Source organism: Phaenicophaeus curvirostris, chromosome 9, assembly GCF_032191515.1.
Source record: "Phaenicophaeus curvirostris isolate KB17595 chromosome 9, BPBGC_Pcur_1.0, whole genome shotgun sequence".
In the NCBI taxonomy this organism is placed as follows: domain Eukaryota; kingdom Metazoa; phylum Chordata; class Aves; order Cuculiformes; family Cuculidae; genus Phaenicophaeus; species Phaenicophaeus curvirostris.
Genome location: NC_091400.1, coordinates 16,295,247 through 16,367,335, shown reverse-complemented (window position 1 = coordinate 16,367,335; position 72,089 = coordinate 16,295,247). Strand labels below are relative to the sequence as shown.

Here is a 72,089-nt window from a genome sequence, read left to right as displayed (position 1 = left end):
GGTTGTGGCTGCCCCATCCCTGGAGGTGTTCAAGACCAGGCTGGATGGGTTCTTGAGCAGCCAGATCTAGTGGTATATGTCCCTGCACATGGCAGAAGGGGTGGAACTGAATGATCTTTAATGTCCCTTCCAACTCAAACCATTTCATTGTTCTATAATATCAAATGATGCTATCTCGCAATAAAGAACAGGCCCCTGATGGGTGCTTATTGTCACTGGAAAAAATAGGGCTTTACATCTTTAAAAGTCTGGACCAAAAGGCTTTGGGTAATTGTTAAAACTGAACTAAATATCTTATAATCCTGAACAAGAGTAAGATAGTATTATTTCCTCTCTTTAAGCTCTAATGGGTTGCTATTTTGAGCATTTATTTTCAAACGCCTTTAATGAGATTTCAGCAACTATCAAAAATAGCAAATGCTAATAAATATTAAGTCTAGAAGCAAACAATATTTCCAGCAGTAGAATATTCGTCTTAGCAGTAGGTATTAATTCTTGACAAATATAAGAGTTTAAAGTCTGCATAAAACTCACATTGACAGACAATCTGCTAGGAAATGTTTTAGCGCTTAATTAGAACTGAGGGGTAATATTCTGTTTGGGGCCTGATTATCTTATATTTCTGCTTATCTGTTTATTTTGGTGTTACCTTCTTCTAATTTTATTAGTAGGTGTGAATAAGCAATCCATTTGGTCAGAACAGAATCCAAACAGTCTGAGGCCTGGGGTCAGTTCTACAAATAAGATGTAACTCTTGATTCTCTGCTATATGTGCTTTAAATGTTCTCTATAAAATTATTTTATACAAGACACTTCTGGGAACCTCTGAAGTTTGGACTCTGGAATAGAAAAAGGATAATCATGATGATTTAATAAATGAAATTTTAAATCTATTTTATAATTAACTAATCCTGAAAACTCTATAAATTTCTGGAGGAGAATAGCCGTGATCATATTTTTTAGTAGAAGGCCAGCAGTGTTCTTAATAATGTTGTCTTGTTTTAACAGAGAGTTAAAAATATTTACATATCATAGTGAATTTATGTTGGTACCTGTTATATCTACCACCAGTAGCCTAGTTTTTCGGAGTAGCAAGCAGATGTCCCACAGGCTCACCTAAAATACAAGAAATAGTCATATAATCATAGAGTTAAACTTCTGCCTGAGCAACTGTTAGTGATTTGTCCTCAGAAACCACAGCATCCAGGATCAAATGTTTATGCAGAAATATTTTTAAGTATGTTTGAACAATTGTGTGAGTCTTAAAAATGCCTTTAAATGTCGGCTGAGGTGACGTAGCAACAAGGTTTGGGTTGGTTTTGTTGTTTTTTGTTTTTGTTTTTTTTTTTTACAGGCAGCATATAGTATTTTAATTACATGTAGCTGATGTAGAATTGAAAATGACACCTGGCCACAGAAACTCTGCCTTGATTCCTTATCCTGCTGCTGTCAGACCTGCGGTGTTCATAAAACTGATTTTGAGGCAGTATTCTTATTATAGCTTGTATAGTAGAGCAATCTGAGATTGATATTCACTGAACCACTACCTACAGCAGTAATATTCACCACTAAGGGAGTGGAGCTACACAGTTATAGCTATTTGTTTATTTGGCTTAAATAAAATTGTGTTTCTAAACTCCTGTGAATAGATTGACATGAATAATGAATTTTACATGTTTTAAATATCCATGCAGGTTTTGCATGCAAATCATAAAATAGATTCAGAAGACATATCAACGCTGGCCAGTTCACCTGCTTGCGCCAGGGCAGGATCAGCCATGTCTAAACCACTTCTGTCAGATACCTGTCCAAGCTGGTCTTAACAAAGCTCCTAGGTAACCTCTTACTGTATTTAACTAGAGCTAAAGTTCCATTTATATCTAACAAGCTTCTCTTGCTGGCACATACAGTTGTTTCTTCTGCATTTACAGCAAAAGTTATCTATGCTGACTTTGCAGAATGTTGAATTTCTGTTTTCTCTGTGGCAATAATTTGGGGAGGATAAAACTTACCCCAGTATCTCATCTTGTATTTCCCTGTTTTAATAGGTATTATTTGTACAACTGTTTCACCTGGATCATGGGGTTAGCACCTCTGATTGCCTACTGTTTTGCCATCCTTGGCCAAATCTTTCCTAGAAATTAGTGCTTGAAATTTAACTAGATGCTGTTATTGACGTCTTGCCAAGGACGGATAGGAAGAAGATTATCTTTACAGATTTGCATGGGGGTAATCTGTTCCTCTACCCAACTTCTCCATTTGCTTTCTTCATATTCAGTTTGCGTTCTGCAGCACTGTACGGCATATTTCAAATTCTGAATTGCTCAGCAACTAATCACTGTTTATTGCCTGAAGTGTTTGCTATTCTTAATTTGCCAGCCATAATGTGGTTACCTACATCATACTGTGGGGATTTTTTCCCTTTTTTTTTTTTCATACCTTGTACAAATAAATGGCTAACAATTTACAAGCATGAGCTCATGTGTTTACAGTGCAAACGATCTCTCAAACATTCATGTATGGTGGAACAATGTCATGATTTCCATTATGACATTTTGGGTGGTTGTCACCTTCCCTGGAGGTGTTTAAGGCACGGGTGGACGAGGTGCTGAGGGATATGGTTTAGTGTTTGATGGGAACGGTTGGACTCGATGATCCGGTGGGTCTCTTCCAACCTGGTTATTCTGTGATTCTGTGATTTTTAAGTCATAAGCATCTTACTGGTGTTCCCATGTCCCCTTCTGCACAGTCATTGCAGTAGACCATTTAGAAGCAAGTTCATGCAATGAGGTTTTCTGCGTACTAAAATCTTTGGGCTGCCCAATATTAAGTTTATTATATCAGTTGATTTTACTTTTCCTTATATCTTTATAACAACTCAAAACATATTGCTAGGTGCTAATACCTACTTCAAGTGTTTTGTTGATCTGATTTGATTACTGACATGCTGCAATGGGAATTTGTGGTGCCTTGTGTCTCAGCAAAATAGTTTAGTTCTGGAGATCGAAGCTAAAAGTAGATTCATCCTACAATAGCACAGGGTCTAGTGGGTTGGGGCTTCATTTATTTATTTATTCTTACTAAATTCTGAAGGGAGTATGTGTTTCCTTTTTTCGAAAAAAGTTTCAAAATATTCTAAGCATTTCAGTTATCCATCTGTTGAGAACTTTTGCAGGTTCTGGGAATCTGTTTTGAGGCAATACTGTTCTCTGCACAGCTCAGAAATTTGAAGAAAATACTTACAATAGTCTTTCTGAATCTCTGAATGATAGTTCTGTTTCTAATCATACTTTTGCCACTAGAAACACTTTACTTTGTTATGTGTATTTATAAGGCTTGTTTAAAAAAGAAATAATAAATCATGGATAAAGCTCCTTTTAGAATAACAGGATGAATGGATTAGATCTCCCACAGATGTTCGGTATATTAATATCTCTACAGAGAAACTGATGTCGAAAAATGGAAATGTCCACTAGCTGTATTCTTTTCAAATAAATCATGTATCTGGGTCATCCTGTGCGGAGGATTAAGGGACAACACACGACCAATATGATCAAGTGAAGCTGTTTTAATCAGAGTTCACAACACATTTATACCTCTCTTAGCTGAAGCAAGCCATTGTGTTACAAGCTGATTCGTCAATTCTCCTTTAGCAACAAACAATCATTGTTTACATACATTATTATTCTTTCCCATGAGAAACGGCTATGTGAACACTCTGGTCTACAAAGTAACAAGTCAAGGACTACCGAGGAAAGCTTCCCATGAGAAACAAGAGGAGTACAAGACAGAGCAACTTTCTAATGATAAAGAGAGAAACCTTAAAGGCTGCATGTCCTCTACAGTAACTGCTTCTTTTGCAAAGTTAGCTTTATTCAGGTGCAAAAGCTAGGTTGTGCACGTCCAAATATCTGTGCCCATTTTGATCAAAAAACTCCTCAACAATCCTGTATGTTATCCAGCTTGTACATTCACACACTGTTAGTAATGTCATAAAAGCTGAAGAACACAGAGACATAAGAACAAATTGTATTACTACTCTGCCTGCCTTTAGGGGAGGAGAAGAAAGCTCAGGATGAAGTGAATTTGATTATCTTCTCTCCCTCGTTGGTTTTGTGGCTTTGGAGAGCTTTTGTTCATTTTGCTTTGGTTTGATGTTTCTTTGGGGTTTTTTTGACTTTTTGGGAGGACAGACCAGTATGCCTGTGTTTTACAAAGTAGCTGAAAAACACTAAAAACTCTCTTTCCTGAGCTCTTGTAACAAGAGACTGCATGTGCAGAGTGCCAATGCAATGTGTGTTACGTTCTCTGTGCCTATCAACCCATACTAGTCTCATTTCGTAGAGGACAGCAAAAACGTTATCCCTGTTTAAGGTCTTTACAGAGGGGAATATATTCAGATCTAGTGAAGTGATATACTGATGCAGAGGGTTCTATGCTCATCTGAGCTTTGTTGCCAAGAGCTCTTTTGGTTCATGTGCAAGTTTCATGCTTTTTAATAGACGCAGGCAGACCATAAGGAAATTTACAATGATATAATCCTATTAATGATAAAATGAGTATTGGACTACAAGGGAGCACCTCAATCAATATTGATTATTTTTTGTTTTGTACCTTCATTTTAGCAAGTAGATATGAATGCATGAATAGTACTTTCAAAAAGCTGTCTAATGCTCCATGCAAGGAAGAATGACAGAATTGCACCTTGAAAGTGGAGATGGTTAGGTATATATTAACAAATTTATTAAACTCAATAGGGTAGGATAACTAGGCTGCACTTGGACTTGCAGATATGTGTAGCCTTAATAATTTGGTAAGGAATGTTTGGGTATTGCTTCTTTGCTTTAGTCACAGCCATGAAACTAATATACAGAACTCATCCATTAACATGAATATCTCTTTTCCTCTCTGTACAAATAAGAGATGTCCTAGCAAAGCTAACGAGGAAAATTACCTCTGCTGTTCCAGTGACATTTCTACTGATTGCATTGGCTTAATGCAAAGTTAATATCTACTTAAATGCTTCTAAGGCTTAGTAAATGGAAGTACAAATTGAATATTCTCCACTAGCAGTTTAATTTAGATAAATATTTGAAGTTGTTGTATAGCAGAATAAGGAAAATACTTGCTGATACTTACCCCACTTTGACAGTTGCTTTTTAATAGCTCTCTTTTAGATTGTGTTTGATATTTTCTGATATTTTCCCAGTGGCCTTCTTCATGGGTGTCATACACTATACGAAGCCTACCACTTCGTACAAGTTCTTCTGTAATAATAGTTTTCGGTGTATTGATCTAGATCTTCCTTTTTTGATGCCAGTAGCAAGGATCCCATTAATTTAACTGGGAAAAGAATATGTCTGTTTTCTAAACAGCCATGTGCTGGCTTTTGAAAGACTCGATGCATTAATTTATTTAAAATAAAAATTACTTCCATACCAAGGAACACATTAACACAAATCACACTTTTTTCTGTGTGTATTAAGAATTGAATGGCCGGAACAGCTGGGCCAATTATTGTCATTTAAGCTAATCTCCCACTCTCTCTTTATCCCAGGGCATAAGTTGGCATTGTTAGTGTGGATGTTGGGATACTCTTTATGAAATAATTACCTGTTATATTTAAGTTGGTCCTGGGTTATATATTTTCATCTGGGCACATCAATGAGTCTGTTTACTTTTAAAGGATGATGGAAGTTGCTAGCAGCATTGCCTAGCCATGTTTACAAGCTATAAAGAGATTGTATTATAGATGGTTAAAATATTTTGTAGTAGTTCTTTCCTCCTCCTTCTATAGTGCATAATAGTTTTTCCAGTTTTATAGTATTAAGAACAAAGCACCTATTCACCTAGCATGGAAGGCACCCACAATAACAGCAGTTCACCATTTGTTGCTTCATATCCTTCCAGATGGAAAGATGAAACAGTAATGAAGTGTCACCTGGGGAACACTAGGAAATTAACTATACAATAACTACTAATATATTCAGCTTCTTATTCTCTTCTTAATAGATACTTTGTTACCAGGACTGGGTTCAGCCATGCTGTAAATGGGGAGGTAGAGCAGAGCCTTGTTTACTTTTGGTGCAGTGTTTTATTGAATAGACATCCTGCTCTGCATTTAGAAATTGAAGTCATGGCAGTGGGCTCTGCATGTCTGCTGAAATGTGAGGTTTGCAACAGCCCTGCTTTCCTGGAGGGGAGGTTTTATAGTGTCAAGATAGCCTTGAAATTTTCACCCCACTACAGAGGGAACATGCCCATCTTTATTTTGTCAAACATGACAGTCTTGGAAGAGGTTGAGTCGTAGTCACAATATTTACCTTGGAGCTTTATCACACACATCTGATGTCACATTTGGTACCTGAAACAGTGGTGTAAAACCTGTAAGTAAAACTAAACTTGCAAAATAATTGTGATTTAAACTTTTTAAAGTAAAAATTTACTTATATGTGAGCTATAAATAAGTCTAAATAATCAGCTTCATTTTTTCCCCTACTTTTTCTCCACAAATGTGATATAAACTTTGCTGTTTCATTTGATTTCCCCTTAGTTTTGCTAAAGTGTGCTGATTAAAGCTGGTAAAGTCTGTTTAATGCCTCTGTCCTTTCCAGTACAGTGAATGTTGAAGTAAAGATCAGATTTTTCTTTGATTTTGAGATGTGCTATTAAATGCACAGCAAATTGTCTTGCGGTCTGATGTTCTCAAACACGTATTTGACATCAGCATTGATGTCAGTGATTTTGATACAGTGGTTTAATCTGAGGTTATTAAATGAAGCTTTCAGAGTTTTTACTTTCCATATGATACATGATATGCCCAGATTCTAGATAAAAAAAATTAAACGCAAATTGAAGTGGAATTATTAATTTTTAACCAAGTCTAGGTGACCACCTAGATCTGTGGAATATTTAAAAACATATAATAAACTTAATAACAGTAGATGACCTGATTATTAGTCTTATTTTGCTAGAAATTATTGATTTAACAAAAATTACTTGAGCTGAACTGTTCTACTGGAAACATGCCCTAGAGGCTGAACGCTGATCATCTAACAGCAAATATCTCCAAGTGGCTACTTGCCAGCTCAGGATGAGTGAACTACAGCATACTTTTTATCTTCATACCAAAGCTGGATGCACGAGTAGCTAAACCTTTGAAACTCTAGTGAATAGTAATGTTGAGCAAGGTAATCTGTTAGCTGCTGTAATAAGTGTGTTCAGCACATGAATTTTTTTTTTTTTGGTCAGGAGATTTGCCAAGAAGTTCTGTTTTGCATTACGCCTGTTGACATCTCCTAGTGAACAGATAAATATTTACCTTTTCTCTTTTAAAAATTTTAATTGCTTTTTGAGAAAATAACTTTTCATCTGCTGATGGTACTTGTTGATATTGTCAGGTTTCAGATACAGCCTTCTAGAATTAGGACAGATTTTATAAAACCTTTAAAGGGAATCTTAATTGAAATTGCTTAGAATATGAATCAAAATGGCAAAGTCCATGCCCTCTGATTTGGTGAAATTTATATGTAAAAATAAAAATAATATTCTATTTAAGATGCACACACAAACATATATGCTACATAAAATATACACACTCTTGCATAATCTGTATTCCTGTGTGTCTATGTTGATGTACATATAAATACACACTCAACTTTTGCCTGTTTCCGTCTCCCATCAATTTGCCAGTATAATTTTATGTGTATCAATTAACATAGTCATGATCATAAGCCTTTATGCAAATTAGTTCTGGCTCTTTAAAATGTATTGGAGCTATTCCACTGATTCAAGTCACACTAGGCAAAAACCATTTGTGGTCTTTAAAAAGAAACAGTGCTTTTATCTCACCATCACGCAGGCATCACTGGACTTTTGATTGATATGAAAACTTGTAATGAAGTCCTTATCAGAAGAAGTCTTACTGAACTCGTGGTATACTTGTTTGTGGGATCAAATCGTAGTTTTGTAATTATAATCATTATGTAGCTAAAACTAATTTTAAATTTTTCTGTTTAAACACCCAGTTATGAGTTTGATTTAAAATCAATGTATATGTCACTGCTATGCAATGGCAAATACTTTTTTTAAGAGCACTGGTAGCACAGTAGGCACAAATATCAAATTACACTGCATCGTCTTAATGTTACTCCATAAACAGGATTACATGTAACATAATGGTTGCTGTGAATGTCTCCCAGTGGATTCGATCTCTTCCCCTCATTTACTTATCCCATGTGACCTTGATGCAGGCTGTAAAACTGTCCATGAACAGTTTGCAGATTTTTCTGGAAGTTATGAGCTTGATATATGCAGTGAGCAGTTGAAGGCTCCCAGCACCTCCCTGCCAGGTCTTGCAGAGAACAGCAGGTTCCTTGCCTGTGATGTGCTCCTGCTGCTACAGCGAGAGGTGGGAGATGAACTCCCTTGAGCCTTTAAAAGAGAAACTGCCTCAACTTCAACTGCAGTCTGTCCACTACAAAATAATAACAAAAATCGTGGTTCTCTATGTTCTGCAACACAAGAGTTCAAGAAGTAGAAACACCTCCCTTTTTAGTAGGGATGATAACTCAGAATCTTCCAAAAGGGAGACTTAAGTATGAGAGAAAATTGTCCCCTGGATATGCTCTGCAGAAGGCTGAGCTCTGCAATGAGGCAGAACAATGGGGCTCTTTTTAAGCATTTCCCAACTAATTTGACCCTCCCCTGGCCAACCCCAACAGACATCAGGCACTGCCTGAAGCTGGGGCTGCATTCAGGTAAAGCTTGCAGGCTGAAAATGCAGAAGATTAAGCCTAAGGTGAGAATGCGTGTAGCAATGTTTATTGTGGAGCACCGATCTTCTGAAATTTGATCTTTGTTAACAAAGTTATGCTCCTCTGCAACTGCTGTCATATTCAAATAAATGTTAGTGTAGCAGACAAAGTGGTGACTCCTGGTGTTTAGCGATGATAAGACACTATCTGTATCAAGTGTATATTCTACATTAGTTTCTCCTGGCTATCTACTTTAAATGCTTTTCTGAGTTGAAGGCTACTCAATAACACTGCCTTTTGCTTTAGCAGAGGGATTTTGGAGAGCTAGATTATTTATAACGCTTTGCCTGGATGAGTTTGAGTTGTATCATTGTCCCCAGAAGAATGTGCTGAGATGTGTGAAGCACAAGGGAGACATCATTCTACTGTATTTGTTTAATGAACTTACCTCTGCCACCACTTGATTTAGTCACATTATTAGCTATTTGGTTTACAACACTTTACCTTCTTTATGCAGAGGAATATTTAAGGGTATGAACTGCTTCGGGGGTGGGGGGGGGGCTGAAAGATTCAAAGACCTGTGTATCTCAGTGTAAATATTTTTTGTTTTATAGTCCAAAGTGCCCTTCAATTTCCATGTCAGTTTCACCCTGAGGGAGGGAAACTTCCGGTTTTTCTTTGCAGTATCTCATTGCTGGTCAATTTATAGCCAGTTGTCATTGGTCATATTCTGTTTCAAGACTTTCCCTCTAGCAAATATTAGTAATATTTTATTTCAATCATCAGTTATTTAACTGGAACAATTGATTAAGGATGTTTTGCTTAATATTTTGACTGCTGGAGCAAAACCAAACTTCAGTGTACTCAGTTGATATGTTCCTATGAGAAAGGGGGTTAATTAAGCCTGGAATGTATAGAAACACAATTTCTTGTGATCTGCACCATCCCCATCTCAGTGTCTCACCTGAGCAGTGCCCTAATAGTGGTTTGTCATTCCTGTGAGCTACTGGCTTGTGGGTGGGAAAAGGATGTGTTTACATTGACCGAGTTTAGAAATAAAAATTGTAATTCATTTTCTGCGTTTGAGTCAGCAGTGTGCCTGGGTAGCCAAAAAGGTCAATAGCATCTTAGCCTGTAACAGAAACAGCATGGCCAGCAGGACCAGGAAAGTGATTCTGCCCATGTACTCAGCATTGATGAGGCTGCACCTTGAACACCATGTTCAGTTTTTGGCCTTCTACTACAAGAAAGTCATTGAGGTCCTGGAGGGTGTCCAGAGAAGACGAGCGAAGCTGGCGAAGGGGCTGGAGAACAAGTCTTATGAGAAGAGCAGAGGGAACTGGGGTTGTTTAGACTAGAGAAGAGGAGGCTGAGGGGAGACCTTATCACTGTCTACAACTACCTGAAAGGAAGCTGTAAAGAGGTGGGTGTTGGTCTCTTCTCCCAAGTGACAGTTGATAGGATGAGAGGGAATGGCTCCAAGCAGCACCAGGGGAGGTTCAGATCAGACATAGGGAAAAATTTATTCAAAAAAGGGTTATCAAGCACTAGAACAGGCTGACCACAGAGGTGGTTGTCATCGTCCTTGGAGGTGTGTAAAAGATGGGTAGATTAACTGTGTAGGAATGTGACTTAGTAGTGGACAGGTACAGGTGGGCTTGATGATCGCAAAGGTCTTTTCCAACGTAACGATTCTATCATCTGGATCTAAATAATAGAATACAGTAACTTTGACAGGTGTAAAATGTTCACTTAAAGAGAAAATTTATTTTCAAAGCTCACAGAATTAGGTTACTTGAATTATATAACCAGACTTCCAGAAAAATGACATATGAATATGTCATATATATGGTTCTTGTTTCTTCTTGAGGATGGGCATGTCTTGTTATATTTGATGCCTCAATATTTGTTTCACTAGCACAGCAACATGCGGAGCATTAGTCATGAGGACCAGTGATTGCTTCTTTACATTTATTACCTCATAAACAGGAAAAGAAATTAGATTAAGCCCTTGCATATTAAACTTGTATAATACTAAGGTCTCCACTGACTCTCTACTGCATGATTGAAAAAAGAGGTCCTAAAGAGATCCTAAAGTTTTTAAGAAGCTTCAGATCAATGTTTGAAGAGTCTTCTGGAGTCTCAACTGTCATATTAAGGTCATTTTGCTGTATTCTGAACAGTTGTTTTTTTCTTAATTCCTCTTATGTATTTCTAGATTTTGTTCTTTTTATTTTCTACACACACACAGCAACCATTTAGCATGCACCAGAACTCAAACGCTTCTTTGCTTGGCTTTGTGACTGTGTTCAACATCGCTAATGAGCCACTCTAATTCCATCTGTTTGTATCGCTTCTGGTTTTTTTTAGATTTCTTCCTTTGCCAATGCACTACAGTTATTTCCTGAGCCTAAAACTCTTTAATCCACTTATTTTATTCAGAGCAGGCTTAAAACTCTGCTCAGGGCAAGGCTAGTCAGAAGCTGATTTTTGCTGGTGTACACCAAGCCATATTTAAGCAAAATTTGCAAGGTATATTCTTTCATGTGGATGACTGCCAAGGTTTTGTTCCATGTGTCACACCTGTTGCTGAGGTTATTTCAGCACTGTGATTCTTCCTGTGTTTGGAGGCAAGATGGTGAGAAAGGTTAAGTGATTTGGGTGATGCCTTTACTGGTGTCTGCATCCTGCTTACTAGTTTCAAAGTACAGCCTGAATGTTCTCTTTTATTTCTTTCCACTAAGAAGGTTCTTACTAGAAGTTGTTTCCTGAGCTGTAGTAGATGTAATCTGTTGCTCAGTTTTTCCTTATGTGTTTTTTTACAGAAGAGAAGAGAAAAACAACCTGTACTGGCAACAGTCCCAAGTTGCTTCCCAGACATGAATGACTCTCCTCTTAGCAGTATTTTGTGTGTAATTGTGGTCCTGGTCCATGAGGGTCATCAGCTGCCACCTCTTCATCCTGCTGCCATGAATAGGTGCTGAGTAGTACTAACAGCAGTAATTCTTTAGCCCTTTCTATGTACTAATTTGTGTCTTGGTAATGTACGTTACTAATAACATAGCTTATTTCTGTTTGATAACGGAAATAAGTCAAAAAAGCCTGTTAAATAGATGCTCTAAGTCTGAAGTTTTAGAAGTGATTTTTGCATTTGTGGTTTTCCATCCACCACAAAGAGTAACTTTTTCATACTTCAGCATAAGAGAGAATATTTTTCAGTAGGAAAATAACTGAACAGCTAAGACTGCTAACTTATTCTGCTTGCAGCAGTAGACAGTCAGTGAATTACCACCTCAGTTTAAAACTACACTAATATTCCTTGAAGAACTGAGGCTGTAGAATGTAAGACCCTTTTTCTTTTTTCTTTTCATAAATCTGTTTCTGCCTTATTTCAAGCTAGATGAAAACAGCTGCATATCTAATAAATTATGCATTCAAAGAGTGCTCTGACACTATACTCTTCAAAACACAGTTAATTTTAATCTTTCTCCTGCAATTTTTGTGACAAAAACAATTGATGGTGCTTTGTTTCCTCCTGTAATTTTCATTGTAGTTTTGACAGTGAAATATCAGAGTATGTTAAGTAGTCTATTCAACAGCTGATTTTGAGGTAATTCTTACACAGACTATGACAGAAGATGTAGCCCATCTATTCTATATTCAGTATTTAATCCAAAAGATAGTGTGATGGGTATACTGAGAAGAACAGAAAATAATGTGGATATACTGCCATGCTGTGTTTCTTTCTTTCAGTGGGAGGTCTTCAGGTATCTTTCTGGTTTGTGATGTAGTTAGTAAGGCAGACAGCTTAATTTAAACATTTCTTTAGTGATATTTGTAAAGCCCTTCTTATTGGAACTATGCTGATTGACTCTAAAGCAGGGGTAATGCTCTTAACACCAGCGTTTAGAGGCTGAGGTATGTGGTAGAAAGCATGTGTCCAAGAGCAATCACAGCAGCAGATGTGCAGCATTCAAGTGACGTTCTCAAAAATAATATTAATATATCAATTGGAAAAATGCTTGGATAGCAGCTGAAGTTGAGAGTAGCATCAGCAAAATTTCTCTTCTCTAACTTTTAACCTTAGAGATCTGCAAATCCTTGTTCTCCTAGTACCTGCTCTGTCATTACTGCAAAACCTGGCCTGATTCTGACTCCTGGCATCTGCTAATACAAATGAAGTGTCATGATCAGTCACAATCTGTGAAACTTTTCTGGACTTTAAGAACGTTCAAACCTGCAAAATAGATGAGTTGTGAAGGGTATTTTCAAAACTGAAACTTCATGCTAATATGGAATTTTTTTTTCATCCTGTTTGTTTCCTTTCAAAAAAGAAAGTCTCCTTTATTCCTTAAGGTGGTAAGCAGCATAAGATTCTTTAATTCAGAACCAAACAGCAGTTAACTGTCACAGTAGGGATTGAGAGAACCTTTTTTAGTTGTTTCATACTGGCAGTGGCAGTGGAGCCCCAAGGTTACTCGCAGCTGGGTGACTCGCAGATGACTGTTGTCTATAACTACCTGCTGGGAAAATCAACTAGAAAGTGTGCTTTAAAAACCTGTATCACAATTACAGAGAACTGTAAAAATGAGATATGAGATATTTTTCATTCTTTGGAAAGATGCACAAGGGACATCTCCAGCTCTCAAAATCCTGCAAATGTTCCTTAGGCTTGAGAGCTGCAAAACATTAGAGGCGCTCTTCATACAGTAGACATCTTTAAAATCAGATGTATGCTTCAAAAAAATAGTTTTATTTCCACTGTTAATAAAAGCAATAAAATTCTAATGATAAACAAAAACTCAGCTCAAATCTAAGGATGATTTCGCAAAATAAATCCTTGTGGTTCCTTATTCTTTCTCCTGTGAGATTTGTACAATTGTTTCTCACTATAAATCTTGCAACTTGTGCAAAATTACACTTAATAACTGGAGTTTTCTTTTTTTTCCTCTGGATTGATAATTTTGGATTACTCTGTTTAAATGAGATGCTTGTATTAAGGTCAAATTTAAACTCTTAAATTGGGCAGAGTAAAAAGGATCAATGAGATGGTTATAACCTACAGAAGTTTAGCTGGTTTTCATGGTATTCAGTATTTCTGAGCTGGATGTTATTCTTAATTAAAAGAAGACATAGATATATAAAATGTATCTTTCCTACACGTCACTTGATTTATGGGAAATATTCTCACGGAAAATTAAAATATAAGTTTTCTCCTCTCTATAAACAGGCAATAAGAAATATGTTTTAATTATTCTGTATTCTTGAATTATTCTCTTCATTATGTGAAACGTGGTAAAGAGAAGAGACAAAAGATGCTGATACTGACTGTGAAAGCTGGTTGGTTGAAGTCTACATAATATCATCCCTTTATTGTATTTCAGAAAGAAAATTTTATTCCCTTTCATGACTGGAATCTAAGTGTATAATCATTCTATAATATTGAATTGGGAGAAACAGCTTGGAAAAATATTTTCTGTAGTTTAGGAATCTTTGCTGGAGATGCATCAAAGTTAATGAAATGCCTGTTCTTCAGGCCTGAGAATGTCTATGATTTAGCTTAATCACACATTACACTTTTGTAATACATCTAAGCAAATAATGCCTTTAGCTGTGTAGACTTCTGTCTTCTTTCTTTCAACATTTGTCTGTTGCGTCATTTCCTATGAAGTGTAATTTAGGTAAGTAATATTCTATTTAAAATGGAACTTCAAAGCTTTTCAATAATTATAAGCATTTAAAAGTGCTTTTAAATAACCAAACTACTTTTATTATAGTACTTTGCAGAGTTTCCAAGTCCACCTGTCCTGTGTGCAGTAATTGTTTGATGTGTTTTGTTTATTTAATATCCATGTACCACCTTTTTATCACCTGTGAGCATTACACAATAATAAGCTTACACAATAAGTGTTTTTAAAGGTACCCACTGCAGTTCTATCTTGGTGGCTTAACAGTTTCCTAAGAGCTGAGGTTGTTATGAACATTGGCAATACGTTACTCCATGCTGTGGCCTTCGAGCGCTGCATCCTAGGCTGAAAATAGCCACCTGAAATCTTGCAGTGCACTGACATGTGTCTGGGTAGCATGGTGGAAGCAGCTTCTCAGATATAGTAGTGTCGTACCAGCCGCTGTGCCGGAGCAACCTAAACTGTGCTAATTGCCAGCCAGTAGAAATTCTGTATTTTTAGAAAGTTTGACACTTGGGTTGTTGTGAATACCACCAGCTAGTTTGGGTCTAAACACCATTCTTCTCCAGTAGACCTGTCTACAAGACCCGTGGTCTTTCTTGAATGCTTGAGCTAACAGGTACCTGCACCCTTTCTCCAAATGGCTTTAGGAAGAGTTTGAAGACATATTTCTCAGTTATCCCAATATGAGCTCTTTCTATTTAATCTTTTACACAGTACTGAGGCATGATTATTATGTCCTGAAAAATGCCATTATTGTGTCCTGAAAACATCTGTTCAGGTGGAAAGGCAGCAGAAATGAAGAGTGTTTCCTTGATGCAACATATTAAAATGTTTTTTCAGGCTGAATAATATTAATTTCAAAATATATGCTGTTTCCCTATGTAGTTTTACTTCAATAAGCTTACTCTGTTTTCAGTGCAAACATTTCCTCATCGGATACTAAGTACTACCTGTGTTTACAAGAGACGAGTGACTCTGCATAAGGGAGAAGCCAGACCTCTATTTTATAAAGAAAAACATGGTCCTATAGGACCATTAAAGGAAAAGCATCTTCTCTTGCAGAATTTCTTTATCATATGTAAGGCAAAGGTAAACTAACATATGTTTGTTTTGCTTTCTGACAAGGCCGTGAATGCAGTCAGAAGCACTATTGTGACTTTTTCTGAGCAATAACCAAAACTAGAGCAAGAAGGGTTTAACAGCAAGCCGAACTTCCTTGCAAGTAGAGGCAAGACTCTGGTTACTGTACAGCATACCACTCTCACAGTAATCCCACTTTTCGCTATTAGAAGGGTGAGTGTTTTGTGATGAAAACCCATTCCTTTTGCAGCTAGCTCTTTCTCCAAAGCATTTTTTTTTGTTGTTAAAAACTCTGATAAAATGCTATTATTGGAGTAATTAGAAGACTGGTTTTTTTACATTTCAGAAAATCTCTGCTGGCATATGTTAGCAAAGAATAAGAACTCCCTTGTAGAAAACAAGTACTAGTAAACACTAGTAGAACTCCATCATTACTCTCTCCATTAACCATCTCTGTAACATTTCCTGTCCACAAGGAGATGCTTTACATCCAGGATTATTGACATCAATTTTAGATAAAAAAGAACCTGAAACATTTGTGATCCTGAAGGCATAGCATTTTCCTTTATTTGTAAGTCTGGCACATTTTAACCTCTCTGAGTTAGGAATTAAGGTAGCCTGCACATAGAGCAGGAGTGAGAAAACAGAGCAAGTGGCACACCCTTCACTTACCATTCCATTTTTCTTCATTTCTGCTGATGCTGCTTTCTCTGCTGGTTTCATCCGAGTGTGCCTGTTTTCATCCTTTCCTTTTAAATATAACTTGGTGAGAACTTTTTAAAATACTCTCAGGATATCATCTAGAAAAAGTAGATGTATCCCTTAAGATATAATATCTTGAGGAAGTAGAGAAGTTTGCAGATTTGTTCATTCTGCTTTCACTTGATGCCAGAGGATGCCCAAATAAGCTATTTAGAGGTAAGAACCAACTTGCTAGATGTGCAGCTAATCTTTGTCTTAATGATGTGCTTACAACAACAGCAGTGCTATTTATCAGTTAAGATATTCCTTGATTGTTCCGTTTATGGTTTAAACTACAAAAAATGTAATTTTCCTTTTTTAGTTTTATTTTCCACACATGAGAAGCGCTTAGAAAGTGAGAAAACCGCTAATTAAGATGTCCCAAGCTGTGAATTATCATCATTTTTTTTACGAGTCACTGTCTTCAGTCTCTTTTGATTCTTTAGGAACATTAAACCAGTTCTAATTTAAGATGATGGGAGTGGTAATTTTGCAAAACTCTCAAGGTCTCTTTTAATTGCTATTTTGTAAGCTAGTTCTGTGTCTTAGCCAAGAACCAAGTCATAATACTTTGTGATTTTTGTCTGAAATTGCATACCCAGAGACAAAATTTTTGTTTTAGATATAGAGTTACTGACATGGTGTGGTGGAGCAATGTTGGATAATGTATATTTTCAATAGTATTTATAAAAGCCTGTCAAAGAGATTTACAATGGGTATTTGAAATTTACTAAATTATTCCTCCCACGGGGCCCAGTATAATCTGTAGTGCCACTGTGTTATTAGTCAGAATTACTTGTAGTAATACTGCTAGGAAAGGAGTTTCCTAATGCAGCTGCAGTCTAGTTTGTGTGGGTAACAGGTATTTTGTTTTGTTTGAAAAACCGTGTCATTTAAGATGGTCCCTGAAATTTTAACAGGCAGTTGAACAGTGGTCATCAAAAAATATTTACAAATTCAGCAGGTAAACATTCTCTCTCTGATTATATTTGATCTGCTTCTGTATCACAGCTTAATATTCACTGGCACCATGAGTGGAAAGCAAAGAGCCTATCACCATTGCAGATAGTGCTGTGCGCCCCTTGAGCCTCTCTGCCAAGTCAAATTTTGGTTTTGCACTTGTTGACATCTACTGATTGTAGTGATTGCATTTGTTGTTTGTTACTAACAGACATAATTCTTTCTTATTCTGTTTAGAAATATGATTTTTATTCTTTGTCTAGAAAATCACTTTTACTTGCAAATATTCAATAGTTTTCCTAAAGTGGCTGAAATATTTGCCTTATATAAGCTATGTTTGATGTTGAAAAGATGGGTTTCAAGAGACTGTAACTTATGTTAATCACAAGGTCAGTTTTACTAGTTAACATGATATTGGCAATTATGTGCTCTGAGAAGGATGTACCTGCATGCAAAGAGCAAAGCTGTATAAAACACCCTATGCCCATTTCATTTCTAGTTCTTTCCTACAATTTTCTTACTGTTACACCTACACTCTCAGGAACAGTGTATTTTTGCTTTTGCCAGATATTTAATTAGTTTTTCTTTCAGTTTTCATCTTTGCCCACATTTCCTGTTCGTGCATTTGAAGTTGTGCTTAAGAAACTGAGCAACTGCACGTTGACTTTGTTGGAATTATGTAATATGAGAAAGATGAGAGTTCTGGCTTTTAAAATGTGTAGAGAGGAATCCTTCTAGCTTCTTTCCTACTGGTTTCTCTTTCTACAGAGTGTTTTTTTTCAATCATATAGAATTTAAAACATTTGAAATTTATCTTGTTTTGTTGATTACATCCCAATTTCTAAAGCTGGTGTTTCAAACATTGGAAGACACTAAAAGTAAATCTGGTGTTTTACTGGTATCCCTTCTGGCTTTCATGGGACAGAATATAAATCATGTTTTAATAACTAGCAGCATTTTAAAAGACATCAGAACTTCATTCATTCAGAGTCTTGTACTGTTAATGCTGAAGTAGACCTTAAGCTGAAACATCAACACCTGCTGCTAGATGTGTCTACTGATGCCATAAAAAAAAATCACATCATACTGGCTTATTCAAATCACAGACAACTTCATGAATTAATTTTCTGCTATTGATTGGATCGATCGTGTGTCATTTCACTTATTGGGAGATCTATCATGGAGCAGTCAAGATTAGAACCTGAAATTAAATTGTACAATCAAATATACTTTTTATTCTTGATTTACTTGATTTCTGGTTTACTCTTCCAGCCCCCCTAAATATACAAAACAAGTAAGAGTCATTGTGGACAGACCTGTAGGCATTGCAAGCATTAAATCAGCCAAGTAGTAGTAAAGAAACCCATAAAGGAAACAAATTCAAAGGAAGTTAATAGTCTTCTGAGGCTGAGTTAGCTGAGGCAACTTTGTGGTATGATTGAAAAAATAATGTCAGGAAGATGTTGGTGCTGACCTTGGTCTTCAAGCGAATGGGATCCTGACTCTTCTTTCTGTTTATTTGGATCAGATCAGGAATGACTGTAGATCCTCTGAAGATCTGAGGGTGGATTTTGCAATGCAGGGACTGTCACCCTTTAGTTCTCGATATGCTCAGGCAAGTTGACCTGAAACCAATACGGACTACAGCTGAAACACTAATGCTTCTTCCAGTGACGCAAGGTGATCTTAGACCAGCTCATATTTGAGTGGAGATGACTTTGGGGAGGCTGCTGTGTGGTTCAGGTTGTTGATCCTAACAAGAATTTGTTACTGGCAGTGCAAAACTGATCATAGGGAACAAAATGTATTGTTGCTCTTGATAGTTTTTAAGGTGACGAGAACAGTGTCCAAGCTGAATTCATTCCTACTGTGACAAAAGCAAGGAAAAACGTGAGAGCTTTCTCTAACCCTGATATTGGGGCAATGGTGGCCACAAAGCTGATGCTGATGACACACAGATGATCGTTCCAGAGAGCTGGATTGTGCTTGAGTATTTGACACACAGTAGTTATCAGGTCAGTGGTGCTGGGGGATCTTCAAACAGTCTTGTCGGAGGCTCCTGCTTCCAGTACAGGAATTGAGAGTCTAGAAGTTAGTTAAACCCCTTGTGTGTCAAGTTTTCAACATGCCTGGAATGAGACTTCTCCACAAATATGTTTTGAAGATAAATATCTAAGTTGCATAAATGTTAATGAAATTATTCTGCATATTCAGAATGATAACAGACATGAAATTTGAATTTTGTTGTTTATCAGTCTTACAATATTTTTAAAATATTGTAGCACTGAAAACCTGAATTTTTAACTATACCATAGATGAGAGACTTGGACAGAAATTGGTTAAATGGTGAAATGCAGCACTGGAAGTTGTGCTGTGAATTCAGTTCATGAGCAAAGAAGCCATTTACTATTTCCCTTGCTTTTGAAGAAATAATTGCATTACTAATGTACTGAGCCGTATCGTTTAGCCATAATATACTTACCTTTTTCATACAGTAGCTTCAGCAGTAGATCACAAATTGGTTTACAAAGGAAGTAAATAAAATTACCATCATTTTATGTCACGAACTCTGTAAAGAAACACGGAAACTCCATAAAGAAATACTGTGCAGCAATTGTACTTAATTATGATTAAATTAATGTTATTACCAACCTTGTATTCATAAACCATCATAGTTACTGACAGAGCTAAGAATCTTTTCATTTTTATTTTTTGAATAATCACAGAAATCTGAATTCAGGTTTAAATTTTTTTATATTTTGATTCTCTTCATTCAAACCCATTTCTATGTAATTATTTCAGCAATATTCTCAAAGCTGGTAGTTAAGGTTATTATAACGTTTTTGTCTGAACTTGAAGTTTCTGTGCAGGCAGAGTAGGTGATATTATAAACAAGATTATGGAGCAGAGCAGAATGTATGATTTTCATCTCACTTTAAATTCCAGTAAATCTAAATGCTGACATTTCAATTTCATATTGTTTTTTATAGCTGACAAATGCAAGGCCTACCGTGTATCTAACTATGTTATCCTTTAGCCTTTATAGAGCACCTTGCATTTTCTTTAGAGAGGAATATGCATTCCACTGAGAGGTGAAAAAGTCCTGAAACCAGAGCCTCCTTCCCCCGCAAAAGAATAAGGTCCTTATTTGCAACTGCCATTAAATATTGTGCTAATAAGTTGCTGATTGACTTTTCTTTTTTTAAAGAATTCAGAATACAATGTTTCAGGAAAGTTTAGAAAATGAAATATACTTCTTCAACTTCAGGCTAACTCAAAGTAATTGTAACGGTATTCTTGACCAAATTATCTTCCTATCCCCTATTTTTTCTCTCTTCCTTCTCGCATGATCTCAGTGCACACACTAAGATAATATGATGAGTTCAGAAATTTGATCTTGTTCACCTGTTAAAACAGTACTGCTGGAGAGAATATCACAGCTACTGAAACTGATCCGTAAATGAAACCTGAAGCTGTTCGATATCTATTTCGTCCAGGATAGCATTTCAGTAAAGCTTTCTGTAATAATTAATAGGGAAAGAAATCTTAACTTCATTTTGGTACCTAGACATCTTTTCTTAATATTTTTTTCATCAACTCTTAAATATTCAGTAGCTTTTCAGTTGACTGATATTTTGGCAAAGTATTTCTAACAGGAACTGAGAACATGATACAGAGAGGTTAATTGGAAAAGTACGATGAAATAGTAGACACAGCTTTATCTCCATCAGTGTGCAAATATAATCTCTGTTCTTTGGGAAGATTTGCAAATACCTAAATATAGCTGCTGAAGGAACAAATCTGAATGAGCTGTTGAGATTGTCCATGCATGCTTCTGAGCCCAAGTGAATACCTTCACTTTTGAGTTCCATTTAATTATGCATTTCCTTGATTTACATTCTTGAATTCTGTAAATACCTAACAGATAACTACATTGCTATTTAGCAGTTCGCACATGTTTATAAACCCCAGTTTGTTTGGTTTTTGGTTGGTTGGTTTTCTAATTTGCAATGTTTAATGGTAAAAACGTATCAGTTTGGAGATAGGAGTTGTATGGTTTCTAAGGAGAGAAAGGAACAGATCAATGCAATTTTTGAGATCAGATCCTTTTTAGTGATCATCACTTTGTCATACAACTGATCAGAGGAACAAGTGAGAAATGATAGATTAATGTAAACTGCTGTTTCTATGGCTCTGGGGAAAATGAAACATGGAGATAGCTGGACTAAGTACATTAGAGAACCCCCCTCATAAGAGGTTTTCAGAACAAGGTACACAAAAATCTCTAGGAGAACAAAGAAAATAGAATTAATTCAATGACTTCTTAGTGCTGCTTATGGTTCTACACTGTTGCGATTCATTGATTAATAGAAATACATTTTTAGGAGTAGCTAAAAACCTAGCTCTTCAATAAAGTTAACGTAGTTTTTGCATAAAGACAATCATATCTTTATTCCATCTATAAATTACAGTGAAATAAATTATACTTTCCTAGCAGTATTAGTAACTACTTTGTTTATTTTTTTTCCTCTTACAGCAGAGAGTAGTATAATCCCTTTTTATTTTTTCCAACATGGAGCCCTAAATTTCGTGCTCTTCAAAATTAATACAGGCATTTGCAAGTTTCTGTGAAGAAAAAGCTCTTCTCTTCTGTGGTAGTCTGTTTGATTGACGTTTTAGTGGAAATTGTTCTGGATTAATCAGATTTATAATGCATGAGAGACATGAGTTAATACACCTTATTAGAGACAACACAGAAAGATGCAGGAAAGATCACTTAATGACAGACTTTATGGGATTGTGTCCTCAACTGCAACATGCATAGCTGTACTGGTGAGTTGGTTTTGTATTTTGAACAGACTGTCTCGCTCAGGAGGATCTGTGTATTAGCAGCTGCTCCACTTCATCTGGCTGCCTGGTGCTAGCAGTTAAAAGCAGTAGAATTTCATGAGCAGATGCAGAAGATCTGAGTGTAATGTGTAATGTTAGAACTTAAATTGCCCTTCAGTGCCATTGTGCTATGGATTTCCAAATGGTATGATTCCTGGTACGCAGAAGCTAGAAGGTGAACTAGAAGCAGGCAGAAGTGGTCCTCTCCAGTGTACTTATGTGAGGAAAACTAGTGACTCCACTTATTAGTAAACTGAAGTGCCCATTCAAAACAGCCTTTACTGAATATTGTGGTCACACCACAATATTCTTTCATTAAGATATGTAACCATAGCTACCATAAGAAAATACCCAGCTCAGTTGCAGTGTAGAAATTGAGATGCACTGAACCAATGTACTTTAACATAACCCGAAGGGCTGACAGGAAGATATGTATCTCTCTATATAATATGAACGCCCTGGTGGAAGGAAAGAAATGGCTTCCTCTGCCTTTTAAAAATGCAATAGGTGGTAAAACTGAATGCGTGGAATGATTCAATGCATGTGTTAGTGTGTGTGTGTGAAGTTTGTAATTATAAGGAGATTGATAGTTGTGTGTACAATAATTCCCTTCTTATAGATGGCCCAAGTGCCAATACTGGTGGGCAGACATGAAACATAGGAAGAAAAGGCTGAGAAAACCTGCTTTTCCTGGATCTCATCACTGTAAGCAGGCAAGCTTTGTGAGTTACTTTCTATAATTAAAGCATTTACTGGTTCAAATTTTTCTCCAGTTGCTCTAGAATGTTTTAATTTCTTTTATAATTAAATAGTCTTTTCCAACATAAATTTTGTGATTAAGTTTTAATACATATACTGTAAAATATATCCAAGGATGAACTTCCAAGGCTCATGAATTGCTGGGGCAGAATTGGCAACACTGAAATATAGTTCTTTCATTTCACCACAAAACCTTCATGTCATCATTGTCACTAGTTTAAAGAGATTATTTAAAAGCAGTCAATTGGCCTTTAAATGCCTTCAGAGATCCCACATAATTACATAGATGCCAAGTACTACCCACAGGCAATCTGCAAAATTTTCTAGTGCTCATAAATTTCCTTCATCTAGATTAAAAAAGAAACTATTATCCTTGTTAATGTATCTGATTTTAAAATGGCTTAGATCTCATGATAAATCAATTTTAACTTCAATTCTTTGTTAATCTTGAAAATCGTAAGATGTGTGAAGTTTTTAAGATCTTAAAATAAAAGGATGTATCCATTAAGGGAATTTATTAAGTCAAGTAAGAATGGAAGTCAACATTACATTATAGGTGCATTTCAATTGGTTGAAAAGGACTTCTTGGGCAATGAGGAGGTCAGTGAAGGAGTACTGTGACAAGTGACTTCATTAGCTTTGTACAGAGCAGGTGGGCTTTTCTATTACAGGAATACCTGGGGAGAATGTTTTGAAACTCGTTGATAGAACACTTAGTTTAAATTTCCTATTTCTTGTTTTGTGTTAGTTCCATCTTGCTTGTTTGTTTTGTAAGACATGGGTCAAATTTTATGATGCTTACTGTTGTTTTAGAAATGTCTTTTCTTTTACTGCCAGCGTAAATGAGTAATGGCTGTCCCTAATAATAAAGAGAGTTTAAAGGATGCAAGTCTGTGACTGATTAGTAAAGAATGGATTCCAATCCTGATCCCCAAAGCATGCAGGACTGGAAAATTAAAAACAGAAGATATTTGATATAGTGCATACGAAGTGCAGAAAAGGCTTCTGCTGTACTATAAATACAGAAGCGCATGAACACCTGCACAGTTGCAAACACTGAAGATTTGGTAGCACAGCTGTGGAAGGGAAGGCTCCCTCTAAGACCACTGTATTTTCCATACAAAAATGTACATTTCTTCAAACTCTTAAGTCTGACTTGCTACGCAACTCTGTGTTGTATACATTTAAAGCATCACTACCACAAACACCACACCTATTTATTTTTACTTTATTTAAAAGAAAGCATTAGAATACTGTAGATTGCTTGCTGTGCTTTGGGTTTTGAGTTTCTTTTCCCAAATGATGTGGGTATTGGTTTGAGGGTTTAGGAGGATTGGGATTTTTTTTTCTGTTTTGCTGGGGTTTTTTTGTATTTTAAGTAAAACCCCCAAATCACAAAATGAATCTGAAGGAAATCCTGGGTAAATAAGGGTAAAGCAAGGGTAAATAAGCAAATGATCATTGATGAGAAAATGCAAAACTCTTGGCAACAAGAGAAAGAATATGACTTTTTACCATCAGCAAATATGCACACTAGGTCTCCAAGCAGTTCAGTTTCTAATTTGGAGATCTAAATTAAAGCTGTGGGTATTTACATCACATCCTACATTAAGATAATCACATACAACAGGTGTTCATATCAATCCATGAGCCAGGAGACTCTAATTTTTCTGGGTTTATGATCTTATGCTTACCCTGAAAAAAGCCAGTGTTGACTTCTATGTGAAACCAGAACAGCCACCTCCGTGATTTCACATAGTTATCAGTTTGTGGATAAACATAGGTTTGCTGCTGCTACAATGTGCCATTAGTGGAAAATGCAAATTGCTGGCTATCAGCCTTGACTATGTCACCAGCACTAGCCATGTAGATAAACATTGAAACTAAGAAGAAACCCTGCTCTGTAGTGCTCTAAAATAATAATAAAAAAAGCTAATAATCAGTTGAGCCATTTAGAAGACCAGGGATCACAAATGTGCTTTTAAAAGCCATAACCATTCTATTATCTTAAGCTGATAATAACAGGAAGGCAAAATACTAAAGAACAGCAGCAACTTTATGTGGAAATAAGAGGTCTCACAAATTGGAGCTGAAAAGGCAACACTTATTTATAACAGCTTATGGTATAAATATAGAGTGATCTGTAAATAAGAGAATAGAAAGGAAAATAATCACTATATGTTCAATGGAGAACTTCAACTTCTTGGAAGGAATGATGTCACTATTATACTATTATAAATCTAAATCAGAATAAGATTTTTTCAGCACTGCAATATTTAAAAAATTCTCATAGTAATTTTTCAGTGTTCTTTTGTACCCATGTCCTCACTATGGGATTTATGTAGTCAACATATATTTGTATGTAAGATTAAAAACATGAGAATTGTATACCTTAGATAACACTTGGCAACCTCTGGTTTATTTCTCTTTTTGTAATTTTTTTTCCCAAGAATTGGAATCCTTGTGGGTACAGGGCTGTCAAACAGGCAGGCGTTCAGATTGCTCAACACTTTCTGGCTGATTCTCAAGAGCTGTGTTATAGCTCTGCTGATTCACAAGCCTTTGGTGGGTTTGCATCCTGGAAAAAGCCAGAGCTGCTCTTTGTGTTTGGGGCAGGGGGGTTAGATTTGATTGGTTGGTTTTTGTACCTGTGAATGTATGCCTGTTCCTTCCTAACAAGCAATTAAAAATCTCTTACTCAACCATGTAGTGTCTCAGGACTACTGCAAAAATATATTCATCTTGTTCATCTGAAGTTGCTCTATGCTGATGTATGCATTAGGCTGAAGGAATTTTCTCTGGTCCAATCTTTTATGTGAGATCAAGATTCAGCCTGATGACTCACCATGATTTCAGCCATGAGTCAGGGACTCTCAATGCCCCATCTGTTACCAACCTGAAAAAGAAACGGGTATCTTTTCTTTCTCTTTTCCTTACAGGTTATCTACATGAGTCTCTCTCAGGAATGGGGATTGACAAAACTTGTAGTTTTGGAAGCAGTGCAAATGCTTATAGTTCAACATTTCTATAATTTGTAGGAAGTAGAGCTTGGGTTTGTAACTTACTCTACCCTGATGTCTCCAAACACAGAATAAATAAAGACAATAAAACACTTGGTGTTTTCTGAGACTGAAGGATACTAATCTTGCCCTATGCCTACAAAGGTACAGGCAATCAAGAGATGCAAAGAAAAACTCCAAATAATTTTCTGAGTTGACGTGGTCTCATGAGACCAGGCTAGACAGGAGTGAGTCTGGACGTGGGGCAATGGTGACTAGGAGAGGGTGTGCTGGTCAGGACCACCAGTACATCACCACAGAGAAAGTGGGGGTGAACACACCTGTGGGTGGTAAGGGAGATATGGGCACTCTGGCGCTAGCTACTCCAGTTACCAGGCAGTTGGGAATGAACTCTATTCCCTCTAAGAGGGCTGAAGGCTCGGCAGCTCAGCTGAAGTGCATTTACACCAATGCCTGCAGCAAGGGGAATAAGAAGGAAGAGCTGGAAGCTGTCGTAGGGCAAGGAGGCTATGATGTCATTGCCATCATGGAAACGTGGTGGGATGACTCCTATAACTGGAGTGCAGATATGGTGGGGTACAAACTCTTCAGGCAGGACAGGAAGGGTAGGAGAGGAGGTGGGGTTGCCCTCTATGTAAGGAAGGACTTGGACTCCATTGAGATGGATTGTGGCGATGAGGAGATTGAGTGCCTGTGGGTTAAAATCAGAGGAGTCCACCAGAAGGTAGATTTTGTGATGGGAGTCTGTTACAGACCACCCAGCCAAGGAGAAGCAGCTGATGAGCTCTTCTATAAACAGCTGGGGTTAATCTCTAGATCAATGCCTCTCGTTCTTGTGGGAGACTTCAATCTGCCTGATATCTGCTGGAAGTACAATTCAGCAGAAAGGAAGCAGTCTAGGAGGTTCCTGGAGTGTGTGGAAGACAACTTCCTTGCACAGCTGGTGAATGAACCCACAAGGGAGGGTGCCCTCCTGGACCTGCTGTTTGTGAACAGAGAAGGCCTTGTGGGGGATGTGGCAGTAGGTGGACGCCTAGGACAAAGTGATCATGAGATGATAGGGTTTTCTGTTCTAGGTGAAGTGAAGAGGGTGGTTAGCAGGTCAGTAGTACTAAATTTCCAGAGGGCAGACTTTGAACTCTTCAGAAGGCTGGTTGGCAAAGTCTCATGGGAGACAGTATTTAAGGGCAAGGGAGCCCATGAGGGCTGGGAGCTCTTCAAAAAGGAAATCCTAGCAGCTCAGGAGAAAGCCATCCCCATGTTCCAGAAAAAAAAGCCAGCAGGGGAGAAAACCAGCTTGGTTGAACAGAGAGATCTTGAGAGATATCAGGAAGAAGAGAAATGTTTATGGGCTCTGGAAGAGGGGACAGGCACCTTGGGTGGACTACAGGAGGGACGTGAGATTGTGTAGAGAAAAAATCAGAAGGGCTAAGGCTCAACTAGAAATCAGATTGGCCAAGTCTGTGAAAGATAACAAAAAATCTTTCTATAAATATATTAACAATAAAAGGAGGACTTAGGGAGACTATACAGGCCCTATTGGACGCAGAAGGAACAACAGTGACAGGGGATGAGGAAAAGGCTGAGGTACTTAATGCCTTCTTTGCCTCAGTCTTTAATTGTAAAGAAAGTTGTTCCCTCCGTGTACAAACCCAGGAGCTAGAGGAGCAGAATGAGGCTCCCATGATCCAAGAGGAGGTGGTCAGAGCCTTGCTGGCCCAACTAGACACCCACAAGTCTATGGGGCTGGATGGGATTCATCCAAGGGTATCAAAGGACCTGGTGGATGTGCTGGCCAAACCCCTTTCCATCATCTTCCAGTCATCCTGGCTGACTGGGGAAGTTCCACTGGACTGGAGGCTGGCTGATGTGCCCATCTACAAGAAGGGTCACAGGGAGGACCCAGGAAACTACAGGCCTGTCAGTCTGACCTCAGTGCCAGGGAAAGTCATGGAGCAGGTCATCTTGAGTGCTATCATGAAGCACATTCAAGAGAACCAGGTGATCAGGCCCAGTCAACATGGGTTCACAAAAGGCAGGTCTTGCCAAACTAACCTGATTGCCTTCTATGACAAAGTGACTCGGCTGCTGGATGAGGGAAAGGCTGTGGCTGTGGTCTTCCTGGACTTCAGCAAAGCCTTTGACACAGTTTCTCACAGCATTCTGCTTGAGAAACTGTCAGCCTCTGGCCTGGACAGGCGCACACTCTCCTGGGTGGAAAACTGGTTGGATGGCCGGGCCCAGAGAGTGGTGGGAAATGGTGTGAAATCCAGCTGGAGGCCAGTGACAAGTGGGGTTCCCCAGGGCTCAGTGCCGGGTCCAGCCCTGTTCAATGTCTTTATCAATGACCTGGATGAAGGCATTGAGAGCCCCCTTAGCAAGTTTGCAGACGACACTAAGCTGGGTGGAAGTGTTGATCTGTTGGAGGGTCGGGAGGCTCTGCAAAGGGATCTGAACAGGCTGGACCGCTGGGCTGAGTCCACTGGCATGAGGTTTAACAAGGCCAAATGCCGGGTCCTGCACTTGGGGCACAACAACCCTGTGCGGTGCTGCAGACTAGGAGAAGTCTGTCTTGAAAGCTGCCTGGAGGAGAGGGACCTGGGGGTGTTGGTTGACAGCCCACTGAAGATGAGCCAGCAGTGTGCCCAGGTGGCCAAGAAGGCCAATGGCATCTTGGCTTGTATCAGAAACGGTGTGACCAGCAGGTCCAGGGAGGTTATTCTCCCTCTGTACTCGGCACTGGTGAGACCACTCCTTGAATCCTGTGTTCGGTTCTGGGCCCCTCACCACAAGAAGGATGTTGAGGCTCTGGAGCGAGTCCAGAGAAGAGCAACAAAGCTGATGCCAGGGCTGGAGAACAGGTCTTATGAGGAGCGGCTGAGAGAGCTGGGGTTGTTTAGCCTGGAGAAGAGGAGGCTGAGGGGAGACTTCATTGCTCTCTACAACTACCTGAAAGGAGGTTGTAGAGAGGAGGGTGATGGCCTCTTCTCCCAGGTGACAGGGGACAGGACAAGAGGGAATGGCCTCAAGCTCCACCAGGGGAGGTTTAGGCTGGACCTTAGGAAAAAATTTTTCACAGAAAGGGTCATTGGGCACTGGAACAGGCTGCCCAGGGAGGTGGTTGAGTCACCTTCCCTGGAGGTGTTTAAGGCACGGGTGGATGAGGTGTTAAGGGGCATGGTTTAGTGTTTGATAGGAATGGTTGGACTCGATGATCCAGTGGGTCTCTTCCAACCTGGTTATTCTATGATTCTATGATTACTGTTATAAAACAGTGAACCTGGAATTCAAAGCAGGCTGTGCTGTCTGCTTCTGGAATAGCCGTTCATTTCCTTGACTTGCTTTGGTGTAAACGTATTCCTATTTTCTCATCTTATGGATGCTAAACTATATAGGCTGCCAACTCAAGGTGCAACAGTGACAATCACCTGCTAACCAGCATTAGCTGGAGGTTCTCTGGCAGCCAAAGGGAGTGTAGAGAAATGGACAGAACTTCTAAGATTTCAGGTGAATTCACAATGCAGACAGAAGTCATAGAAAAGAGAACAAAATATATGATTTAGGATTGTTTTGAAAGACTTGATTTTTGATGTGCAGTATTGTTACAGATTAGCATTTCTGCAGTTGTCTCGCATACAGAATGATTGCTTGAGCCTATTCCTGTAAATGGTTCTCTAAACTCAGCTTAAAATAGCATTTTTATCATTTCTAACGTAAATTTATGGCCTCCTTTTTTGTTCCTGTGCACAAGAACATCTGATTATTGGTGTTCACCACAGTCTCTGGGAATAAAATTGCAGCCAGCATTGTGCTCTGACTGAGCTTATTCGCTTCATTGCTGCCTTTGACTCCTGATTGTAAATGAGCTGGTAACAACGAAGACACACAGAACAAATGAGAAAAATGTCAGGGCCAGTTCCATTAGTCGCTCCTGAGGACTGCAGGAGTGACAGAAATAGTATGGCCGATGAAGAAAAAAATTCCTCATATTTGAGCTCTGAGCTATAAACGTTTCCACTTAGCAGAACTTCCATTTACAAGTGTTGTTTGTTAAAGCATCCTGTATTTCTGTTCTGGAGATACACATTTATTTAGTTCACATTTTAGAAAGACAAGTTCTGAATGTTAAGGAAAACTGATACATTAGCTTTTATTTCACAGTTTAGTATATTGCAAAGGACGTTGCACTGTGAATCCTATAAATGAGCTTTGTTTTGAAAGTTCAGTGGCAACTTTTGAAGTCTGCCTTTCTGCAAAGGCCCGAGGTCTCTAAGGTAAGCTACTTCGTGTAAAAAGCATGTCCAAACTATGTAGTGGATCACATTTTATACATGAATCCTAGGAGTACTAGGAGTAGCCAAAAGCTAGCTAGAAATGTTCATTACTCATGTTTACAAGATTAAATATGCGTTCATAGCATAATACTGAATATACTTGCTATATTACATTGCAAATGCTATAATTTTACAGGTTGGGCTGTCTGTAACAAGAATATATGGATATTGTAGTTTATTTCCGTACAAATCCTGATTACCAGTTGGTTGCACAAGGAATATAACTCTATTTTTTAAGGAACATTGAGAGTTTCCTGGCCAGGTCAGACTTTGTCAACAGTTTGAATCTGGAGTGGGTAAAATACTATGCCCAGAAGTATAGTTGGAGAAAATTGTCAATTGTGTAGGAGAGTGTGCCCTCAGATGTCTACTTAGTATGCTGAAGACTCTGAGTTATGGAAAATAGAAGCTGATACCTTATATAATTAGTCTTATCCAGGTAGAAAATCAGAAGTACAAATTGATGAAAAGTGAATTAATGAAGATTAACAGCTTTGTTCTTCCTCCAATTATTTTCCTCAGTCACACTAAAAATTCTTTCCCTCCTCCTTGCCAGTTCTCTACTCTTCCCCTAGGATGCAAACTGGGCTGTTTGGTGGTTCTGTGATACTGTTGCTTAGGCCATAAGATAAACTTGCTCCAGTTTAAAGGCCAGCAGTTCACCCTCTGCCCAGGGCACAGCATGATGACTTTTCTAGCACTAGACTTCTTATCTAGACTTTAAAGGAACATTAGAGCTATTCCTTCTTAAGTGGACACAGAGTCCTTGGAAAGGGCTAAAATTTTATTTTAGTTCTTGTCTCACCTCTAAATCGACAGGTTCCTGGTACTCTGCATCAATCTTCATATCTTTTATATCACTAATTTTGCCATTCTGGTTTCACCATATGATCCTATCATGTTCATCTTTTTGTGTCTGGTCTCTTTTTAGTTCAGCCTGCATTTGTTTGCTTGCTTCCATCATGAGTTATACCCTTATGTACACATTTATTAATTTCAAGCTTCGCTTACTTTATCTCATTATCAGTCATATATGGCACTTAAGGTACAAGCTGTAGCGTACGTATGTGTGGGGCCCTATAGCATTCTCGTTCAAGGATGTATTACACCTTGTAATCTATGTCATTAACTGAATTAAAAAAGTGAATTTGATATTCAGCTTATGCTACATTCTCTTGCCCCATCTTACTCCAAGCATTGCTTATTTTTCAACAGTCCTTCAGAGTTAAGGAATCCAGCAGGTCTGTTTTGCTCTATCTACATACAAGCCCTGAGTAGCTACATGCAATAACTAAGAAGCAACAAAATGCTTCTCAGCCTGGCTGGGGAGGAGGCTGAAGCTGCGCAGGGAGAGCACATTGGCATGGCTCTGTTGTGCTACTATTACACGCCTTGCACAGGAATGTCATTTTTGAGTTTTAATTGTTCAGTGTTGTATATTGTGAGTATCTTGACAATGAACCTGTTTGAATTCACCCAAACCCTCATAACAAAAAACTTTTCTACAAACTACTTGGTGTATTTATTGTTTGCAACCTTTGTCTTTACCTGCTTTTCCTCATCTGACTCCTCCTGCAAATCTAGCCAATCAGGAGGCATTAAATTTGGGCTAATGGTGCAGTTTGAATCTGGGTTTATCAGCACAAAAAGTCCAAGAATGTGCTAAGCTGAAGTACCAACAGCCAAACAAGCTCCGTACCAGAAAAGGTGAACAAGGATTTTATTCTGTGATACTGTGCTAGAAAAGCAACTGATGTAATCACGGTTTTGATGGAAGACAGGTCTTTATATCTGCAAGGAAAAAGACTTAGTAATTATGTTTTGAGATAGAAGAGGGGTGGTAATCAACCTGTAGATGTTAAATTATCTATGCTGACTAGAAATTGAAGTACTAGTTATTAATATTACTTCCTGCACCTTCAGTAACAAATAATTATCCTTTATTGAAAAATAGTTTAGTAATGTGATATAAACCACAGAAGAATTAAGAAAACAACAAATGCATGTGTTAACTAACAAACTAATCCCTTTCATACTTTTTTTTTTCCGGAATGCCATTCATTCCCATACGGAATAATTAAGTAGCCTGTAGAAAGTTGAGTTTGATGTCATACTTCGAATTAGCTTATGACATAATTTCATGCATATATTGAAGATTCTGCTTTACTGCTGATATAAGTTAGAAAGCTTAAGTGTAAGGCCAAAATACCCTTTTTTATTCCAGCAGTGCAGAATCCTCTAGAACATAGTTGTACCTATCTATATGGCTCTGTGATTTACTATCTATAACAGTAGAGAATACTGAGATAGTATTTGATTTATCTCCCAGTTTTCTGAGTTCTTCTGATTTATGTACAAATTCTGTGTTTTCCCTGCTGCTATAAATGTGTGCTTTTTTGTATCAATGAAGTTTTCATTTATGGTAGTTGTAAGGTAGTCGGTCACCCTCAACAGGCTATTAACAACTTTTCCTGATACTGTTCTGTCCTAAACAATGCTTGAAACAAAAGAAGATTATGGAGTGAATCTTTTGTCTGAAACCTACAGTGTCAGATAAGAACATGTATTGGGTAAAAACACTCCTTTAAAATTCAAGAAATTACAATTTTATCACTGACAGCCTGTGGTGTATGTTTACTGATACTTTGCATTACAGAGGGTCATATTACTGAATTAGTTGAAGTCTCAGACTACAAATCTGGCATCACAGTGTTTTTAACTGTCTGGCCAGCCTTTTGTAAACATGATCTCGGATGAGATGGCCTGTTTTGAGTGTTCTCAGTTTAATTCAGTTTAAAACCAGGATAAATTACGCAATTAATTGTTACCAGTGAGTTCTGAAACAATGAAGAGGGACCAGGAAACCATAAAGTCAGCTCATTAACTACTGATTCTATTACTGTAGGTCAATAAATCAGTTAAGTTTTGAAGTGCGAAACAGTTATAACCCTTCTTTTTTTGTGTTACGTAACAGATCAATTATAAAATGGTATTTTTCATCTATTTCCATTCTAAAAGTTTGGCATATAACACTTGTTAAAATAACTTTAAACTGTAGCTGAGATATGTTAATCCTTAATTAGAAACATCACTATCCTGTTACAAAACTTAAAATTTAATATTCAGAATACATGTGCTTTGAACATCATCCTTTTGATTATAGTATCAAGTTTGAAGTAAAGGTTACCTTTATCTGTGACTATATACATGTGAATAATTTTTACTTCGTGAGACTTAATTTCTCCTTTTGAAAGATAGCAGAAAATACAAATGCAAAGACTAAAATTAATCTTCTAATCCAAGTTTTTTTGCTTGTTGGTTTAATTATTAAGTAAGAAGGCAGTTTAAGAATTCCTGTTTAACTGTATTTATGGCACAACTGTAAAAATTGCTTTAACTGCCAATTTTTAGGATCCCTTTAAAGAGAAAGTTAGCTCCTGAAAGTATTTTTTTTGTGTGTGCTTATCATCATGGGAGATCAAAGGAAGTGTAGAAGGATAAACTTTTCTGTAGTTTGGTCCTTTGTGACCTTTCATAGCTGGCATAAACTAGAATTTCCTAATGGCTGCTAACATAGTGTACAGCATATAGGGATGCAGGGAGTTTGCACACTCAGACTCGATTATGAACCCACAGCATGTTTTATCAATCACAGGCCCATCACCTTGAGACATTCATGTTGGGGAAAAAAAAATCATAATGAAAAAAAAGTGTGCTCTGGTTAGCATTTTTTATGAGAGAAAATAAAACCTATATCTTCTAGTAAACAACAAGCTTGCTTCATCAGTCCTCATGGTGTTAAATTAGACAAACAGCAGATGTATTTGCATGGCACCAACAAAAGACATAGCTATTTGTTTCCACTTTAGTCCACAGAAGGTTGATGTGCTCCAGTTTCTTTCAAAACCTCTGGTAACTAACAACTACAATTCTGTACTACAAATAAAAAAGATGGAAATATTTATCAAATGTCAGTTGGAGGACAGAGATACCTGTATGAGTTTGTATCCCAAGAAATCTCACAACCATTTTCTCAAATAGAGGCTTAATCTTTCTCTGTGAAGAAAAGACTAGTCAGTCTTTTCTATCACTTTGTACACTAAATCACAGTTCAGGCTCTACAGACTGCAAGTTGCAGATAAGGGTTTGATGCCTAAATGGAAAAAGATACTGTGAGAGTTGTGTGTATGGAACTATAGCAGATAAAGAGAACTACCTTTCGGGAGATCATATAGGTTATATTTCTTCTAGATATGCATTTTGTAACCTGCTGTACTGTTTAACCAGCTAATTAGCTAGGCCAATTCATAGAAATGGAGAAAATTCAATCTATTTGCAGCCTCCTCTATGTGATAATTTAACAAACTAAAAAATGTTCTTTCACAGCCAGTGAATGTTCTTTCACAGCTCACAACAGAGAGGTGGTTGTCTAGATGTCCCTGCTGCAGTGGCAGCTAGGTGGAGTATTATTGGATCACAATTTAAGAAATATTTTATTCAATTCCACAAAACTTCTCCTTTAACCTGCTTTTTAATTAGATGTACTGTTTCCCTGTTCAAAAATTACTATTTATTTGTCATATGTGTGGCAAGACTCGAGTTTAGTTTCACTTTGTTATCGCACTCAAATTTGAAAGAAAACTTTCCCTGTGTAGAAGGTTTTAGTGGTTTTTCTCTTTACTTTCTTCTTCCCTTGCTGCCCTTTTCAAGAAACTGATAACTCTCAGTATCTTGATCTCCATAATGTTTTAGATGAGAGATAAGCTGGGCATTTACCTCCAGTGATTCATCTATAAGTCATGTTAATGAATACATGAATTATATTTAGCCAATTGCTACCCAGTTGTAAGTCGTTATTAAAATTTAATTTCTTACCAGTAATTACTTCTCAGAAGTCATATTTTACTCAATTGTAAATCTACTGCACCATTCATAGTGCTATTATACCTGTGCCATTGTCATAGCAGGAGTGAAAATCAAATCAACATTCTGCTGGCAGAATAGGAGCAGTAAGCGTCAAACTAACGAACATAGAATGGGCATATGTAAAACACCTAGAGCAGCAGAGAAGTTCTTGGCTTTTCCTACTTCATAGATCAACCTAAGGCTACAACAAACGATCATTTTAGAAAGGCTTCATATTCTTGCTAAAAATTAAGTAATGGTTAATAGATGTCCAGCTTGGTAAGAATAAATTAAGACCTGGGATAGCACAAAGATTCCTCTCTATTCAGTGACATGACCTCTAGACTCAGAAAGATGGGAACTGGAGGTGAGGCTTTTTGGCTCTGCTCCATTCCCACCAGTGACCTCCCTAGAGGGAGCTGGATGAGACCTTTCACAGAGGATGTTTCTCCAGGAAGAGAGAGTTAACTGTGACCTGGCATGCCGTGCAAAAAAGTTGACGACATGACTTTGGGTCTGTAGGCCTCACTGAGCTCTTGTTCCTCAGCAGCTTGTGCTTTGGGGAGGCAGGTGTGCCCTGTGGTGTGCTCCAGAGCTGACCACAGCAGATGTGTTGGTCTATGTCCCATCTTCCTCAGTGCCCATGCCTCCTGCTCCCCTCCCCATGGACACACCAGAGGGAACAGTGTTGGGGAGAAAACAAACAAACCATGGATGTACGTCTGGATTCAGGCACTGGGAAGTAACCCTAGACTGAGAACGCAGGTATAAACTGCTTGTTTGGTTTCCATTTGTTCTGGAGGACTGTGTTTACTGTCTCCAACACATCTTTCACTGTTTTTTCTCCAATGTGATCTCTCATCATGGTTTGTGTTGCTGTTTGTGTCTTTAATCTTTTCTGAATAGGGTAATTGAAATCATAAGGGATGCAGTTTGTTCAGAACAACTCGAATAGTTACACATAAAATTAATTTTTTTGAGAGCAGTTTCAAAATACTCTATATTCTAAAAATCTTTTCTATGGTACCCTGAAAAAAAAGGAAAAAAATGATCATATGTTGCTGTGTCAGCTAAAAATCATCTTTGTTTATTTGAGTGAACTCAGATGGTATTTTTAACAAAAGAATTTAGATTGGTAGTCAACTATAAGAGAAGATGTTAGCTAAAGAAATAAGCACTGATACATGAGTGGAAAAAAGGAAGAAAACAGTTCACAGAATCAGGATCACCAGGATGGAAAATACCTCCAGGATCATTGTGTCCAACCATTCCTATCAACCAGTAAGCCACACCCCTGAGCACCTCATCCACCCGTCTTTTAAATACCTCCAACTGCATAAACAAAATGTATTCCAGAATGTCTGAATATTGTTTTCTGGGGATGTCCCAGGATGAATAATCTCTGTGCATTGAGTAGGCCATCGGAGGCATATATATGCCAAGTATGTATTATAAAGGTCTACAAGACTAATGCCAGAGGACATTCCTAGACAATATGCTACATGACTTCATTAAATAGGACTAGAATTAAATCTAAATCCATACTTAGATGATGTCATTCAAGACATTTGAGAAAATATCCTTTCTGGTCTGAGCAACCTTTCCTTGACTGAAATACAACTGAAAATTTTGGACCACTTGCCCTTCCCTTAAAAGGCTCAAATAGATGAAATCAGTTTTTCTTAGGAGGGATCAATCTCGACCTGCTCAGCAGGGTTCTTTGTAGCAGTGCTTGTGCTTAACAGAGTGAACCACCCTTTCATCAGGAGAATCATTGAATTTTCTCATCTCGTTCTTTCAGTTCAGTGCTATTCAATGAGTGTAGATATCTAACATTATTTTTGATACAATAAGAATTTTAAATGAGTTAAACTGAAAAAATATCAGTTGTATTTTTGTAGATGAGATGTATTCTGTGAATCTAAATTAAAATTACTTAAGCAAATGGATACTCTATTTTCCATAGCACTAGTTCAAAGAAAGCACAACAAAGGGATTAGTATTCAGTAGACTACTTATGTTATTGTATAAAAGTAAATACCTTGTAAATACTATTTAAGATTTTAATATCCCCCTGGGCTTATACATTTTAAAAGCATAATATAACTCAATACCTAATACAGAAGAAACCTCTTCTGTTAAATTACTCTGTTGTATACATTTGAATAATTTGCCAATCAAGTCGCAGCAATTCTTTTTTTTCACAAACAAGACTTATAATACAGCTAAAGACACTCAACATTTTCAGCACAGGCCCCTTACAACTTGATGAGCTTAATTTCCTCATATTTGTATTTCTTGGTAAGCTGTTCATGGGAAATATTCTCTTACGTTAATTGTCTTTATATTTTACTAGATCTCATCAAGGGAAAATATATATCTTAGTGCAGACAGTTCCAGCTCAGTCCTCTGGTGACTTTAGCAGATTAAAAGTCCCAGCTGACTGAAATTATTAATTAAAATTCACTTTTATTTATTAAAATTATCAAGAACATCTTTACAGTTTCATTGACTTAGTGAAATGAACAGGCAAGTGAGATCATAAAGCTCAAAAATTAGTTTCAAAGTATTTTCCCTGCTCTTTATTTTAAGGTTTTGGTGTTTTAAAAAAGAAACAGCCTTTTTTCTTTTTTTTACTATTATATTTATGGATCTATTGTATCCTTTTCTCATTAGGTCCAGTTATAATATTATTTGCCAGTGTAATCTGACTGCTGCTGAGTTTCTCTGAATATATTTTCATGTAATTCAATCATAACTTGTCAATTGGCCATTGACGATAACTGTCCCATTTCCTGTTAAAAACTTAAGGCTAAGCAAGTAAAAAGCATTGCTGTGTCATTCCCTTTGGGAAACAAAACAAATTATAAGACTAATTTTGTTTCAAATATGGAGTTCGCACTGATCAGCTCTGTAAGTGAAGTACTGAAAACAGTCTTGCTGACCTTGTAGAATGAAAATATGTTACTCCAGTGCTCTCTTATGTAACTAAAAGAGTGAGCTTATGATTTCAGGGTATTGAACAGAAGATGGGTTAGGCTCTCTGTCCTAGGTTTACACAGACTTAACATGGACTGAATTGCAGTCTATATTTCTCTTACTGATAAGTAATTAATTGGCCTGTGTTGGTATGCCTGGCTTCTTGTTTAGACAACTATTGTGAACTTGTGTATTAATTTAAGCAAAGGAAACAAAAGCTGTAAAGGAATATGTAGCCAGCAGCATTTTGGTTAAACTGCAAGTAGGGGACTAGACTCACAAATCAGATGGTTACAGAAATAAGGCAAGTGCTCATTGATATGTACCTTTAAAGAAGACAGCCTTTAGGAATGGTATATCCTCCTGTATTGTGGATTGTATAGCCACATATAGTTTGGAAACTCTCAGGAGGAACGAATATGCTAAGCTTATTAAGAAACTATTCAAAGGCATATTTACAGAATGATCTCTTGAATTGATTTTCCCTGGGACAAATGGTCATTAACACTCCCCTATTTAATTTTTGTCAAGTGAAAGGGGTTTATTTTAATTATAACCAAACATTGGCAGACATAACGCTTCTTAAACACGCTTAAAAAAATAACAAATATTGTAATTCTCAGTCTAGTTTGGCCAGTCAGTAAGAAAAAAAGCAAAGTGCTATGGAAACTCTCCAACCGTTTGTAGATATTTCAGTTAAAATGAGAGAGAAATTGTGGTTTTTTTAAATGAATTAGCAGATCAAAAAAAAATTGCATTAAAACAGAATAGTAATATTTGAAAAAATAACTGTGAGTGTAATACATGTGTGTTCTAATTCTGTCCCTTAATTTTGTCATATCATATCTGAAGGGAGCCTTTTTAAAAGGTTAGGGAGAATAAACCATGTGTATGTTAACAAATAAACAGACATTTACTTAGTACAACAGAATGCTTTTACAAAATACACTCTTTTATTGTTGCCCTTCTCAATCCCATTTCAGGTGCATAGCATCTCTGTAACACAAGCCCTGCAAGCATCCAGAGAGCCACCATTCGCGTGAAAATTTCTTTTAGTAGTACCACAAAACACATTCACTGATGATCCCTGAATATTAACACTAATGTTATGATTCACAAACATGGTAAATATAAATGAATGCTTTTCTACATTGTTTAACATGGTGGAAATCTGTACAGTGCTTTTGTCTTTGAGCTTTAGTTGCATTTGTTCCCTACCCTGTGTGCCAAACTCTTATTGCTGAAGTGATTTGGCTTTCCCAGTCAGAAAACTATTTTCATTTGTATGTATAAGCACTTTTCTCCACAACAAACAAGATGTGACTACTTCCAATAGAAATGTATTTAATGTAATGTGTTGATCTCATTGAGTATTTTTAGCACATTCACATCAAAAGATGATGAAGTACATTTCATAAATCTATCCAGTTCTTCAGAAGCCATCTCAATTCTTCTTCTTTCAATTCTGTCTTGGCTTTTCTGGCTGCTTTGAAGCACGTTTGGTCATGACTCTTTTTCCCTGGAGAAATCAGAACTTCTCCTGTTTTTAAGAAAGTGGATGAATTAGATGAGAAACATCTGGGAGCAACATGCAAGAGAGGGAGAAAGGAGCCCAAGTAATAATGAAGGCTTTTTCCTCAATTTCATAACATCATCTATAGAAAAATAATAACTGAAAAATCTTTTCCCAGAATATATATCTTACGTCCAATGACATTGTGTTCTTTCCTACTTACAATGCCACCACTCTACTTACAATTAGGGCAAATTTTTGCTTCTCAAGTTTGGTGAAGGGAAAAAAAAGTCCTCTCTAATAACCACGCTGAAATGCAGAGACATATCTGTGACATTACAAGACAGGCTTTCAAAGTATCCCAACTCCAGTTCCGCCTGGCTACAGCATGCAGCAAGGTACTTTTGTTCCTTGTTATTGCTTCCTGAATTAATTAATTGAATTATTCACCTTAGTAATGTATCAGGAGCAGACATTTTTATACATGAACTTGCCTTGTCAATATTTTCAAATATTTTATTACATGAAAATATACCTTGACAAAAACTAATACAAATTAAAGGAAGCCAGGTAGGTAGGAACTTTTGAGAATTGAACAGATAATCATACCCTAGGTCAAAATTAGATATAAAGGAAAGCAAGGATTCTTTAAAATGTTATGTTTTAGCTAATTGTAAGCCTGATTTAAAGCCAGAATAAAATTCTAGACTTTATATAATTTGCCTTAGGCAATGTTATTTTCTGTTCATGTATTTCATTCATTGGAGGAACAACTTTAAATAAAATACATGGACAAAAGACGAGGAGTTCTTTCATTAGTATGACTAAAAGTTTGCTTTTATTAATCTTTGTAATTCCAAACCATTTTGGTGCCGATGATCTTTGTTATTTTCTAGGCTGATGGGATTATTTTGGAAAGAGAACATTGATATTTAAAAATGGCTATTCTACAACATTAACTTTATCTGTCTAATTGAACGTCTGATTCTCTTTTTGGTAATTGCAAATTAAAGGTCCTTATCATGATTTTCACTTGCTGTATCTACAGCTTTGAAAAGAGAAGTATTATTTATGGATTTGTCAGAACCACTGAATACAAGCTAAGAAAAGCTTTAAGTATCCTGGAGGCACAGACAGGCTGTATGCTTGTCCTCAGTGAAGTATCCAAAAGTTTCAAGTTCTCTGTCCTTGTTTGGTTCCCATTATTATTTCTTCTCTAGCAGAAGAAATATTTGGGCTTCTTTAATGCCCTTAGCTTGGAGAAGCAATACGTACTTAGAACAGATTCTTTATAGTATGTCAGTATACCAAAGGTCTACATCCTCCTTACAGCAAACAGATTACATAATATTTTTTACTAGACTGCAAAATCACAGCAACTTCCTCCAGCACTCCTTTGTACAAGTCTCCATTAATTAAATATATAAGGAAAACTGTCTCCAAAATTTTGGATAGTTAGCTCTTACTCAGCTTGAAAACACGTATGATTAAGGTATTAATTTCCGTATTCTGTAAAGCAACTGTAGTATTTTGTCATTCTTCTGTTTAAGCATTGAGATTACAAAAATATTATCATTGTTTCTATTATTGGGTGGGGTTGTTTTGCTTCTACAATTATTGTTGGAAAGTTTGTACATTTAAATTGCCAAATTTTATCTTTTCCTTGCAACCATCTTCGCGATGGTAGCTTTGAGTGATGAATCTCAGTTGCTTCATCACAGATCTGTAGAAATCCGGATTAGATTATTCAAAGATGCAAAGTTTTCTGAGACATTAGTGAGTTTATTCAGATGCATTCTGCTATGTGTTTCTGTGCTTTAAAAACAGAATTTCCGTAAGTGCTGAACAAGTATACTGCAGTGACTCCTCTCCCTCAGAAAGCAAAAATAGTACACTCTAAACACAATTTTATGGAACTAGCAAGACCACACAACTACTGAATTAATTGAAATATTGTTGGTTTTGACTGAGTAGGTGGAAAACTAGAAGCAAAATATTTGTTCAGTCTGGTATGTTGGTATATAAAAGTGCAATGGTCTGTTCTGCATTTTTTTCTGAAGTAACTTGACTAGTTTTATATGAAAGATGACAAATAACAGAAATAATTTCAATCAGTAAAGTCAGAAAGTTACAAATCATTGAAATATTATCCCCCTAGAGTTACCATGTATTAATATCTTTAAGAAAACACAATATCTCTGTGGTAGTTTTTTGCTTGCAGCAGAGAAAACTAAACCTGGGATTTTTGAGCATCTTGCAGTTTTCTGTGAGTAAAAGCCATTCAGCATTATTGGAAACACGGCTACATGAGGAGGAGTTTGGCAATGCAGCCAGGCAGCTGAAAGGGATGCCAGAATAGGGAGTGTGGGGAAAGACAGGCCTACTTGGTAAGATGTTTAGAAACTGAGTATAGAAAACAGTATTAATTCACCTCACTTACATACTGAACACATTCCTTAGTGGCAAAATCTACCTAAGGGATAAAAATCAGTAAACATGGATAAAAGTTTGTATTCCTTGCACATTGTAAATATTGCTCTTCTAATGCAGTGTTCTTAGGCCATTTCTTTTTTTAATTATTGTTATTTGCCTAAGCCCTGCTCTTAAAAAAATAAAAAAGTTAGAAATCCAGTCTTTATCATTCCTACCTCCTCCCTCTGAAAGAAGGACTGAGTGTCTTCTGTTCCACAACATAAATAATTTTGAAATTTCAAGACCATTACCCATGTCCCTGAATTTTCTCCCTGTTCTCTGCCTAAGAAACATTGTTTTAAAAGACAAAAACTGATTTCTAAGCAAATCATGAACAGGATTTTAATCTTGCACATTTTCTGAGCATATTATACTTTACACAGTTTCTTCTGAAAGATAAGAAAAATTGTAAGGAAAGCTAAGATGATAGCTAGGAGAAAGGAACAGAATAAAAGGCATTGCTTCGAAACACCTTCTAGTTCTGCACCTACAGCATCTTGGTCAGCAATCCCAAACCTTACCTCAATAATGTCCTCCTGCGCTGACCACAGTGTCTGGAGCACAGGCTGCCATAAAGCAGTAGGGGTGGAACGAATGGACTCTATCTTCATTACCTATAGTATTAATTTGATAAATAATTCTCTTTTCTGTGTCATATTGTAGTAGGTTTATTTCCCACTGCTTAGTGTATCTTTCCGCATGTGGTACTAGCTAGTAAGGCATCTGAACAAAGCATGAAACACATAGCTTTTCTTTTCATGAAACTGTAGTGCAAAGCAATAGATATAATAATGAGATATTATCATAAATTCACATATTTTACTGCTCTGCTGTTACTGTTATTACCCAGTAGGTCTCTCAGAGAATTTGGTAAGTGGCAATACTGTGCTACAGTATTTAGACCTACAGGCTGGTAGACTGCGAGAGCTAGGAGAAAATTTTAGGTATGAGGCTTCTACCACAGATAGTTTCCCTCAAAAAAGCAGTACCGAGTGAGCAAGGGGAGTATGGTTTTCGTAATGTATTGATGTGGCAACAAAACCTTGAATTTTATTTGAACAAGGAGGAAAATAACTATAGGAAATGCTCCATATTGTTCCTGCCTAGTTCTATTGCAGAGTAAATGTTACTGCTGAATGGGAGAGGGGTTTACAGTAGGCTGGCAGTGCATTTACAAAGGCAGTTCTCAGCAGGAACGGCAATGAAGAAATAGTCATATGTGACACTTCAGAATTTCTGAGCAACAATTACTGATTGGACTCTGGGTAATTAACTCAACTGAAAGAAGTAGAGATGAGAGGGTGCAAGGTAGGCAGGGAAGGCTGCAAAACTAGCCAAACTAAACTCTTGACAAAACCATTATCTCAAATCCTGCTCTAAGGGCATAGCTTACACTGAGGAGAATTGTTCGGTCTGAGTCTATTCATCCACAGCCCTTGCTGTAAGCTGCTTTATGCTCTGTTTATTGAGTGAAAATGACGTAAATATGGTGCATCTGAGCATAAAGACACTAGAAAGATGCAGGGACTTCACAGTAAAGTACAACCCATACATTGGCATGAGGCATGCTGTGCAAAGACTGTTTCAAGTAAAGGAGTCTCATCCAAAATCCTCAGACCTGGAGTCCAGTATGAGCTAGTGTTACCTTTATGGATAAATTACAGATAGGGTACTACTAAGAGTTCATTGGTTTGTGGGGGTTTTTTTTGTACTCATTTCAGAGCTTTGCTCTTTGGCTTTTATTTTGTCCACAGCTGGTGTTTATCTTAGCTAAAAAGCATTTGTGACTCTGGAAGGTGGGCTCAGGGAAGCATCTTTGGCACAGCTATTACTAAACCTCATTTTAGGGAACTGCCTCACTTAGTGGCTGCTCTTGAGGATCTTTACATACACCTTCGAGGTGAACAAAGAGATGTATTAATCAAAAAGGCCTGAATGGATCTCCATGTGTTGACGCTTAGATAATTCTGGCAGCACTTGAAGATCTCAGGCTGCAGCTGAAGACTGTGACCAAGAGGCTCCTTGTGCTGGATGAAGAGGTGGTCTAGGTGTTGTCTGCAGCTGCAGAGCTGCTTCCTAGTTTGCTCAGCTCCAGGCACAGGCTGTGATAATCACTCTGAAATTGCTGCCCAGTATTACCTTATTTTTTCCAGTCTTTAGGCATAGTGCAACTAAGTGATCATCCCTGAACCCAGTATAACTGACTACATTTCCCCAGAAAGGCAAACCAGAAAAGCAACAAGAACCAAAGCCCTAAGCTAAAAATGCATTCTGACTCCTTCCCTCCCTGAAGGAGAAGACGTAAATTCTCACGAGAGAAATAAAGGAAGCTAAAAGACTAAGCAGCCTCCTGAGATCCTGGAAAGAAAATGCAAGCACAAATGTGCATAAACTGAGCACAACTGATTAAAAAACTTGCCAGTTTAGTAAATGGAAGCAAAATTTGATCCCATTTTCCTGCAACCATCACCACCCAGAAATCGCTTATTAACTAGAAACCTATTTCAGAACTACCAGGTGGTGGAATGATGGTCTAGGACTTACAATAATATAACTAAGCTTTCTAATAGGAAATACTACCTGTGGGTACTGTATCTAATAATGATTGTTGCACAGAGTTTCTTCAGGAAAAAAAATCCAGCTGGGGTAAGGCTAGTTCTGCACTATAGTTAATGGGCAGTCTTGTAACCTAGGATAGCTTTTTCCACACTTTCTTGTTTTCTGACTGTGCTGTCCTGCACCAAAGGACTAACCTTTTTTGTCAAACACTTAAATGTTACACCAAGTGACAGCTGTCTTCACAGGAAACCTAAGATTGTCCAGTATTTCAAGTCTTTCATACCCTGTAGTTCATGTGGCACTTGTCACATCTCAGATTGTGAATTAAGGATGAGATAGCTGAAATATGCCAAATCTCTGAGGAGTGGGATTAAAGAGTGAGCTGTGACCATCGTTCACATCCTTCTCTGACTACAGTTTCTGGATTCAGACAATGTATACTGTTTCTTAAAAAGAAAGATTGGCTTAGATGTCATTGCTTTTACATCTCAGTGGATCTTACATAAAGTCAAGACTCACTTCATACTGATATTTTGGTTTTTCACTAGACTTTTGCTAAATCCAGAGCAGTACTGACACACAGAGTCCAGTTCCCCTTTAAGCAATGAGGTAGCAATAGTCTTTTCAGTGGTATTGTAGAAGCATATTCTAGAAAGATTTTGTCTTTATCCTCAGAATCTTGAGTACGTACCTCTGTTGCCTCTACTTTTCTGCATGTCTTCCCAAAAGCAATTATCCAGTCACAAGTCTGAAACTTAGAACTTCTTCCATGTCTTGCTTCTGATATCTTGCCTTTATCTTTCCCTGTCTTTGTTGTTAGTGTTACAGTAGCCTCCCTGTGCTCTGGCTTGTTCTGGGAGGTTTTTTCTTACCTTTTTTTTTCCACAACACCATCTGTCTAATTCACCCCTCTTGCTTTCTCCTAGAAACATTTGAAAGGACACATAGACCAAGAGTGTGATCTCTTCTAGGCTTTGCAATGAGCACGTACCAGGCTGCACACGTGACAATGTAGATTTGTTATTCACCCATTTATTTGTTATCCCTTTGTCAGATGAATTCTTTAATTAAAGAAAACACTACCACTGCAGTTAGGTATCTTGATGCGGTTACATTTATCTTTTAAAAAAGAAAATATCTTGTTCTTGAATCCTAACAATTATTTCCTTGTGCTTCTTATCTAAGACTTTTTCAGTTAGAATTCTGTCTGAAAGCTTTTTCCTCTTCTCAGCACTGTTACTTGAGTGCTTGGGTAATGCAACATCCTTCTAATCTTCTCAGCCTCTTTCCTTTTCCCCTCAAATACAGCTCCATCTAACAACAGGCTCCATAATTCTGTTTAGTTTTGCCTGTATGAAGAAACTTTTTTTTTCTTATTTTTTTCTTTTCTTTCCAAACATATCCTGAGACTAAAGGTGGCTCCTTTTCTCCAAAAACTTCAAGGACTGGCACAGAGCCCGTAACAATACTTGTTCTTTCCTGGGCTGTCATTACCTGAAACAGATGGTAGAGGAGAGTTGGGGTCCTGCAGGATGTTTCCCCTTAGGAAAGCAATTGCCTTTAGTTACAGCTGGGCTAATGTCAATTTCTGGCTTGTAAGACATATTTCATTTGAAAAAAAACCAAAACCCAACTTATTTGGAGGAAACACAACTCCGTAGACTTTCCTGTAAAATAAAAATGCTGAAGCTATTTGGAGGAAACACAACTCCTTAGACTTTCCTGTAAAATAAAAACCGGTGAAGCTTCTGCTCAGAATCATGAAATTGGCTTCATAGATTTATAATCCCACTTGGGAGTCTTCACAAATATATATATTTGTGTATTCTTCCGTGTTTTCTCACACAGAGGAAAAAAAATTTACAGAAGGCCTGTGAAAATTCCTCACTTTTGCTAGGTAACAAAATTAGAAATGTCACTAATTCCATGTCGAATATGGAAAATATGCTTGAATTAACACAAGCTCTGCTCTGTACTACAGAGCTTGTAGATATTGCGGATCAAAAACTCTTCTTGTCCTTCTATGCTTAAAACTTCTGGAATATATAAAAGAAATGAGACTGTTCCAAAACAATTCGAAACCTCTTCAGAAAACTTTTTTTGAAGCTGGGATGTAGCCTCTCTCTTAATATTGAAAAATTATGATCCTTCTTTAAAAATCAGGGCAAAATGTACTTCCTTACTGTATGTGTCTTAATGTATAATTCCATCTAAAATGGCTTCAGTTTGTTTCAGTACACATAGGTCAGCACATTGATTCAGGTCTTGTGTATCTACCACTTAGAAGCTCAAGTATTTGTGATGATGTCTGCATGCTCTGAACAAGGGATCTGGTTCAAACTTCTCACTACTTAGTTCAAATTAACATCACTGAATTAATTTAAGTAATTTTGGCTTCATACTTGAGAAAGCAAGGACAGAAGTTAGCCTAAAGTGTGATTTGCAGCTGAGGCAATTTGATAGTGAACATGTTCTCATCAGTGTCACAATATCAGAAAAAGAAGACTGAGCTCTGAAATGATCTTTTTTCATTAATATATCCCATGCTTCTTCTGGAATGTGCTGTGCAGTGCAAACTTGGTCCAGAAAAAGCATCTTGTTCTTATGAGTGGTTTTGAGTTTATTATTATTTTAAGTTATCATAGTAATATATTACATAATCAGTGCATTTTATAGTAATACATTGCTATATAGTTAATGTATTTATTATTATTAAATTTTAAATACAAATAGTGTTATGACATTTTACCCTGCTCCACTGAAGAGCTTTGTTACTAAAGTTAGGAGAAGTGAATCACATACTTGGATGAGCTGCAGTGTTGGGGAAAACAACTAGAACTAGAAACCATAAATTATTTAGATATTTACACAAGGCAAGGCTTTAAATCATTTTAAGCAGATGACCAAAATCAGTTTGTAAGGATAATCAGTCTGTAAGGAAAAGTACAGATGTCTCAATGTCATAAAGTCTTACATTTATTTTTTTCTTACTGACTTCAGAAAGGAAAGAAATCCAAAGAAGCTAGAAGAGCTTTCAAACAGACAATAAATAACTACTGAAGTGGAACAAGGACTAGCCATACATCAACAGAAATTACTTGAGCACAGAGACTTCATCTATTATAGAGAAGGGCTCAAGTGATAAAGCCAAGAGAATTAAAGGAAGGAAAGACAGACAAAGACGAGACAGATCTTGAAATAAACTATAATAAGACATATTTTCTATCTAAGAAATACAGGACAAGATCTTTACCTGATATAACTGGCATAGCAGCACTGCAGCTAACCGTGCTGCATGACTGTATGCAGCAGTACTTGTTGGTCCACATGATTTTACTCAAACTCATTATAATTACATTGGAAGTGTAACATATTCTTTCAGTGCCATAGGTGCTGTGCAAAGGCAACACTAAATTTCACAAAGTAGTTTATTTCCAGGCAGTCCAGTAAATTAATGTTTAAGGGGCATATGTTTCTCTTTTTTTTTTAATAATGAAGAGTATTTCTAAGCAATGTAAGTTCTTTGATCTAGCTTCTCCTTAAATAGTTTATTTTTATAACAAAGTGAAAAGCAATTAATTATATTGGGCTTTTCACCATTCTCAGGTTTTTATTACAGAAAAAAATCTCTAAGATACAAGGTGCATCCAGCATTCAGACCTACTGAAAGTTGTTTGTGGCCAAGGGCCAAACAAATGGGTTAGGCCAACTTTGCTCTTTCCTCACTAGCAACTCAAACATCCTATATCAACTTTTACCTTCCTCCTTTCTGGTATTCCTCTTACACCTGAATTCTTTAGATAGTAGTCTCTCCAGGCTCACAAGGACTGCTGGGATATACAAGAATTCATCTTGCTATCTTACAGTTCATTGATGACTGCATTAACAGTGCTTAAGAAGCCTGGTTCTTCCCATAAGTCTTCTTTCAAATCTGTGGAGAAAAAGCTAATGTAATAAACCAATAAATTATCATAGTAAAGGATGAGTGACCTTACAGAACAAATTCTGGCTTTTCTGCAAGCTTCAGAGCCTCATGCATCCCTGCAGCTGATAGTTTCCGGTTGATATTCCTGTATCTGCATTGCAGGAGGTTGCGATAAGTTGTCCTCAGGTCCCGATTGAAAAAGGCATATATGAAAGGGTTAATGAGAGAGTTTGCATAGCCCAACCATAGAAATGTTCTTTCAACCCACAGTGGGATACAGCTGCATGCTGTACCGCAGATGAAGGGCCTGGCAGTTGAGAGGAGGAAGAAGGGTAGCCAGCAGACAGTGAAAGCCCCAACAACAATCCCAAGTGTAGTGGCAGCTTTCTGTTCTCTTTTAAATATGGAGATATTTTTCTTGTCCTGCTTTAGGAGTCTTGAGAAATTAGTACATTCTTCAGATTCTTTGTGCAGTTTAACAACTCCATTCATAGAAATCCCTTCTATTTCTTCCGGTTGGGGAAAGCCAGCAAACTTGTGTTTAGCAGCACTCCTCTTCGCAGCTTTGTAAATCTGATAGTACATGAAAAGCATCACTGACATTGGAATATAAAATGCAACTGCTGTGGAGTAAATGGTGTAGCCAAAGTCTTGACTGATCAAACAAACCTTTTCATCATTTACATTTTGGGCCCAGCCGAAGAGCGGGGGTATAGTGATAGAGGCAGATAAGAGCCATACACACAGAATCATTTTGGCCATACACTTGCCATTCTGCCTTACAGGGTATGTAAGAGGTCTTGTTATTCCCAGGTACCTAGAATAATAATGCAGAGTTAATACATAATGCAGTGGTTAACTGATAAAAGTTATTTCACATAGTCTGCCCTGGATCAAAACATCTTTGGCTATGGTTTCTATTTCACATTTTTTTAATTCTTTCTTTGTGTGTATTTCAAATCTTTAAATTCATGTGTCTTTCATGTTAAAATTTATAGTGCTGAAATTCTGTTTAAAAGGTCTTTCATTCTGGAAGGAAATCTCCCATTTGCTACAAGAGACAGCAATTTTAATGAAGTTGTACAATCTTCATGCAGATAGCTCTTTTTTTTTTTTGGCTTTTAAGGAAATCCTGAAACCTAAATTATATTTGGTTAACTTATTAAATCTCAGAGCACAGATGTATGCTCACTCCACAAAGCATACCACTTCTTGTACTGAGTGCATGGTTAAGTTTAAAAGAATCATGCCTTCATTTTCATTCTTCTTACATATGCAGCAGTTATGAAGTTCCCTGCCACTAAACTGGAAAGACAAGTTATCTTTCTTACCTTCATATTTCAGATGGGAACAACAAACTGCAAACTTATGCCAAGAGTAGATTATTTCAATATTAAAATAATTACTTTTATCATCATTTAATGAGAAAGAAAGTATATCTATTCAGTGTTCAAACTTTTACTGAATAAAATAACCGTCTATCACTTTGTCAGTTCAAGAAGATCCAAAGAAAATACATTGTTTTACCAGAAACTAAGTTTAGGGTGGTAAGTTGTAAAAAGGCAATAAAAATGTTTATAACATGTCAAGTTTTCATAGAAAAAAATAGGCTTTTGACAAGTTCTATGCTTCCGAAGCTGTAGTAGCTTAAACTGTATATTTTTTTCTAACTAAAAAAACCAAATCTCTCTATGGCTCTATATAGCTGGACAGCAATATCCTAAGTTTGTGTTTACTCCCAACTATAGAGAAGTTCTTTACTTCCTTTCTGGCCAGGGGAATTTTCTCTTAGATGGAATTAGATACCTTTTCCCACGTAATATTGTTACTTTGAAATTTGGTCTCTGCTCAACTAGAACTTACCTATGAACTACAGTTAACTTCTCAAATTGTTCTTTTTTTCCTCCCACCCAAAAGAAAGAATTTTGAGAAAAATCAGTGTTATTCACTTTGTTACTTGTAAAAGAAATGGTTTCAAATCAGGCTTCAGAACATCATTTTGGTTTCAAGAAAAACCACAGTTTATTTACACAGTGAAGATTTTGAAGAGTTAGAAACAAGAAATATAATAACATGATTAAAAATATTTTTGGGAGCATATTTTCTCTCTCTGTTCACCTAGAAAATCAAACATGAGCATTTGCCTGGCTCCGCGAAGTGCTGCATTGTTGATTTTACTGCAATGCAGTAAATTATGTCTGGTGCTGCTGCTTTATACAAGCATCTAGGTATGTTACAGTTCTGGAAGTAGAAAAAAATCACCATTTCATGATCTGTTCTGATGAGTAAGAACAACAACATCACTGATTTTATATTACTGCTCTGGCAAGTGTTCCACAAATGATAGAACTGGTTTATTATGCCCTGTCCTCCATAAGTAAATTACAGCAGGACAGGATTTTGCCAGTGAGGCTGTGCCTGGTGGGGCTGTGAGCTAAGAACAGTTATTAAAATCACCTGGGATTAGAGCTGTGCAGTACATGGACTATTACATTAAAAGGCTGTTTCTTCTTCCCCTCGCCATCAGTACTAGAATATAATCACTGGACCAGTTTTATTCTCTGTGGGTGTACAGTAGAGTCAGCAGAGGTTTCTGTTTCACAGTATCGTGGCTGAAACCGTGCTGTCAAGGAGACAAGAGATTTCTTAGGTGCTCCAAGATGTGGAAGAGTAGGGTTAATGTGGTGAATTTTCAGAGCTGAACTACCTAAGGGATACGTTGTACTGCTTTAAGTAAGGCAAAGGCAGTCCTGGTAGGATAAGAGTGGCACCTTTAAAGTCTGGCCGAGAATAGCACAATTTAGCTACAAAATAGTTAAGCATCCTTTGTGCAGAAAGAGATAACTTGCAATGCTTAGAGTGTGATGCTTTTAAAAAAAGTCCTTAAATAGTTTGTCCACCTTCCAAAGTATGTACTGTTTTAGCTATTACCCAACTGGTCATTAAAAATAACATGCTTCTGAGATGAGCTTTATTATGTAGCTAAAAAGTTAAGCTGGTTTTTTTTCTAAAAATCCGATCTGTGAGCTGCATACTCTGAATGCCTACTTCTTACGCATCAGAATACAACAAAAAGAATTCATGAAAGCAGAAGTATACTGAAAAGTATTGAAATTCATTAGTTTTACCATAGAACTGCCTTTTTTTTTTTTTTTTGGAAGCTATCTGAGCTTCAAAAATGCTATTTGAAATTAAAATATACTAATTAGCATAAAAATACACCAGCATATTTTATGCCTTATCCATTTTGCTAAATGTACTGTGTTGGGGAAAAGAAGTCAACAGGCATAAATTAAGGAATCTTTCTATCTTTCTATGTGAAAACCATTATCCTTGAAAATTTACTTGCAACTTCAAAATAGTGTAAATCATTACTGTTGTCTTATACACTAGAATGTCCAAGGCTTAATAGCTTCACGAACTTCAAAAGTATTGTGTCAAATTTATTGCAAAAATACAGTTTGTATTTGTATTTGTAATGCTTAATCTTTTATTACTTCCAAAAAACTTACTAAAGGTAAATCAGCTGAACTTAATGTATTATTCAAAAATACCTATGCCTTGAGGCCTTACTGCTGGGAAAGAACAAAGTCAAATTTCCTAAAAAGCCCATTTCATGTATTTTAACTATCATCCACAAGAAAGAGGTATCTTGGACTTGTTATTCTGAGATTTGTTTCTTTTACATGCCACAGATATTCATTTTTATCTTGGTGGAGAAGAAACTGTACCTCAGTTCTCACTTGTAAAAGAAGGGCAATGCTGCTCCTTATTCTTCCTCCTCTGAGTTTCTTGACTATATGGTTCTGTCAGAAGGGACATCTATCCATTATTACACCCAGCACAGTGAAGGCTACATCTAGATTACTCCCCAAAGGGATGGTATTTGCAGATGCACAGCCCTTATTTCTTTCAAACCGGTCACAGTATTTCTTATCAGGCATTGCCTGAGGCTGTATGCAGAACACCAGTGTAGGATGCTACAGCAAACAACTGCCGGGCAATGCTATGAGAAGAACAATGCATATTCCAGTTATGGTCCTGCTGTTCCAAGAAGAAAGGCTGCTGGAGGAGAGGAGAAAAATGAGAAGGGAGAACCTGGCACTAGCACCCAGTGGTTACAACAACAACAACAAAAGATGATGGGAATATAGCCCCTTACTTGAAGAGCTCAAAATAAGGGCAGACAACATAGATCAAAAAGACGGCAGATGGTGAGGGATAGAGTAAATTTCTTTTTAAACAAGTGTGTGTAAACAGATGAGCACATCCCTATTCTGGGTTGGTTTCTTACGATTTCTTCAGTCTCTTCCTGGCCACTGTAAGATCAGGAACTGCCTGCTGTACCATAGCCCCATTCAGATGTGAGGTGCACACAATGGGGATAGCTCTAGGGAGGAAAAATTAGCCCCTGCTCTTTCTGGAGCTCTGTTCAAATATAGGTGGAGGATAAAGAGCTCCTTCCTTCATGGGGTGCTATTGTACAAAATTGCCATTTGCCACATTCACCCAAAACCACCAATAATGGAAAAGCTAAATGAGTAATTCTCTTCTTTCCTTTTCCTTAATAAAAATCTGGCTCCCTGTGTTCCAATATTATTTCCCAGTACCTCTAAACTGTTACCATTTGATGACAGGTAATGGTTATAGACAACTTAATGTAAAGCTATTATAACTGTATAGGACTGATCCTGAAACCATTCAGTGTGATGTTTTTTTTCATTATGGCTTTTTTTATACTAATGCATTACAATGACGACACAGAATATTTTTTATCCTACAGGGCTAAAAAACCTCTCCACTGTCACTTGAACTGTAGATCACACAGGCATCTCTTATTATAGAGTGCTCAATGCAAGGTAGAGTGCTCCAATGTAAGGAAAGTAGAGTGGTATGTGGCAGAGAGAATAGGCATCCACTGACCCTGGTGCCTGATTCTGGCGTCTCTCTCTGACTCTCTGTATTCTCTTTTCCTGTTTGCCTTAGCTGTTTGCTTGTTGTGATGGCTGTCATACATTACCGCTTATACAGTGATTATCACACTCCAAACTGGACTGCCACCATGTCCTACTGGATGTTACTGTATTTAAAACTATGAAAGGTTTAATATGGTTCTTTTCTTGTAATTATATTTATTTCATTCTCTAATCTAGGAAATTATGAAAAGTAGTTCTCTTTATCTGCACTACCGTGAAGAGAGTTCACACAGCCATCTGCTTATCATCTACTAGAAGAACTTTTCAGGAAGATCTTTCTTATCATATTGACATGAATAACTCATTTTGTGGCTGAACTGATTAGTAATTCTATAGATGTAGACAAAGGCACCAGATTTTCCTTCAAGAAGGAAAAAAAACCAGCAACACCAGGCTTAGTAGTATTTCAAGTTCGCCAGTCATGGGGTTTTTTTGTGTTCGTTTGGTTTTTTTTGTTTTATGACCCCTATTTTCTCCCCACTAGAAAAGTCATTTACTCTTTTTTTCTGTGTGTTTTTTTTCCCCTGGGGAAGCTAAATGTAGCTGTAGTATTTAAACTCTAAAAATAGTGAGTTGTTCATAGCTACACTGGAAACTTTGAGATGGGTCTAGTCCTCACATCTTTAGAAAAATCTAGAACGCAAACTGGGACTTAACAGCTACATTAACAATAGGAAAAAAAATATTAATAGCATGGTCCAATTTGGGATCCTGTGTCCAAAGTATTTATTTCCTCTGTTATATGGCTAAATCATAAAAAAACCTTGCTTCTCGCTGTGAGCAAAGTCACAGAGCAACAGAAAACTGAACAGCTAAAAGCACTGAAACTGTTTTGAAGCCTCCTGCCCAGTCCAGTGATAAATTGAAGGCACCATGAGATCAGCATCATTTATGCCACTTTTGAAGCTCACACATGTAATTCCTTTGTCTCTGGTTCCCCTGTGTTTTTATAGGCAGATAGATTTCTGTTCTAAGTAGTCCTCATTCATTTCTCAGAATTGACTGACCTGATCTAACATCTGATTCTTCCACAATCAGATTAGTATCTTTCCCTGTCTGACTTTGCTTTTATGAAGAAGATGGGATTACTATGGAATAGAATTGGAAATACTGTACTGGAAACTATATACATGTACATGATAACTGTTTCTACCAGGAATCTCTACGTATTGTTCTGTTAACACTTACCACATGACTAGGAGTTATGCTCAACCTGAAGTTCTTCTAGGTTTTCCTATTATTGTATTTTAAATGAGTCATAGAACTATTTTGTTTCAAAGACATAAAAATGCTTACTTCTTTGCTTTTGTGCTCTTTTTCTAGAACAGCAGCTTTCCACCTTCATTATATATCCCCTTGCATTAGCTTCTTTGCTTAACCGCAGCTATAGAATCCTGTCTGATCATTCACCTGCAATAATAACTTACTCTGAAGAAAAATGATCTTCCTTTAGTGGCTGTGATTCTCTCATGACCTTTCATATTTTTTTCTGTTTAATTCACTGCGACATTAAGAGACACTCCATAAGAATAGGGGAACCCTGCCAATCCTAAAAGCTATCCAGAATACAGAAATATTGTCTCTAGTACAGTGATAGATCTAGATTTTTTTCCTTATACTTTGATACATTAAATTGTAAATTAAATGTAAATATGACAAGTTGAAACAATGATCAAATCTATTATTTCTGCTATGTCTATGTTAAACCACCTAACAGAAATTGTTCTTTTCAAATATATTGTGTTTACACTAAGTAAGAGATGCTATTCTACAGACCTACTTTTAGATAGTATAAGGAACACAAGTAATCAGGGAAATTCTATTCCCATTGTATGTTTAAGTAATTGAGATGGGAGTAAATGGAGAGAAACAAAAAAACTTGAGTTCTGAGCCTTACAGTGCATGACTATGTTGTTATAATGTGAAATGTAACCTTGTTAATTACAATACGACTGTCGTGGTTTAACCTGGAAGGCAGCTAAACACCGTGGAGCTATTCACTCACCACCCCCTCAGTGGGACGGGGGAGAGAGCTAGGAAAAAAAGTAAACATTATGGATTGAGATAAAGACATGAGAGGCAGTAAAGTCCTTGACTCTGTGTATGCACTATTTAGCTACAATCAAAACATTAGGGTGTTATCAATATTATTCTCATACTATATCCAAAACACAGTACCACAACAGCTGCTAGGAAGAAAACTAACTCTATCCCAAAAGAGACTTTGTCCAACTAGTTCTGTGCTTCATCTAGTTAAATGTTGCATCTTTTCTATGTAGTGAATGAGTCCTTAGTTCATAAAAACTCTTAGCACAGTGGCAAATCTTGATATCTTAATTGTATTTGCTAGAAATGGTTAAAGCTTTGCTTTGTCCTTCTCAGTTGATGGTGAACGTAGTAACATGAAAGATCTTAAATATGGTTTGGTATCTATTCTTTTAGATGATTATGCTTCATGTTTCATACAGTTTCAACGTTATTTTTCATCCAGCAAAGATTGCACCTGTCCAGGCCAGTGGTAGCCAGTTTCTCAAGTAGAATACTGTGAGAAACTGTCAATGGCTTTAGTAAAGCCCAGGTAGACTACATCCACAGCCTTTTCTCCATCTAGTGGGTCACCTTCTCATAGAAGGCGATCAGGTTAGTCTAGCAGGACCTGCCTTTCATAAACCCATGCTGAGTGAGCCTGACCACCCTGTTGTCCTTTGTGTGCTGTGAGATGGCACTCAAGATGACCTGCTCCATCAGCTTCCCTGGCACTGAGATCAGACTGACAGGCCTGTAGTTTCCTAGATCCTTATGTATTACCTTAAATTGTCTTTACAGGAGGAAGACATTCATTCTCACTGTTAGAGTGGGTACATATTGAATACAGTACTATACTTCTATTGAACATAGCAAATGTTCTGACGAGTTTTCTTTTTCTCAAAATTTATTGTAGAGGTTTATTTTTGATGGAACTCAAGAAATGCAGGCTTTCCTGGAAGTATGAGAGGATTAAGTCAATCAAAATTAAATATCTGTTCATCCTAAAGGAATGTAATTTGCATAGCAGAAGATTATGTTTTCCTGTTTTACATTTCTTTCAGTTTTGCTGTACTTTCATGGACATTCTTCCTCTCATACTGCACAGCTTTACACCTTCATATTTTTTCTTCTTTATTTTAGCTCATTTTTCATTCTTTTATTTCACTCATTCTATTTTTACTTCTCTTTCTTGCCCTGCTTTATTTCTATTTTTCTCTTAGCTCTGTATTTTTGCCTTTTCACTTTTGCCTACTGATCTGAGACATACATCCCATAGATAGGGGGATGTATTCTGCTCTCATTCTAAGAAGTACCTATCAACTATACAACAATATTGCCAGAAAGAGGTGCTGTCTTAGTTATAGTTCTTGAAACCATATTCCTCCCTCCTTTCAGACTTTGGCAAATTGCTTTTATCTGTCTTCACCCTTTGCCCTTCATTTTTCCTCTGCATGACTCTCAGAGCGTTTGTTACCAGTCACCACCTTGTTCTTAGCTTCCTGACAGAGTTTGGTGGCCTTTGGCTTTCCACTGCAAATAAGCTGTTTGGAATACAAGGTCCCAGTATGTAGTTTCTGATGTTTTTTTCTGCAGCTTCATACCCTATGATATAATTTACACTAGTTGTTGAGTCATTTTATCAGTCAAGGAGAAAAAGGAAAAGCAAGATATCTTCCAAAATGGCTGTTTGTTGCTATATTAAATAAGGTGATTTATATCAGAAAACACTATTTCGTTTAGAAGTAACATTTCAGTTTATTCCATATTAAGTGCCATTTTATTATTCCAAAATATTTTAGACTCATAGGAACAAACGCAGTGCATCTGCATTGTGTAAACTGTTGTACCTACCTGAGTATCTAATTACACATAGACTGATGTCTGTCTTATGTGACTATTTTATCATCTTTGTGTTTAATGCAGTATCTCATTTTAAGTTATTACAAGATGCCTGGCCCCTTTTTGAGAGGGTAACAAAGATATTTAAGCCTTCTGAGACTGTCTGAGAAGGCTAAGATAAGAAAAGCTTTGTTCTAAAAAAAGAATTAAAGAGAAATCATGCTCTAATTTATTTCAATCTGGTTGTGTTGTAATGTTTGTTTATTTGAGATCAGGTGTGCAGTAAAAAAGTTTAGGCTGGAAGAAAGGTCGGAAAGATGTTTTTATCATGTATGGCCTTTTGTATGGTAGAAGAGAACTGGTTAATTCTGAAAAGTGAAAATTAAGCTGCGAATGACAATAAAATTTTTTGCCATGACTAGAGGGAGGAGGTACTGGCAGTGAGCTTGAGGAGCAACAGAAGAGACCTTGAGCATGAATGCATTAAAAAACTACTGAGGAAGGATCAGGCTTGACTTGAAATATTGCTAAATGGTGTTACATGGGACTTGAGAGAAAAGAAACAGAGATATGCTGGGAGTTACTTATGTTTGTCCTCCTTCTACTAGTCTAGAGAATCTTGAAACAGCAAGTGACTGCATTGGATGAAGGACCGGGCCACCAGATGCTGTTAAGGCACTGGAGAAATTATATAGCTCTATTGTTTCTTCTTTATGATAAATAAATAGGTAAGGCACGCTTTAGCAATGGAAGTCATCTTTATGATGGCTTTAGTTCCTGAGGAGTTGATCTTGTGTTCTGTTCCTTACTCCGAAGCATTTCTACTTCACGCACAATAAACCTCGCTGTCCTTCTGGCAATTACAGTCTGCTAAAAGACAGGCATTAACCATGATCTTTTGCTGAATGCCTACATGTTTAGAGGATCTAAAGCCTTAGATGATTTATTTTCTCATTGGCCTGAGCCACCTATACAACTAAAAATAAGGTTCAAGTCCCTGAACTTAATTTGATCCTATGGACTAACCAGCACAGAAAAACACAATAGGTGGATGTCATCAGGATAACCCAAGCTGCCCAGCTGATAGGCTGGGCACTCCATAAAGTTGATATTTGCTGAAAGAAAAAAGGTTATTTGCTTCTTCGCCTTTCCTGTGGGGAAGAGTAACTTTAAGCAAATACATGGTTCCTTGAAGTACTAGCTGATATGAAATCCCTACTGTGTTAAACAGAGGCAGTTCCTGAGCAAAAGAAAACATAGGAATGGAATAGAATACATTTTGCAGACAGGAACTGGAAAATTCTCATTTTTTTCTTTTGGTTCCCCCATCTTACCCATCTCATCCTCCACATCCAGGTTACTGTCAAAGCCAGTGATGATTTTGGTGTTTTGTCAGAATCTGCAGTACTTTCAACATATTTTTTATTTACAAGATTTTTAGTTTTCAGACTTACAGTTTACAAATAGAGCTCAGATCTCTCACCCTGCCATATCCTGACTGATGTTGTCCTGTGGCAAAGATGAGCACTTGTGATTCCAGGCTACCCTGCTAGCTTCAGCCATGCCAGGAGACATGCCAGGAGACAACCACCAGACATGCCACAGTCTTGGGATCACCTCGTTCTGTGCAAGCATTCAAGTAAGCTGTAGTAAGAATTGCAATGTGTTTTCTCTCAGTTCTGTACTCTGCCAGACATCTCTGTACTCTGCACAAACATCCCTTAGGTGAGCAATGAGGCAGGCTGATGGGTCATGTGATCTGTGACTGTATTTAGGCAAATTTATCAGTCTACCAACTTCTCCTCCCATACGCGTGCTGGCAGGCACATACATACACTCACCAGATGCCCCTCTCGTATCTGACAGCAAGGTGGATCCCAAGATGTATGTGCTAGAAACAAGTTGAAACCAGACAAACTCTAGGAGGCCCTTCAGAGAGGGTACTGAAGTGCCTGCAGATGCACATGGGAGGGTGCCTAAGTGGATGCCACCGAGGCAGCCTAGAGAGTTTCTCAGGACTAGTGATGAAGACTCATATTAGGCATTGGAGAACAGGTCTTCAGATGGTTCTCAGGAGGAGAAGGTTACAAAAACAGTACAGGGATATCCAGTTCAACACAAAAATGCAGAACTCTCAAGTCCCTGTACCCAGCTGAGCACTCTGGCTGTTCCCTGGCACCATACTGGCAGAAGACAGGCCTCCCATGCCCCTTTCTTTTTGCAGGAGAAAACCTAAACGCACAGGGAGATGCTGAGAGCTCTGCTTTGGGTGATCAGGGAACCTGAATATCAGGGTTTGCCCGTGCATACCAAGCTGACACTTTAGATGCGGTTTAAGTGTAGACCCTGATCACGAGGGCATCACTAGCCAAGGCTGGTGCTTTAGTCGTATAACCCGGGGGGGTTTATTTTGCTTGAGATAAGCTAACAGATACCTTCAACTAAAATCTGTGGGGGTGTGATTACAGAGCTATGAAAAACTGTCTGTTTTAAAAAGAAAACCCTTGTCAGACTCCCATGAAGTAGAAATGGCTAAGGTGATTTTCTCCAACTCCACTACATGAGTCATGCTCAGATTGACACTAAACATCAACTTAAAAGGAATTATTTTGAAAGTTATAATGGTGTTTCAAAATGAAAGCCTCCTACAACTCTAACTAGAAAATCATGACTGATGCCTTTAGTACAAGTAAATGAAGCATTTCAAAAACTTCCGCAGCAGAAAGGATGAATGAAAAGAAAAATCAGAGCCCACTGAACTGATAATATCGTTTTATTAAAACAAAGTATCTTTAGGGAACAGCTATTTAAATGTGCTGGTATTCATGCCCCCTCTCTTCCTTCCTTGAATACAAACAATTTAAAACATACTATCTCTAGAAAAAGCACTTAATGAACAGCCTCCTCTAGAATTCTTCTTCCCTCCTCCCACTTCTTTCTCTTTCTTTCTCTGAAGAGTCAGGAAAAATACTGGAAGGACCTGGTCCAAAGTATCTTCTTTGCTTCTCCATGACAGTAATTTTGCAAGAGCCCTAAGGAATGCCTTTATAGTAATTATGGATTAATCTCAATATAGACCTAATCTACTTGGACATTTTTGGCTTTGTCCATAGCCATATTGGCCTGAAGGCAGATCTGAATTTGTCAAAAATCACACAAAGATTTTGCTATGCTCTGCTGAATCAGGTATGTAAAAACTGGAAATGTCACCTCAGGTTTTGCATTTTTGCCCAAGCTCAGCAGGAAAAACCCCACAGTAAAACTCACAAGAAAATCTAAGTCTAAAGCAGGTTTAATTAGAAGTCTTATTTCTAAAACTTTAGGATGCGCAAACCATCTTGTATAGAGTCTGTAGAGAGCCTGGATTTTTCTACAATGTTACCTGTGGAAATGCCAGCCAGCAGTACCTACTGTTCCTAGAAAGTGGGCACTGTCAGTTTTAATTTCACCCTTTTCCTGAGAACTACTTTTAACATATTGTTATTGTAGTTCAATGTAAAATACATTCCTCCTCATCCTATCACTACAAGCCCTTGCAAAAAGTCCTTCCCCAGCTTTTTTGTAGGCCCCCAAGTACTGGAAAGCTGCTCCAAAGTCTCCTCGGAGCCTTCTCTTCCCTAGGCTGAACAACCCCAACTCTCTCAGCCTGTTCCCATAGCAGAGGTGCTCCAGCCCTCTGATCATCTTTGTGGCCCTCCTCTGGACCTTTTCCAACAATTCCATATCCTTCTTATGTTGAGGATTCCAGAACTGGACATAGTATTCCTGGTGGGGTTTCATGAGGGCGAAGTAGAGGGGCAGAATCACAGAATCACAGAATAACCAGGTTGGAAGAGACCCACCGGATCACCGAGTCCAACCGTTCCACCTCCCTCAACCTGCTGGCCACGCTTCTTTTAATGCAGCCCAGGACACGGTTGGCCTTCTGGGCTGTAAGCATACACTGCCGGTCCATGTCAAGCTTCACATCCACCAGTATGCCCAAGTCATTCTCCACAGGGCTGCTCTCAGGTAATTCCTTCCTTGTAACTCACACAAACAGTTATTTATTTGTAATTTCTTGATATTTTAGCGGTATATTTTCTGTTCAGCATGTGGTACAGAACGAGGTTATCAAGTCTCATAATTTTTCTTGTTAAAGAACGGGAAGCCTATTGTAGCTAACAAATCTCTCAACTATATGTCATTTATTTTCTTAGCACTCATTTTAACTAATATATTTATTTACAGCATGCTTATATACCAGAACCTAAACTTTACCTTCATATGTAATCCTCCTGGCTGCTGTCATTTTTCTCAAAAAAAGTCTCACTCAGTGATATTTTGTAAGTTTATTTCAATAAGTAAATATGTTATGGGAAGCTTTCCTCTATAAACTGGAAACAGAAAATCTGTAGGAATTCAATATTACTTCACAAGTATTTCTTCCCCCTGCTTTCTCTCAAATTCCTTAAATACACAGCTGCAAATGCCCTTTAACTGAAAGAGAAGGCCAAAGGGGAGAAACATCTAGTGACAAAAAATAACTGTAGCAAAACCCAGACTGTGGTGGGTAAAACTGTTCAGCCCTTCACAACCACAGTATTTAATAGTTCATTTGTCCTAATATTTACTTATTTTACCAGCAGATTTGGGAATGAAGAAAAGAATGGCCAAATGGGCACCCATTCTTTGTAGCTAACCAATCCTCCACTCCAAGGAACTTCAAACCTCCTAGGTCTTCCTCAGTCCTGCCATGATCCAGTATCATGTAGCTGGCTATTTTCCAGCTTGCTGCTTCAGTAACATTTAACCCAAACCCAGAAAAGTCCATACTCCCCATTTCAGATGTCACCAGGTCTCCTTTTGCAAGGGCAACTCCAAGTAAGCTTAAAGATTGCTAGATAGGAAACCTAAAAAAAAAAAAATTAGCCACAATAACGTGTCCTCTTTGCCCTCCGCACTAAGGGCTTGCTCACAAAAAACTTCCACTCCTGTATACTCTTTTTCTTCAGCAACATCTTTCATATTTTCCTCCTTTTTAAATCATGAAAAATCTGAAATCCTAAATATTTTTAAAATATAGAACGAATCTCAACACAAACTGCTACCACTGACATCACAGGCATAAAAACAATACAGCCAATCTACAGAATAAACCTTTTGCTTTTCTCCTTTCAAGAAAGGAATTTCTGCTCCTTTTCCCCTGGGCTTTCTGTTCAGAATGACAGATTTTGAGGCCAGATTCAACTACTGGTTATCCACAAATGACCATTTGTCCAGCTCAGTGGGGGCAGCTCACAATTCTTCTACAATGCCTTTTCATGTTCCCCAGAATTTAGAGTTAGACCTTCATGGTGAACCAGGAATAGATAAAGCTGATGGTAGGGCATCTCCTCCTCCAAAGTCTTTAAGGTAGCAGGATTTAAAGATTATCAAGGATCCCAGAGCTCTCTTCTCTGTTTAATTTACAGATGCTAAACCACACACAAAAGCAGTGAAATAAGTGGGATCAGCAGATGGAAGACCTTCTTGTCTCTCAATGAATGCCTTTCCTTTGCTTTTCTCAGCAGCAAGTTGTCAACTCTAAAGGTTCTTCTGAGACATGGTGGCATCAACTTTGTGTAGATAAAGACAAATTTACCTAAGGTTTATTGCTGTGCCTACAGCTTCCAATAATACCAGTTCTCATTGCCAGGCCGACAACTTAAACAAGCTTTTGAATTTAGGAGCAGAACTTTGGCATCAGCGTAGGATGAATCACCACAGCTGGCTTATGGGTATCTCAGGGAGCTCACTGCAAACAGCCACCATTTGGGATATTTGATAAGATGCTCCTCTCATTGCAACATTTAGGCAGCAGTGCTAAAGCTCCATGTTAAGTAACAAGCTTTGGAAATGTTAAGCCCCTTCTTGTGTTGTTTAATTCACAAACAATCTACTATGCTATTTGAATTTCAGTTATTTCTTAAAATATTAAGATTGTGTTCTGCTAACAGCCAAACTCATTTAGCAAAAATAACTTTTTAATATGGAACAATACACCCTTGAGAGACCATAATCAGCTGTGGCTAAAACTGCTTATGCTAAGATGTGGGTCTCTAAATGCAGACTCTAAAGGTAAAAGAGGAACTGAAGTACATAACACTGCAGAAATTAAGTCTTTAGAGACAAAGCTGTACTATTTTTAGCATCAAAATATCTTATTCGACTATTAAAGAAAAGCTTTGCATCTCGTCAGCAGCAGTTTTGGGTCATGGGTATAAATATTTCCAAGTAATTTGTAGCCAGATAACACACTGACTCTGACCAGGGATTTAGTATTTCAACTATTTGTTAAATGTTGACTTCTACAGCAAACAAACAAAATTTAACAACCCACATGGAGAACTGCTTACAGAAATTATTTTGGGAAATGGTACTGTGTATCTGAAATATTTCATGGCAATCACGATGTGTTTTCATGGTCTATATTCATGATGACAGTTATGTTGTAAATTGTAAAATAAGTTTAGATAATAATAATTTTTATGTGTGTTGCCAATTTCTAAATACCAGTAACCAGAGCAAATCTTCTGGGCCACTATTCTTTACCTTGATTAAAAAATCCCTACATTGTCTAGTGTGGGAACAGTCCTCTAACTAGCAAAGAGACACAACTGACAACAGACTTGGGATTTTTGCAGTAAGCTTTTGTGTCCCACTCTGGAGATCTGCAAACTATGTGTTCAAATATGTTGTCCCTAGTCTCTAACATATCTCACGTTAAAAGCAAAGAGTTCATAAATAATGTACTTACAGAAAGTTCTGCATCTGTGGCTCAATTTAACTTGCTGCAGCAATTGGCCATATTTCTGAACACAGGTATTTATGCAGCTAATGAGAAATGATGATACCAGTGTCAGCAAGGTTACTGATCAGTATTCTTCAGTGGGAGGAAAGGTGGCACAGCTGCATGCCAGGTTATTGGGAAGAGGTCTCATGATGTGTCTGCCCAGTTCTCCAATAAAAAGCTCTCATCAAAAGACTGGAGAGTTTTCAACTCAAAACAAGTCAAAATTTATTTAAATGAAAACTAGAAACTTGATCTGTTTACATACATAAAACTCATCACATGGTGTTAGAAGTAAAAAGGTTTATACAGAAGTCTCCCATAAAAACAGTATCCTTACAGGCAAGTCTTTGCTTGCAGTTCTGATTTTACCTAATTCAATGAATGTCTAAGATAGATACAATAAACTTTGCCCAGTTTCCCTTGGTTCCTAAGCAGTTTTTCCACCATTGTTAATATGAGGCAAGCTCAGAAATGATTAACAGACTTCCCTTGTCATTATATTTTTAACTTACATTCCATGAGCTAAAAAAATTTGGTTTCAAGTTTTTAACAGCACCAAACCCCCACCCATTTCCTTGATATATCTCAGGAATATATCTCAGGAAAAACTGTTGCCAGCTTTTTCATCAGGACACAATGTACCTCTAAGAATAGACTTCACTCTGGTTTCTCCTTACTTTAAAGAAGTTATTTTTGCAGTGTCCCTCCTTGCTTTTGTGTTTTGTTTGCTTTTTAAAACAATCATGACCATTTTGCAGTGAAATAGCTGTCCATGATGATGTTAACACTCCTCACAATTCAATAGCAGAGCCAAATGTAAAGACATAAAGAATATACTCAGTATTGATTTGATATCCCTGCGCATCTCAATTCTGCATGTTATTAGAACAGTTGGCGCTACTAGAATTTTTCATTCTTGTCTGTAGATTATCCAAAAAAATTGTTTACTGTTTAAGGTGAATCACTACCTGATTTGCATACATGCTAACATGTACAGAACCACACATGTATATCAGATAATCTAGACGTTTTATATAAAACCTCCTGAGTAATAACTAAGGTACAAGAAGGAAAACCAAAGCTGCTACACTCTTTTAATTTTGTTATGTTAGTTCAAATAGAACAGAAACAAATTTTCCCTATGGTATATTTAATAACTTTCTTTAGGAAAGAAAAACTTAAACTTTTGTAGTAAGAGTTTGCTAAAAATTCTTGTTTTTTCCTGTCTTCAGTATAGATAGGTATAGATCAGTCCTTTAGAAATAGTTGACTATTCAGTGTAATGTGAAAAATTAAAACTTTTAAGCTTTCCAGCTGAAAGAAATTATCCTCATCCTACAAACTGTAGTGACCATTAGGACAAAACTGCAGTGAGCACTGCTTTATGATGCTTTGTACACTCCTATATCAAAACTTGTTATTTTGCTCCTCAGTCTTTCTTGTATGACAATTGCACCTTGGCAGACTCAGCTGTTTCTCAAGCTCTTTCATGTTCAAGGATCAGATCTTTGCGTGATAAAATGAGAGAGAAATAAAAGAGGTGTTTGTAGCTTAAAGACAGCACCATACGTACAATATCAACTGCAGGTGAAACGAGATGCTGTTTCAAAAGCTGCCACAAATGCTTCTAATAAAATGTTTCAAATTCAAAAACAATATTAAAAATAACACTGGATTTCTTTTAAAGAAAAAAATATATTGTTCTTATATAATTTACAAGAATTTTTATAAGTAAGTATCAGAGAAAATTATTCCAGAAAAGTCAGAGAACATTCCTTTATTAATTTCTATTCCTTTTATAATCTAGACAATTATTTACAGACAAAGAAAGAGTACAGTTGTTTATCAGGCTGAACAATGGAAAGAATGGCTCTTGTGACAGTGGTGGCAGTTAGGAATTAACTGCCCTGCTGATCCCAAAACTTTATTCTGCAATATAGACCTTAATTGCTGTAACTCCATCACACACTTTTCCTATAGTTGGTTTTAGGTTTTTCCCAATTTCTCAGTTATTTCTGTGTAAACATATATACATAACAAAATCTCATGGGGAGTACTGTATTTACGGTAGATCCAAAATATATTGCATACAGGATTTTTTCATATCTTTTCTACATGTATTTTCTGAAGGACCTGAGCAGGGCTGGCAGAAAAACCAGGCTTTTCCACCTGTGGCTTGAAGGCAGAGGAATAGTTGCAGTGCTCTTGGGTGACATTAGGTTTAGGAAATTGCTGACAGGGTTTTCAGGTCACGTTATCAGTTTTGGATGTAGGCAAGAATTAGACACCTGGATTCTGTTGAAAGTGCTTAAAACTTCATTTAAATTTAGCCCCAAATTCTTCTTGTGAGGCACCCTGAGGTTACCTCAGTTCCCAGGCACGCACCAAGGACGCTGGAAGTGGGTGAGTTTCTAGGGACTGACATAGTCTAAGGTGAAGCTTAAGTGCTCATACTTTGGAGTATGGCAAAAGATACCAAACGGGGAGGGAGAGATAACTGATCGTTGTGTATAAAAATCTCAGGATTAACAAAAAGGTCCACTTTGGTATCATTTGCACACAAATTCTAAGTCCTAATCAATTTAATGGAAGTCTGGAATACTCATGAATTGCTGGCTAAGATAAAGACTGGAAAAGTTCCTCCGAAAGTGTTTCATTACTTGTGTGGGTGGGGGGAAGTGTTATAATTTGTCAACTGTATATGAGTAGTTACATTACTTTATTACTTTCTAAGCCAAAGAGCTATTTTTAAATTTAATTAAAAATTGCTACCTATGCAGTTATCCAGTGGATACTCTCCAAAATAGGATTTCTATAGCTGTCTTGAGTTAGAAGAACATGATGAATCAGCATGCAAACTTCACCAGTTTAAATTCAGTTAATTCCCTTTATGTGTTCGTTCACCCACTACAATGCCGTTTGCATCCATCCCTCATAATTCACTCCCAATGTTCACTCACTCTTAAATGTAAAGGAATCTAAATGTGGACGAGGCAGAGAAAAAACAAAATTAAACACACCAATAAAAAACATGAAGGAGGCTTCTATTCACTGAGGCACAACTATCCTGCCAAAGTCTCTGTAACTCCTACCCTTCTCCAGAGCTACTCCTCATATCATGGATGGCAAGTATAGTGAAGGTAATACTGATTGTCGCGGTATCAAGGTCTCTTGCTTGTTCGAGCCTTATGAAAGTTGAAAAGGGAGAAATGCTCTTCCCTTTCCATCACATCTGTTTTAGTTCTGAGAGACCTACCTGTAATCAGAGAGCCTTCTTCCAAAGTGTGGGGGTGAAAAAGACAGAGATACTTCAAAAATAACATGCTCATCTCAGGCCACCCTGATAAAGATCTGTGGAGGTTTTCATGTTGTGAAATAAAAGGAAAGATATGATCTGAAGAAAAGCATAGCAGACTAAATCCTGGTATTGTTAGGGTACACCTCATGATCTCCACAAGTTTAGTTCTTTGTGGATAATAAAATGATCTTTTCAGAGCAGCTTCTTTCTTGTGCACTCTGCAAAAAGTAGAGATCTCCATAACAGCATGCTAACATGTACTTTGCAGTCTTAACATCTATACACCTTAGAGCAGAAGCAACTTAAAAAGTACAAGCAGTGCTTGATGTGTCTGACTAGGGGAAAAAAAGATAGGTTTTTTTCCAAAGGAATGAAACTGGCCCATTTATAGACTCCACGCTAATCTGCATTTTTTAGAGCTTTCCAACTGATAAATTCAACTGAAAAATGCCTTCACCACTAAGCGCTGCACAGCAAAATATCTCTGTGTGCAATGGGCCTGCCAGGTGCTCACATTTTGAGGCTCTCAGTGGCATGAGCTGAGTAGTACATACTTGTGCAAGAGAAACAAATCAAAAAGCCTCTTCAATTTACTCATTTTATCCTGTTTGGAAGGGCCTCAAAGCCTCTTTTCTACCAGCTATATTTGTTTGTCTAACAAAAGATACTACCTCTCCTTACAAACCTTGCCTAACAGTTTGTAACAAACTGGTTTGGTTTTTGTTTTTTCTTTTTTTTTTTTAAAGAAAGAAATATTAATTCAATAGTAACATTCTTTCAGCTATTTACCCTCAACTGATTTTCACAGCTGCCTCAGGAAGAACCTAGAGGTTTAACAATGAAAATTTTAAAATACCTGAGTTATTTGCTCTCTCTGCACTGCCTGTCACAGCAACAAGACTCATGTTTCCCTTCACGAGAGACTTTACCACAATAAAGGCTTCTTAAACTATCCTAAAGAGCCAGATGGCAGGGCAATTAATAATTATTCTTCAAAAATGTTCCTTTTTGTCCTATCTTAATCCTTCTCTCCTAACAAATGTCTCTCACAACCCCAGGACCGCTTGTGCTACAGCGCTGAAGTGTATCTAAATAGCACCAAGGAGAGCGACCAAGCAAGAGGATGGTGGATTTCATGTCTTCCTAGATAATATGCAAGTTAACCCATTTAAAAATGGTCCTTTTGAAAATGGTCTCATCCTCTAATGCACTACATACATTGTGATTTGCAGGCTGCTCTACCATATACAATACTATATATGGAGACATTAATTTTTTCAGAGATGCATCTCCCTCACCGACCATTCAAGGCTTTCCTAACTGCCTAAGAGTAACAACTGCATGTAAGATAGCACCATTAAAATCAATGCTACGCTGGTGACATTTCAGCATTCATATTTAATTTTGGTCATTTTTCCTTAGTTTGCATATTTTGTACATATTCACTATTCAAAGCTTAGTCAACATCCCAAGCTAATCTTTGGCCTGACTGAGCAGTGTTACAACAATATAAGATTATTTATTTTTAAATAGGATTACAAACAGGGGGATTTTTTTATTATTTATTGCCAAGTGGTAGAGACATTTTGCTAACGAGTTGGTGGCTTCTCTCCTTTTATTTATGATATCCCCTATCTTAACTATATGATGAATTTGGGTGACAGATATTAAAGCATCACGACTCACAGAATTTTCATTTCAAGTAGAGAGTAGACAGCAGTATAATGAATTATGTAGAGATCATGTTAAATAAACATTCAGTGATAGAATTAGGAATGCAAAGATGAGAGGAGAAGAATTCTGGCTTAAACCAGCACTTATTAATGAAAAAGTCATTCACAACAGGTTATATGCTGGTCTAAGTACATAGTTATATCTCATGTTGGTATTTTAGGGAGATGGTGGAGTGGAAGAGGGATGGAAAGAAGACAGCAACAGACCCGATCATCCGTTTAACCAGTTCAGTCAAAGCCCCTGTCCAGCATACAGCAGTGACCTCAAATATTAAGCTAAGAAACAAAAAAGAGTAAAGCTTAATTACTCTGGTGCTACTATGGGAATCAGTTACACGTCCTTACTTGGGTAAAAAAGCTTAATTATGTTAACCTGTCTTTAAAAGTTTATTAGAAATGGAGGTAGAGAGCTCAGACAGGGAAGTCAAGAATGATCAAAGAAAGGAAGTACTTGGTGTGGAAAGATTGGAAAAATTCAATTGTCTATCTGAAAAATAGGTAGGATAGAAAAACCGAGAACAACACTGGGAAGGTAGATAAGCTTATTTGCATTTTCTTACAAAACTGGAATTAAGTTAAAAAACAGCAAATTTCGAGGTGACAACAGCAAAAAAGCACCACCTTTTGATACTCAAAGTCTGCATGTGTATTCCATTGCTACAAAATGCTTTACAGCATTCATATAACTGCTAGCCATTATAGAAGTCACAAAATAGAGAACACTGGAGCTAGGGATACTTATACAGAAATTAAAATTTTGAAATGAATATAAACTGCTAAGTTCCTTGGCATGAAACAACCTCTGGTTACTGTGGGAAACTCTTTTGAAAGACTTTCTTTGCAGACACTTAAGGCAGTGCTCTTCCCCAAAACTTTCTCAAGCAGTCAGTAAGGGCTGCTGTTCGACATCAGAAATGTTAAACAGCCTAGTTAGGCAGTTCTTCAGTTTCTGCTAATTGTCTTGAGTTGTAATAAATAAGAGCCTCCCTCTAGACAATAAAATTCTTAGCACAGGATTTAGGCTGTGGAAAGGCTGCAACTTACTTTAGAACGGGACCTGCATGGAATAATGGAATCAGTCTCCTGCAGAGGACGTGGCCAAATGTGAGATTTTAGGTATAGGCTTAACATCAGAAATGAACGTCTAAGATCTTCTTCTGCAGTCTCCCTATTGCCCCAGTGCCTGTATCTTTTGACAAAAGCTACATGTCAACGAGCACATCGTGGGCTCAAGAGGGCAGAAGAAATTAAACAGAAAAAAAAAAAAAAAAGCATGTGAAAGTAATTTTTCCTTCAAACAAAAGGATATTTGTCAAAAATGGTCCTATCAGTTGAAATGCAGCTATTCTGGAATTGTACCAGAATAACGATCGGGTCCTAATCAGCTGTAATTTCTGAGCCTCCTCCGATCCGGTAGAATCCGACTGAAGTCAGAGGGGAGACACCGTCACCAGCTCGGGAAGAACCAGCTCACACCTGCCCGCGGCATAAAGCAGTTTAAAGACCTGTGCTGCAAAACCTAAAGCGGCTGCGAACGCCCCGTCACTTGTGAAGAGCGACAGTAACCGCATCCCGTTTCGCTCCGCAGGGACAGCAGGGAGGTCCCCCGGCGGGACAGCCCTGCTCCGGGCTGCTCCGGCGGCTCTTTCGAGCGGGAGAACCGGGCTTCCCCTCGCCTCGCACCGTGACCCCGCGGCTCGTCCCCGGCGGCCTCACCTGTCGATGCTGATCACGCAGAGGGTGAGGATGGAAGCCGTGCAGCACGTGACGTCCATGGCGACGAAGACGTTGCAGAAGAGGCGCCCGAAGATCCACTCGCCGCCGATGAGGTCGGTCACGCTGACGAAGGGCATCACGGCCAGGGCCACGGAGAGGTCGGCCAGGGCCAGCGAGACGATGAGATAGTTGGAGGGCTGCCGCAGCTTCTTCACGAAGCAGACGGAGATGACCACCAGGCAGTTGCCGGCGACGGTCAGCAGGGTGATGAGGGAGAGCGCGGCCCCGATGACAACTTTCTCCGCGCTGCCGTAGCTGAGGATCTGCTCCCCGCACCGGGACTCGTTGGCGGGGAGCGCGGTGGCGGCGGGCGGCGCCGTCGTGGGGGGCGCGGGCAGGAGCCGCGCGGGGCCGCGCGGGGGCCACGACCCGGCGATCATCCTAAGGGCGCGCGGCTCCGCCGCCTCACCGCGGGGGCGGCCGCCGAGCGGGGAGCGGACCATGCCGCCGCCGGCCGCCCATGGAGCCCGCCGCCCGCCCCCTCGCAGCCCTCGCCTCCCCGCCGCGCCGTCCCCGCCCACGGAGCCCGCTCCCCCCGGGCCGGACCTGGGGGGCGCCGCTCCGCCCCTCGGCCGTGCCTGCAACGCTGCCCCGGGCGGGGGACGCTTCGAAACCCCCGAGCGCAGGGAGCTGGGAGAGGGAGAGAGCGGGAACCACCAGAGACTGGTAGAAGGCAGGGAGAAAGGGAGAAAGAAAGAGAGAAAGGGAAAGAGAGAGAGAGCGGATGGATGGATGGATGGATGGATGGATGGATGGATGGATAGATAGATAGATAGATAGATAGATAGATAGATAGATAGATAGATAGATAGATAGATAGATAGATAAGAAGCTATGGGTGGGTGAATGCGCCCCAAGCAGCAGTGACTGCCAGCTGAGGCACTCTGGTCGGAGATGGGGTGAGAGCTCCCCCATGAACACGTATGGGACAGAGGGTTGGGTCCGATGCGCTGAACAGAATCTGAGCACAAAGTCTCTTGTGCTCAGAAATGGAGCAGGCAGTGAGCACGGTTTGGGAGTTCAGTTGCTTGCTCTCCCTTCC

The 72,089-nt window shown here is 37.9% G+C and overlaps 1 protein-coding gene across 1 annotated transcript; it reads right to left on the bottom strand.

The window, feature by feature from the left end:
- Window positions 1-38,915: 38,915 nt before the first annotated feature.
- On the bottom strand, window positions 38,916-71,490 carry HTR7 (5-hydroxytryptamine receptor 7). Its single transcript, XM_069864140.1, has 3 exons — window positions 70,988-71,490; window positions 48,654-49,400; window positions 38,916-39,654 (listed from the first exon to the last, which is right to left on the bottom strand). The coding sequence occupies exons 1-3, from the start codon at window positions 71,488-71,490 to the stop codon at window positions 39,618-39,620; spliced, it is 1,287 nt and encodes a 428-aa protein (XP_069720241.1). The 3' UTR covers window positions 38,916-39,617.
- Between the last annotated feature and the right edge of the window lie 599 nt (window positions 71,491-72,089).

Bases quoted from the DNA above. Each gene is read 5' to 3' on its own strand.
- HTR7 (XM_069864140.1), bottom strand. From the start codon at position 71,490: ATGGTCCGCTCCCCGCTCGGCGGCCGCCCCCGCGGTGAGGCGGCGGAG. The intron at 49,401-70,987 runs GTGAGGCCGCCG...TTATTATTCTAG, and splicing joins TGCGTGATCAGCATCGACAG to GTACCTGGGAATAACAAGAC. The intron at 39,655-48,653 runs GTAAGGTCACTC...TCTTAAAAACAG, and splicing joins GAAAAGCCAGAATTTGTTCT to GAGAAGTTCTGATTTCTCCA.